The sequence below is a fragment of the Loxodonta africana genome, unplaced genomic scaffold (assembly GCF_030014295.1).
Source record: "Loxodonta africana isolate mLoxAfr1 unplaced genomic scaffold, mLoxAfr1.hap2 scaffold_85, whole genome shotgun sequence".
In the NCBI taxonomy this organism is placed as follows: Eukaryota; Metazoa; Chordata; class Mammalia; order Proboscidea; family Elephantidae; genus Loxodonta; species Loxodonta africana.
The window spans coordinates 755121-827209 of NW_026975592.1; the positions used below are offsets into that span (position 1 = coordinate 755121).

The window sequence follows — 72089 nt, forward strand, 5'->3', positions numbered from 1 at the left end:
TGATTGGCTTAAAGTCAGGAAAGGTGTGCGTCAGGGTTGTATTCTTTCACCATACCTCTTCAGTCCGTATGCTGAGAAAATAATCTGAGAAGCTGGACCATATGAAGAAGAACGGGACATCAGGATTGGAGGAAGACTCATTAACAACCTGCATTATGCAGATGACACAACCTTGCTTGCTGAAAGTGAAAAGGACTTAAAGCACTTACTTATGAAGATAAAGGACCACAGCCTTCTGTATGGATTGCACCTCAACATAAAGAAAACAAAAATTCTCACAACTGGACCAATGAGCTACATCATGATAGATGGAGAAAAGAATGCAGTTGTCAAGGATTTCATTTTACTTGGATCCACAATCAACGGACATGGAAGCAGCAGTCAAGAAATCTAAAGACTCATTGAGTTGGGTAATCTGCTGCAATGGACCTCTTTAAAGTGTTGAAAAGCAAAAATGTCACCTTGAAGACTAAGATGCGCCTGACCCAAGCCATGGTATTTTCATATGCATGTGAAAGCTGGACAGTGAATAAGGAAGACCAAAGAAGACTTGATGCCTTTGAATATTGGTGTTGGCAAAGAATATTGAATATACCATGGACTGCCAAGAGAATGAACAAATCTGTCTTAGAAGAAGTACAACCACAAAGCTCCTTAAAAGCAAGGGTGGTGAGGCTGTGTTTTATATACTTTGGACGTGTTGTCAGGAGGGATTAGTCCCTGGAGAAGGACATCATGCTTGACAAAGTACAGGGCAAGAGGAAAAATGGAAGACTCTCAACCAGGTGGATTGACACAGTGGCTGCAACAATGAGCTCAAGCATTACAATGATTGTAAGGATGGCACAGGGCCAGACAGTATTTCGTTCTGCTTTGCATAGGGTCACTATGAGTTGGAACTGACTCGTCAGCACCTAACAGCAACAACAGCATGTACAGCAGTACAAAATATTGCCCCATACTGCCCATTCCTCACAATTCTTGTTATGTTTGAGTCATTGGTACACGCACTGTGTCAGTCCATCTCATGAAGAAGCTAGTTCTTCTTCAATCACCCTCTACTTTACCAAGCAAGATGTCCTTCTCCAGCCATCAGTCCTTCCTGATGATGTGTCCAAAGTAAGTAACACAAAGTCTAACCATCCTCACTTCTAAGGAACTTTCTGGCTGTACTGCCTCCAAGACTGATTTGTCCTTTCTTCTGCCAGTCCGTGCTGTATTCAATATTCTTCACCAACATCACAATTCAAATGCATCAATTCTTCTTTGGTATTCGTTTTTCATTGTCCAACTTTCACATGTGTATGAGGCCATTGAGAATACAACACCTTGCTTGGGTCAAGTGGACCTTAGTAATCAAAGTGAAATATTTGCTTTTTAAATTTTAAATAGATCTTTTGTCACAGATTTTCCCAATGCAATACATTATTTCATTTCTTGAGTGCTGCTTCCATGGGTATTGATTGTTGGTACGTTAGTATCCCTAAACTCCAGACCGTGTTTGAATCTTGCAAGTTTTTCTAGAAATGTCTTCTGTTTCAGGATCCAATCCAGGGTATCATATTGCATTTAGTGATAGAGTTTCTCTAGTGCCATTTGCTCTGTGACAGTTTCTAACTTTTTTCTTGTTTTTCATGACTTTGACAATCTTAAAGAGCACTGGCTAGGTACCCTATAGAATGTCCCCCAAATCTAGGTATGTCTGATGATTTTCTGCAATTAAACTGGGATTATGAGTTTTGGAGAGGTCTATCGCAGAAGTGAGGTGCCTTTATCATCGCATCATATCAGGGAGTGCATGATATTCACATGGTATCACTAATGATGGTAACCTTCATCTTCTGGTTAAGGTAGTCTTTGCCAAATTTCTCCACTATAAACATGAATGTGGAATTTGTAATGCAATTGAGTTAATAGTACCTATTTCTTTTCTATTTTTATATGTTCTTTTTCCAAAAAAATCTGTAGTTCATGCTTTCTTCCATAAGTGTGAATTTTTTTTTTAATAATTCAATTTCTAAAAGAAGGCTGATGGAATACACCTAGTAATTATCCCTAACAATTTTAAAGAAAATACATCCATACCATGACACAAGAAACAGTGTTTCAACTAATTTCTTGGTTTGTGGATCACTGAGCAATATTTTAGCTATGATCCTCTAGGGTCTATATCTCCACGATCATTGTAGCAGATATAAACTCCAGAGATTGGGAGGATATGGACTGTGGGTTTGGGTTCAGTTTTTTTTTTTTTTTTAATCTCTGATATTTCTTATATCTAGGAAATAAAATGCCATTTTCCTGGCACACTCGGTTAAATGCACTGTTACTTGTGCTAGAAACCTCAGGTCTGTTAGTTTTTTAAAGGATGTTCAATTTCTGAGAAGAAAAGCTCTGAAGTTCATTAATAATAAAAGAAAATCCTCATTTAATTAATTAATCAAAAGCTCTTGGTTTCAGGTCAGTTCAGTTCTTTTCTGGTATTTTTCAATTAAGGTGGAAAACATGGAGCTCCAGCTCATACGGATTAGTTAAAGAATCTAACAGAGCCCTTTTTATGATTGGACATGTTTGAATTTTCACTAATAGGCATGAAATATTCCTGAGAATTAAATTGTATGTTGCAGGAACTGGCAGTGGTGATACTACTGAGGACGGATAGAGAAAATGGCAGAAGACTTTGGAGATGTTTGTTGATTTTGAACTCCCCTTGTCCTAGTTTCAATTTGAATAAAACCCTACTTCTAACCCATGGATTTTCAACACATTTATTTGAAATTGCTAGGGGGCAATATCAAAGCTTTCTCTGTGTATCGTTTTGTTGTTGACATAATAAGTGTTTTAATTAATGACAGCAATAGTAGCAATTTCTCTTACCTGCCAAAGTTTTGCCTAGTTAAGATAAGGTATGTATTCAAATATTGAAGGAGAATTTAATTATAAAAATAGCATGAACAATAATGGATGTTCAAAATGGATCCTTCCAGTCCCATTTGTTATTGGGAAGGATATGCTCAGGACAAAGGCTTTATGTTGGGGCTACCTGTAGTACATGAGAAGTAGGCACTCCTGGGGCTGAGTCTAGGACCTTGCACTCATGCCAGGTAAAGAAAGCTATAAAGATGGAACAGATCATGGATGCATTTCTACTACAGCCTCATGTCTGTGTCTTGGGAACAGTCATTTTGTGATGTTACTGTTCTCATTTTCAAGTTTGCCTCATCATAAAAGAGAGCTTACTTCTTTTGGTTAAGAAAATACATAATTTGCAGTGTAGAGTATTTTTTAAGGAATTATTGTTGGTGAACATAAAATATATATGCTTTCTTGAAACTATATATGTATATATACACATATGTGTATATACACATATGACTTCAATTAATTTTTCCTACTCATCAAGGTTTAATTAATTGAGTTTAAATAATAATAAAAGTTAAGCACAACAATCAATAGAAACCCCATAAAATATTCCAGGAGACAGTGTACCAATGTCGGACATTTTGGTGATGGAAGCTACATGACCATCTCATGGATAAGATTAAGATTAAGTGTAGAAGTCTCAAATATTAAGTAGAAATTTTGGCTAGATTTTAAGGTATATTTCAACTCAAGAATTCTGGAAGTATTTAATTGCGTACTATGCCTAGAAAAGGTGAAAAATTTAAAAACAAGTAATTGTAAAATTTAGAAAGGTTCTTTGTGCTTTTGATATGCCGTGTTTGATTCTGGTTTCTATAATTTTCTTTCATGCCCTGTATGTATGCTTTAGTTTTATATGAATAATATTAACAAGTACAGCCATTTAAATAGTAAAATATCTATACCTATATAGATTTTTCTTTTTTTTTTTTTTTTTGAGCCCTGGTGGTGTAATGGTTAAGAGATTGGCTGCTAACCAGAAGGTCGGTAGTTTGAATCCACCAGCCAGTCCTTGGAAACCCTAAGGGGCAGTTCTTGTTGTTGTTGTTAGGTGCCGTTGAGTCAGTTCCGACTCATAGCGAGCCTATGCACAACAGAATGAAACACTGCCCGGTCCTGTGCCATCCTTACAATCGTTGTTATGCTTGAGCTCATTGTTGCAGCCACTGTGTCAATCCACCCCTTTGAGGGTCTTCCTCTTTTCTGCTGACCCTGTACTCTGCCAAGCATATTGTCCTTCTCCAGGGACTGATCCCTCTTGACAACATGTCCAAAGTATGTAAGACGCAGTCTTGCCACCCTTGCTTCTAAGGAGCATTCTGGTTATGCTTCTTCTAAGACAGATTTGTTCGTTCTTTTGACAGTCCATGGCATATTCAATATTCTTCACCAAAACCACAATTCAAAGGCGTCAACTCTCCTTCGGTATTCCTTATTCATTGTCCAGCTTGCACATCCATATGATGCAATTGAAAATACCATGGCTTGGGTCAGGCGCACCTTAGTCTTCAGGGTGACATCTTTGCCTTTCAACACTTAGAAGAGGTCCTTCGCAGCAGATTTGCCCAATGCAATACGTCTTTTGATTTCTTGGCTGCTGCTTCCATGAGTGTTGATTGTGGAACCAAGTAAAATGAAATCCTTGACACCTTCAATCTTTTCTCCATTTATCATGATGTTGTTCAGTGGTCCAGTTGTGAGGATTTTTGTTTTCTTTATGCTGAGGTGTAATCCATGCTGAAGGCTGTGTTCTTTGATCTTCATGAGTAAGTGCTTCAAGTTCTCTTCACTTTCAGCAGGCAAGGTTGTGTCATCTGCATAATAGAGGTTGTTAATGAGTCTTTCTCCAATCTTGATGTCCCATTCTTCTTCATATAGCCCACCTTCTTGGATTATTTGTTCAGTATACAGATTAAATAGGTATGGTGAAAGAATACAACCCTGACGCACACCTTTCCTGACTTTAAAACAATTGGTATCCCCTTGTTCTGTCCGAACAACTTCCTCTTGATCTATGTGAAGATTCCTCATGAGCACAATTAAGTGTTCTGGAATTCCCATTCTTCTCAGTGTTATCCATAGTTTGTTATGATCCACACGGTCAAACACCTTTGCATAATCAATAAAACACAGGTAAACATCCCCCTGGTATTCTCTGCTTTCAGCCAGGATCCATCTGACATCAGAATAATATCCCTGCTTCCACGTCCTCTTCTGAAACCAGCCTGAATTTCTGGCAGTTCCCTGTCGACGTACTGCTGCAGCCATTTTTTTAATGATCTTCAGCAGAATTTTGCTTGCGTGTGATATTAATGATTTTGTTCTATAATTTCCACATTTGGTTGGATCACCTTTCTTGGTAATAGGCATAAATATGGATCTCTTCCAATCAGTTGGCCAGGAAGCTGTCTTCCATATTTCTTGGCATAGATGACTGAGCACCTCCAGCAATTCATCTGTTTGTTGAAACATCTCAATTGATATTCCATCAGTTCCTGGAGCCTTGTTTTTTGCCAATGCCTTCAGAGCAGCTTGGACTTCTTCCTTCAGTTCCATCAATTCCTGATCATATGCCACCTCTTGAAGTGGTTGAATATCGACTAATTCTTTTTGGTATAATGACTCTGTGTATTCCTTCCATCTTCTTTTCATGTTTCCTGCATCATTTAATATTTTCCCCATGGAATCCTTCACTATTACAACTCGAGACTTGAACTTTTTCTTCAGTTCTTTCAGCTTGAGAAACGCCGAGCGTGTTCTTCCCTTTTGGTTTTCCATCTCCAGCTCCTTGCACGTGTCATTATAATACTTTATTTTGTCTTCTCGAGAGGCCCTTTGAAATCTTCTGTTCAGTTCTTTTACTCCATGAATTCTTCCTTTTGCTTTAGCTGCTCGACGCTCAAGAGCAAGTTTCAGGTTCTCCTCTGACATCCACTTTGGTCTTTTCTTTCTTTCCTGTCTTTTCTGTGACCACTTGCTTTCTTCATGGATGATGTCCTTGATATCATTCCACAACTCCTCTGGTCTTTGGTCACTAGTGTTCAATGTGTCAAATCTATTCTTCAGATGGTCTCTAAATTCAGGTGGGATATACTCAAGGTCATATTTTGGCTCTCGTGGACTTGCTCTGATTTTCTTTTGCATATGAGCAATTGATGGTCTGTTCCACCATTGGCCCCTGGCCTTGTTCTGACTGATGATATAGAGCTTTTCCATCGTCTCTTTCCACAAAAGTAGTCAATTTGATTTCTGTGTGTTCCATCAGGTGAGGTCCATGTGTATAGTCGCCATTTATGTTGGTGAAAGAAGGTATTTGCAATGAAGAAGTCGTTGGTCTTGCAAAATTCTATCATTCGATCTCTGGCATTGTTTCTATCACCAAGGCCATATTTTCCAATGAGTGATCCTTCTTCTTTGTTTCCAGCTTTCTGATTCCAATCGCCAGTAATTATCAATGCATCTTGATTGCATGTTCGATCAATTTCAGACTGCAGCAGCTGATAAAAATCTTCTATTTCTTCAACTTTGGCCATAGTGGTTGGTGTGTAAATTTGAATAATAGTCACATTAACTGGTCTTCCTTGTAGGCGTATGGATATTATCCTATCACTTACAGCATTGTACTTCAGGATAGATCTTGAAACGTTCTTTTTGACGATGAATGAAACACCATTCCTCTTCAAGTTGTCATTCCCAGCATAGTAGACTATATGATTGTCTGATTCAAAATGGACAATACCAGTCCATTTCAGCTCACTAATTTTTTTTTTAATGCCTAGGATATCGATGTTTATGCGTTCCATTTCATTTTTGATGATTTCCAATTTTCCTAGATTCACACTTTGTACATTCCAGGTTCTGATTATTAATGGATGTTTGCAGCTGTTTCTTCTCATTTTGAGTCGTGCCATATCAGCAAATGAAGGTCTTGAAAGCTTTACTCCAACCATGTCATTAAGGTTGACTCTACTTTGAGGAGGCAGCTCTTCCCCAGTCATCTTTTGAATGCCTTCCAACCTGGGGGGCTCATCTTCCAGCAGTATATCAGACAATGTTCCACTGTTATTCAGAACATTTTCACTGGCTAATGCTTTCCAGAAGTAGACTGCCGGGTCCTTCTTGCTAGTCTGTCTTAGTCTGGAAGCTCAGTTGAAACCTGGTGGTTTCAAACTGCTGACCTCTTGGTTAGCAGCCGTAGTACTTAACCATTATCCCATCAGGGTTTCCACACACATAAATAAAATATATGTCTATAATAGGTAAATCTGCACCTCTGTCGTGCCTTTGCTGACCTTGATCTTCTCATAATTCAAATTCATCTAAGTTAAGAAGTTTTGGGAACTGTACTGATGAGGTATAATTCCCCTCTGATATAAGTGTCTTGTCGAGATCAAAGGTGGAGCTGTTGTTTGTCTAAAAAGGGATGGCTTTTCAACTGCAATTACTTCTGATATAGGACAGAACACCTCTATAACTCAATGTTTGGATCAGGACAAGAAAAACAAATTCTTGCTTTTAAACAGAGAGAATTTAGAAGAGCAATTGCTTTTCATAAAAGTATTACAAGGTCCACTGGAGTAAAAAAAAATGCCTGAAAAGAAAAGTGAAAAAAAATCATACCAGTTCATTTTTGTTGTGATACCAGTTTCTTGTGACCCACTTTTTCTTCTGACCCTAACCACTCAGAGTTAGGTCAGGTCTCAAAAATAAAGAGCACAGTCCTCCAGACTCCATGTCTCCTCAAGACCTCAGATATCAGCTGCAAGTTAGGGGGTCTGCAGGCCCCTCACATCTAACATGTTAACTCCCACAGCTCCCTGAGGTTTGAGAATTTGCTAAAATGACACACAGGACGCAATTGCAGTTTCATTACAGCAAAAAGAATCAAAATGAAGATGCATATAAGGAAATGTCTGGATTTGCCATTGACTGCTAAACTAAGGGACGGCACTTTAAACCTACGTAGCAGCTCATGGAAGAAAGACCAGGCAAACTGCTTCCGTAAACATCACAGTCAACAAAACCCTATAGAGTAGTTTTACTTTGTAAGACATGGAGTTGCCATGAGTTAAAGTCAAATGGACAGTTTTTTGAGGGGAGGAGAGTTCTTAACACCTGCATTGTAGGTTGTTAAGGAAGAAAACCCAGCTAAGTTGTGCACGAACATCTGCCCTACAGAAACTATACAGTCATAAATATGTGTTGATTGACACCATTAAGTTTGTGTAAATTTGTTATGCAGCATAGAAAACTAATACATCCATTGACACAGAAGGCTGTCATCTTTGAGTGGGACCCAGTATAGGAAAGTGCTCCATGGCTGGTCTAGGTTGTAGGAGTGTCAGTGGTGAGATGAGTCACCGTGTGGAGCTGATGTTAATCCTAGTGGGAGAATAACAGTGCAGGTTCCTAGGATTCTGGAGCAAGCCCATGCTATCTACAATAAAGAATTTCATGCCCTTTGAAAAATAATTCCTGTCATCTTAATGGGTTGTGGTAGAGACTCTGGCAAGTGTTAGTTTGAGTGTCAGGAGCCCACAGAAAGCATAATTTGTTCTAACTGGGGTGACATTTGGGAGCAGTGGAACTAAGTACAGACAGAATGCTCCTTAGGATTGAGGATGGTGAGACTTTGTCTCACTTACAAGAGGGACAGATCCCCGGAGAATGACATCATGCTTGGTAAAATAGAGGGTCAGCAAAAAAGAGAGAGACCCTCAATGAGATGGATTGACACAGTGTCTGCAACAATGGGCTCAAACATACCTATTATTGTGAGCACAGCAGAGGACAAAGCAACATTTTTTTCTGTTCACTATGAGCCAGAAGCAAATTGAGGGCAACTAACAACAACAACAGAATTAATTAAGCTACGTTTTTTTTTTGGAAATGTAAGAAGGTATGGACATCAAGAGATTTTATGATTCCATTATACCACTATAATCTTGGAAAATGTAAGCCCGTGTTTTGAAGAGACACAAATTAATTTCAATTGAGTGGATCAAGGGTTTACAAGGATAATGATGATTATTTGATGTTAAATTGAAAAGCTAGAATGTAGTTTGCTTTGTCTATACATCCCAACATACATACAAACACACACACACACACACACACAGAAAAGTCACTCAACAAACATCAACAGCAGTTATCTGAATTGTTGCATTTCAGCTGATTTTTATTTTCTTTTGTGTTTTACTGTAGTTACCATGTATTCTAAGTCAACTGGCATATTTTATTTAATTGATTTTTTTAAAGAAATTCATGAAGCACTTTTGATGTGGCATTGTTTTCAGTGATTTGGAGGAAATTATATTCTTCCAGAATGGCTCATGGGAGAGTATTTCATCTAATTGATGGGTTTATGTTCTGAGAATAAACATTTCAGTAAATATTCTCTAGTGTCTAAATTCCCAAGGCTCTGGAAGCATACTTAAGCCTTACATTTTGTTAATAGAGGTTAAATTCTAATCCTCTCTCTCTCTCTCTTTTTCTGTGCTCTCTTGAGTTTTTCTGGGTATTAAGAAAGGAAAATCATATTCCTGGAAAATTCATTGAAATCTATTGTGGACTCCTGCTGTATTTACCTACTTAATATTTTTAAGAATGCTTGAATTCTGAGTGGGAGCTGTCCTGCAGAGTATTAGTAATAGGACCTGGATCTTCAGATGAGCTGTCTTCAGGTTGGGTGATGTATCCTGTGTTATCTTTCAGAAGTGCATGGGGGGCTTTGAGGTTCTGTAACCTTTGAAACAAGGAACTCTCTGTGTTATTCTAAATGCCATATTATCTACCAGGTCCATGTACCTGCAGGTTCAGGTTGCTAAGCTCTACTTCCTTCCTCTTTCCCTGGGGTGTCATTCTGAATTCTGCTTTGAAACTATCCACCATATGCCTGACATAATACAAGCACACTGAAAATATAGTTAAAACCAAAAAAATCAAAATGTGGATATGTTCTCAAAACCTCACTATATTGTAAAGAAAAGAATACTGTGCATAAAAGAATCATGAACATAATATATCATAAAATTTTGTATTCCTAAAGGTAATGTCTGGAGGTATGTAGAGAACGTGGAAAATATTTCTGGGTTAAAGAGAGAACGTTTCCTTGTGCTATTCATTTTGATATAATGTTTTATCTGTTACAAATGCTGCAGTAGTAGACCAGAAAAGAGACTATTCAAAGTAAAAAGAATAATAAAATAAGCAAATGAATGAATGAGTATGTGTTGTTGATGAGGGCCTGAGACTATCGGCATGACTGCAGATGGACGAATAGTGGGGAATAGCTAGAGTAAGGCTTTAGGTAAATAGAGCAGAGAAAGTCAGATTTGTTGTGATAGGTAATAAGGAACAAGTGAGGTCTTCCGAACCATAGACTGTCATAATAACCACAGTAATCCAGGGCCAGAGAAACTGATGATTTCACATTGTTGGGTAAGATCACTACAGAGAGTTGGACTGTGCATCAGCTACCACAATGCATCAGATGGGTGGTTGGCGTTTGATATCCCTGCTGTAGGAACCAACCTGAGATGAGAAAAGGAGGACCAGAGAGAGCCAGATAGTGATATGACATCAAAGGGGAGAGTAGGAAAAATGTATTGAAGGGTAGGAATTGGTGACTTAAGACTAAAGAGGCCAAAAGTCCACATTGTACCCTCATGTCTATTGCTAGAAACTTTGGCCTTTCCTCTATTTCTAATCAGTTTTATAATAATACAAAAGTTTAAAAATCATATCAATTCATAACAACACTAAAAATTAAAAAATGAGAAAGTGGGGAGCCTAGATTTATTGAATTCCACAACTATTACACTGAGTTAAGTATTTACCACCATTTTCCGATTTAATCCTCTCACTCTTATGAGCTATGGATTATTTTATCTTTTTTTTTTTTTTAATATTACTGGTAAAGAAACCGAGGCTCAGAAAATATGAGTAATTCATAAAAGATCACATAGCTGATGGCAATTCTGAACCTGAAATTAAATTTTTTCCAAAGCCCATCCTTTTTTCATTATGCTGACTCAGGGGCTCTTTGTCAATCTCCAGCCTATTCCTCTTCCTCATATAGGAATACATTTTTTTTTCTTTTTTGAGTCAGAAATAATCTTTTAACTCTAAAGGATATAATAATCCCTTTCAACCTTGAGCAATGCAAAAACGCTGGCATGCTGTCTTCATTTATGGAATTCACATTAAGAATCTTTTATTAATCTGGAAATTTCAGAGGTGTGTTTCTTCTTGGTTAGTTTTTTTTTTTTTTTTTTTTTGGCCTATTCTATATTTTGATTATAAACTGTGGTTACAAGATACTTCATTTTCTTTCAAAATAACACATACAAAGATTGCCTAAAAAAAGATTATCACAAATATAGCTTTAGTCAAAACCCCTGAAAAATAACTAAAAAAGTAGTATTCCTGTGAGTCGGAATGGACTGGTTGGCAATGAGCATATAACTATTGGTAAACGTGCTCTGGAAAATATGGAGAAATACATTGTAACTTCCCCTCTGATTCAGGGAATCTATAAGCGTTGAGGTAAACCTGGTGGCGTAGTGGTTAAGTGCTATGGCTGCTAACCAAAGGGTAGGCAGTTGGAATCCAACAGGCACTCCTTGGAAATTCTATGTGGCAGTTCTACTTTGTCCTATAGGTCTCTATGAGTCAGAATCGACTCAACAGCACTGGGTTTGGTTTGGGTTTGGGTATGAGCATTGAATGAGATCATATTCCCGGTATTGTTGTCAGTTAAAAATAAAAAAAATAATAATAATGGAGAGTTAAAAATAATGATGAAGTGGACTACATGAGTATTCGAAGGGCATCAGATGACTAAATAAGAAAGGACTAAAATGAGAATGAAAACACAGGACTAAAAGAGCAATATGTCAAAAAAAATGTAAGCTCATTGTTTTTACCAGGGTGTTACATTAATTTTAGAACCCTAAAGTAATTGTACATTCAGGAAAGAATCAAAGAATAACTTGTAGATATACAAGGTTATGTCTCCTTTAAGAAGCTCTGGTGAAAAGCAGTGGCTAAATGCTTGGGTGCTAACTGAGAAGTGAGTGTTTCGAACTCACAATCCTAACAGCAGGAAGAGATAGGACAGTTTGTTTCCTTAAAGATTACAGCCTTGGAAAACCTGTGCCAGCCATTCTACTATGTCCTTTAGGGTCACTATGAATAGGACTCGACAGCAATATGCAATCTGCATATCCCCTTAAACATCCACGTATTTTTTGCAAAATTCAAACAATATTGTGGGCATTTACAAATGCCGTTTTCCTGAGCCAGGCTATCTCTTATGATTCTCAGTCTCAGTATTCTAATGATGGTGGTCTTATGTCTCCTACTTCTCCTGATCTTACCTTTATAATTTTTCCTTTAGCACTAAATTTACATTCTTTGTTTTCTTAGTGCTATTAATAAACATGAACTTTTAGAATGACAGAATGGTGAAATGCACATGTTTTCTGAAACTGCTATCCTGAAGAAAACTACTGAAGTTCTGTCACTCAAGAACAATTTCCTGGGTTCAAAATCCAGCTCATCACTGACTATACTGTGTAATCTCAAACAAGGTCCTTCAGTTACATATACATCAGTTTTCTTAAGGAAATTATGGGGCTACCTGTTTTATAGTTTATAGTGTTACTTGGAGATGTAAATTAATTAATACATTTTAATGTTTTAGCTCAATATTTGAAATGGTAAATGTTATATAAGTATGTTATTATCATTAATATTGTTACTAATTTCTATTAGCTTTACTTCAGAATTTCTCTAGCAATAATCATGGCGTTAACTGTAGGAAATCAGAGTACTGGAGCCACATTCACCCTCTTGGGCTTCTCAGAATACCCAGACCTCCAGGTGCCCCTCTTCACGATGTTCCTGGCCATCTACATGGTCACTGTGGTGGGGAATCTGGGCATGATTGTGATCATCAGGATCAACCCCAAACGCCACACCCCCATGTACTTTTTCCTCAGTCACTTGTCTTTTGTTGATTTCTGCTACTCCAGTATAGTTACACGCAAACTATTAGAAAACTTGGTTGTGGGAGACAGAACCATCTCCTTCACAGGGTGCATCATGCAGTTCTTCTTGGCTTCTATATTTGCAACTGCAGAAACATTCATATTGGCAGTTATGGCCTATGACCGTTTTGTGGCAGTTTGTAACCCCCTGCTTTACACCGTTGTCATGTCCTCAAAGATCTGTGCATCATTAGTGGCCAGGCCCTGTGCATGGGGTATAGTTACTTCCCTGACACTTACTTATTTTCTTCTGGCATTATCCTTCTGTGGTTCTACTATCATAAATAACTTTGTCTGTGAGCACTCTGTCATTGTTTCTGTCTCCTGCTCTGATCCGTATATCAGCCAGGTGCTTTGCTTTGTCATTGCCATGTTCAATGAGGTGAGCAGCCTGATGATCATCCTCACTACTTATATTTTCATTTTCATTACTGTCATAAAAATGCCTTCCAATGGGGGGCGCCAAAAAGCCTTCTCCACCTGTGCCTCCCACTTGACCACCATCACCATTTTCCATGGGACTGTCCTGTTCCTCTATTGTGTACCCCATCCCAAAACCTCATGGCTCATCGTCAAAGTAGGATCTGTGCTTTACATAGTGGTCATCCCCATGCTGAACCTCCTGATCTACAGTCTCAGGAACAAAGATGTGAAGGAGACTGCCAGAAAGTTAACGAGCCACACAATACAATCTTGAAGATTGATTTATTTCTGGAAAGAATTTGCTTTATGATGTTGAATATTGTTCAGTGTCTCTAGAAGAGATGCTAATTCAAATTATCTAGTCAATATACCCATCTGAATTTTACATCTATTACAATACACCAGTTATCTGATAATTTGATCTCCAGTTACTTGAATCTTTAGCAAAATACTTTTGAATCGTATGTGAAGTAAATCAAGTGTAGTGGATTGAATAGTGTCTCCCCCCAAAATACTCATACCCACTTAGAACTTCAGAATATGACCTTTTTGGAAATAGGGTCTTTGAAGACATAGTTAAGCTAAAGATTAAAAATAAAATCATACCTCCTTAAAATGAAAACTGATTGCCATGGAATCAATTCCCATTCATACCAACACTATAGGACAGAGTAGAACTGCACCATAGGAATTCCAAGGCTGCAATCCTTTTGGAAGCAGACTGCTACATCTTTGTTCTGTAGAGCAGCTGGTGCATTCAAACTGCCAACCTTTGGGCCGTGTTCTTAACTGCAGCGCCACCAGGAATCCTTCATACTCTCTTAGGCTGGGCCATAAATCCAGTGAGAATCTCATTATGAGAAGTAGCCAAGGACACAGAGTCACATAGGGAAGAAGGCCATGTGGAGATGGGGGCAGAACTTGGAGTTATGCTGCTACAAGCCTTGGAACACAAGGAACCATCGGAAGCTGGAAGAGTCAAGGAAGAATTTTCTCCTGATGCCTTCAAAGAGAACATGTCCCTGCCAGTACCATGAATTCAAACATTTGGCTTCCAGAACTGCAAACAAATAAATTTCTGTTGTTTTAAGCTACGAAGCTTGTGGTGATTTCTTTTGGCAGTCCTAAGAAACTAATACAATAAGTAAACATCAAACTGTAAAACTCAAATTCCTTGATTCACATATTGACATTGTGAATGATTAAAACACAAACAAAAAAACATTCTTCAATCCGACTTAAGCAATATGGGTGTCATAGTTACAGAGAAATTCTGAAAAATTATAACTGACTAGGGTTATGCATATAGGAGAATTAGCAATAAGAGCCTGGAGGCACCATCCCTAAACTTCAACCAAGTTCTTTATTCCTTTTTCCCCAAGGCCGTATATATATGTTTGTTATTGTACAGGAAGTGATGGTAAATATGATATCACTGAGTGTGAAGACAAAATGTTGATTTTTATGTGACGGTCCTGATGGGTAACCAAGGGAACAAAAATTAAAAATCATAATTATGAACCTCACAGTCTAATGTGTCAAACTCTCTCCTTCCTAACACCAATAGCTTCTTAGTAACATCATTTTAGAAAGAATACCGGCTGCTAAAGACATAGAACCTTAAACGTTGATATCAACCTTCTGATATCATACATATCAGAGCAAAGGAACACACTGAAAGAGACAGAAAAGCAGAAAATGGACATGTAGAGGCAAATGTAAAATAATCAGCATGATAAGATATTAAAACATATGTTGACTTAATGGATGAATGAGTTAAACCTATTAAATATACCAAAAAAGACCCCATTGCCAGTCAAGTCAATTCCGACTCATAGCGACCCTATAGGACAGGGTATAACTGCTCCATAGGGTTTCCAAGGAGCACCTGGTGGAATCGAACTGCTGACCTTTTGGTTAGCAGCCAAACTATTAACCATTATGCCACCAAGATTGTTACAAAAAAAGAAAAGCACCAGATCTTACCATCTTACCAATGTGATTTTAGCACTTAGCAGTGGTTTTTACGCCTCAATGTTTATACGTGTCACCCAAGCTCCTTCTTAAATGTGGATATGATTGTGTCCCATTCCTAGGAATTCTGATTTGGGCCTAGGAAAGTTCATAACCTAGAATTCTAGGCAATTGTATTATAGATGTGGCAAGGATCTCTGATGTGAGAAATCCTGCCTTAAAAAAATTAGCTTAGTTTTGTTAATTCCATAGGACATTTAGTAATGTGCAAATAAAGCCTGGTAGGCAACTTCATGCTGCAAATTTTCTATGTGATTACAAGGAAATTTCAGTCATTAACAATGGTACAAAGAACCTGGCACTTGCCTTAATTAATTGGCTTGAGACACAGATGCTAGTGATTCCCCAGAGTTGGAGTCCCAAGGGCTGTAGAGGTAGACGTAATAGCTGCAGTGCTCCCGAAACACTCGGGTTACAGAGAAACAGGACAGTGGTGGCCTGTTTCTCTGCAGCAGGTGAGTTGCCTCAGGGTTTTTAATGAACCGGTGAAAATATTATTTTCCTGATGTGTTAACTGTGGTCTTCTCTGATTTTTCTTTCAATATTAAGTCACTGTAACTGCTAAGTCTGAGCCCCATCATATTAAAGAGAGAAGTTAATATGGAAATATTTATCTTTATTATCCATTGACAGCAATTTCACAAAGAATAGAATAAACTTTCTGCTTAAAAATGGATATTTATCCTTATCCTCTTTACATGCACCTTAAATTGGTATATAAACTTTTCTAAGAATTGAGTCAACAAGTTATAATTTATATGCAAACATGACTTTCTACTTAGTCCTGTTATAACTCTAATTTGATAAATCTTGGAACCGCTAAAATATATACATACATGCATGTATACATGATACATGTGTGCATATACATATACATACACATATACATATATATTTATCAGCTGCTGTTGAGTCAATTACAACTCATAGCAACCCTATAGGACAGAGTAGAACTGCCCTATATGATTTCTGAGGCTGTAAATCTTTATGGAAGCTGACAAGTATATCTTCATCCCATGGAGAAGCTGGAGTTTTGAATCGCTGACCATTAAGTTAGCACCCGAGCACTTTAACCACGACTCTACTCAAACCAAAACTAAACCCATTCCCATCCAGTTGATTTGGACTCATAGCGACCCTATAGGACAAAGTAGAACTGTCCCATAGAATTTCCAAGAAGCAACTGGTGGATTCAAACAGCCCATCTTTTTGGTTAGCAGCCAAACTCTAAACCACTGTGCCACCTCTACTCTACCAGGGCTCCTCATATATCTGTGTGTGTGTGTATATATATATATAATGCCTAGGTTGTAACAGAAGATAAGCCTTACATCAACCTAAGCCATAAACCCTAATAAAGTGGGCACTCATGTCAAAAGGAAGTCATTATCCCCCTTAGCCTCAATCACTGAGCAATCAAGATATTCAAAAGGAGTAGTAGCCTTCATGGAATAAAAAGTGCTAATGAAATTGCACTGCTTTTTTCCTAGGTTCTTTAGTATTTCATTTTCTCCTTAAAATACAAACATATTCCTTTAAATATTTTAATTGATTTGAGAATACAGGCAAAATATAGCAGCAGTATATTTTATTCTTTGAGACAAACATTTTACATTTTTTTCACAGAATCGAGCTAGCTTATGTACTGTATGTATGTCCTATATGTATGTATGTATTTGCTTAGTGTCAGTTATGTGCCTTTGATGGTACTTGTGCATGCAAGGAAAAAGCTAATGTACATGTGAATATAACTCCTACACACTCAGTATCACAAGTGTTTCTATGGAAACCCGTATTCTAATATTTCAAAGGGCAATGGAAATTCATAAATGTTTTAGACATCAGCTTGGTTTGGCATACACATAGCAGCTATTTGCATAAGGTATGTTCCTTATGGAGAGAACCAGTTCCAATAACTCTTTATTCTCACTTTCTTTTCTCTACCATAACAAAACATATTTGTCATTCACCCCCATAAACCTTCCCCTTTGACAGGAACAACACTCTCCTCCCACCCCTTTCCCGTCAAAGGAAGAACAGTGATGGCTGAAAGAAACCTGAGTGTGGAGACAACCTTTGCCCTCTTGGGATTCACAGATTACCCAGAGCTTCAGATCCCTCTTTTCCTTGTGTTTCTGATCACGTACATTGTCACCGTGGTAGGGAATCTTGGGATGATAGTGATCATCAAGATTAACCCCAAATTTCACACCCCCATGTACTTTTTCCTTAGTCACCTTTCTTTTGTTGATTTTTGTTACTCCTCTATCGTTACTCCACAGCTGCTTGAAAACTTGGTCATGGCAGATAAAACATCTTCTACTTTAGCTGTATGCTCCAGTTCTCCCTGTCCTGCACTGCAGTGGTGACTGAGTCCTTCCTGCTGGCAGTGATGGTCTATGACCACTTTGTGGCCATCTGCAATCCTCTGCTCTATACAGTGGCCATGTCACAAACACTCTGTGCCCTGCTGGTAGCTGGCTCATATCTGTGGGGGATGTTTGGCTCCTTGGTACTCCTTTGCTATGCTCTCCTTCTAGACTTCTCTGGACACAATGTAATCAACCACTTTTTCTGTGAGTATACTGCTCTCATAGCTGTCTTTAGCTCCGATATACGCATTCCTCACCTTCTGCTTTTTGGGTTTGCCACCTTCAATGAGGTGAGTACACTACTAATCACTCTCACTTCATACGTTTTTATTTTTGTGAGTGTACTAAAAATCCAATCTGCCAGTGGACGTCGCAAAGCCTTCTCCACCTGTGCCTCCCACCTGAATGCCATCACCATCTTCCATGGGACCATCCTTTCCCTCTACTGTGTGCCTAACTCCAAAAGCTCTTGGCAGACGGTCAAAGTGGCCTCTGTATTCTACACAGTGGTTAACCCCATGCTGAACCCCCTCATCTATAGCCTGAGGAACAAAGATGTGAAAGATGCCTTCTGGAAGTTAATAGGTGCAAAAGTCCTAGTTCACTGACCCAAACTCAAAACACGGTTGGAGTTCCAATGAGCAACTGGACCAGACCCTACAATGCTTCTAAAATCTGTAGGATGTATTTGTACGAGATGTTTATGAATGTTTATCATGTTAATATATTGTGAATTGAGAAGTTCAAATCCCTTGAATATGCCAAAGAAGTTTAATTCTGGAGTGAATTCCACAGGATTTTGATCCATGGAGTATCTATCTGCTTCTTCAAATTTTCTGAAAACTAACCAAATACTACAAATCACAATAAAGACAAATAACTATAATAATAATATGATACTATTACTAATAATAACATATTTCTTTGATGCTTTTTATGTGACACTGAGTTAAGTTTTGACAAACTTTATCACATTTAAGACCCAAATAATTACATAACATAGCATACTATCAATATCCTGTTCCATATATGAGGAAACAAAAACTCTCAGAGGTTAAATTGCTCAATACTATATACCCCAATGGTTAAGCACTCAGCCCTAACCCAAAGGTCAGTGGTTCAAACCCACCAGTGGCTCTGTGGGAGAAGAGATATGGTAATCTACTCCTGTAAAGATTAGAGCCTAGTGTTTCAGGAAAAGACAACTTTCAGGGCAGTCAGTGAGACAGAGGCATAATATGCTGGCTATGCTATCTAGTTTTAATCTGGATTTCTAGACTAACAGCTGTGTTTTTGAGGAAAAACATGTTTTTCCTTGATGGTCAAAACAAGGATGTAAAACCATATGCCCCGAGGGGTTTTAACCAAGTGACTCTCTGCATCCCTCAGAACACATGTACTCAGGAAGAGTGCTGTCTGGGTGCTGTTACCAAGATACTTTTGCAAGACAGACAAAGAAAATACATGTAAGCATCCTGTGACCATGATCTAAGCATCCTGTGAAACCATTTGTAGTCACTAACTATATTATTAATAATCAATAACCAACCAGAGTGTGGTTATTACAATATTTATTGACTTTCCTGTAATTGCCCTCCCTATGGTTTGATGGCACTAGTTTTCTTTTTTTATGGTTTAGTTCCTCTTTTACCCCGTAAGAATACATGTATAAAGAACCTGCTTCAGGACTACCTGGTTTCATTTTCAATAAGCTATGGAATTCCCTAACTGCAATTGTTTTAAACCCTTAAACCTCTCTGTTTTAACTTGAAGCAGCATTCAAGTTCTTTTCTACAATGCTAGGAAGACTTATGGAGCAGTTATAATCTATCCTATAGGGTCCCTAATAATCAAAATTGACTTGACACAACAACATCAACAGTAAGAGACAGTGAAATCTCAAAGAAGAATTTATTCTGAAAGACCATTTACTTAATGCAACATAACCTAAAGATGTTCTGGAGAGTACATACAAACATTTTTACTTCTATGTGTTGTATTTTATGATTTCATAAATCCCTTTCATGATCTGTGGAATACATGGTTGAGCACCTACTTTTTAAGCCTATGGAGTTCTTTGGTAAAGTGGTCTACCAGCTTTAGTGCATTTAGCCTCAAGAGGAGTGCCTTTTGAAATATGTGAAACTCAGGAAACCAGAGTTAGAGCCTCATTACTATGTAGACTGAGCATTGTATTAGGTGATGCATCCTGAATGTGTGAATTTTCTAAACTTGTTACCATCTTTCCTTTATTTCTGTGAAATAAGCCTCCTAACTATATTTCCTGGTTACTGTGTTCTCGTGAGAATGTACTTATCCCAATAATAAGCTATTCTTAGTTTTCATTAATGACCGAAGACCAGACAAGTTGTGGACTGATGTCAAAAACATTATATAGGAAGAAAGCAAAAGGTCATTAAAAAGACAGGAAAGAAAGAAAAGACCAAAATGGATGTTGGAAGAGACTCTGAAACTTACTCTTGAACATCAAGTAGTTAAGTAAGCTGAGGAAGTGATGAAATAAAAGGGCTAAACAGAAGATTTCAAAGGATGGTTCAAGAAGGCAAATTAAAGTAGTACAATAAAACGTGCAAATACCTAGAGACGGAAAACCAAAAGGGAAGAACAAGCTCAGCATTTCTCGAGCTGAAAGAATTGAGGAAAAATTCAAGCCTCGTGTTGTAATATTGAAGGATTCTGCAGGGAAAATATTAAATGACATAGGAAGCATCAAAAGAGATGGAAGGAATATACACAGTCACTGTACCAAAAAGAATTGGTCAACATTCAACTACTTCAGGAGACAGAATATGATGAAGAATTCAACGTACTGAAGGAAGAGGTTCAAGCTGCAGTGAAGGCATTGGTGAACAACAAGGCTCCAGGAAATTGACAAAATACCCATTGAAATATTTCAACAAACAGATACAGTACCAGAAGGACTCACTCGTCTAAGTCAAGAAATTTGGGAGACACTTACCTGACCAACCAACTGGGAAAGATTCATATTTATGCCTATTCCAAAAAAAGGGGATCCAAGTGAATGCAGAAATTATGGAACAATATCATTAATATCACATACAAGTAAAATTTTGCTGATGATCATTCAAAAGTGGTTGTAGCAGTGCATCGACAGGGAACTGCTGGAAATCAAGCCACATTCAGAAGAGTATACAGAATGAATTACATCATTGCTGATGTCAGAAGGGTCCTGATTGAAAGCAGAGAATGCTAGAAAGATGTTTTCTTATGTTTTATTGACTATGCAAAGGCATGCAATTGTGTAGTTCATAACGAATTATGGATAAAACTGTGAAGAATGGGAATTCCAGAACACTTAATTATGCTCATGAGTAACCTGTGCATAGATCAAGAGGTAGTCATTCAAACAGAACAAGGGAATACCTCATGGTTCAAAGTCAAGAAAGGTGCATGTCAGCGTTGTATCCTTTCACCTGCAACTGGTCAAGTGAATGTAACTGGTATTTAGAACTACCTTCTTCCACTCCACTTTCAATATTCCCTTTACCCTCAGCAAGCACCTCAGCTGGTAGTGGTTCTTTGCCTAGTGGGGTGATACAAATCTTCATTCCAAAAGGGTCTGGACCATTCATAGTGATGTCAGAATTGGGTTGCCATAGTTTTCCATTGGCTTTAATCACGGGGCATGGTAGTACTAAGAGATGCCCTTACAGATCTGCATTCTAGACATACTCTTCTTTACCTCCTTTATGTAATAACAATGCGATTTCCTCTCCTTAATCAGGATCAGTCACACCAGACAATACGGTGGCTCCCTTTTTTGCCTATTGATCCACAGGCATAAGGATAACTAATATGGCCAGCTGGCATTCTTAACTTCCAGTTCAATGGGATCAGTGATGTGTCTTCAGGTGGGAGCATTCCTGTCCTGGGGACAGGAAGCAAAAATTTTGTGAGTGGGTCACTAGAGGTAATAGTGAGTGGTGCCACTCCTACTTCCACCCCTGATTCCTGGAACCATGAATCCTGACTACAGAAGAAACAACACCACGTATTGGATGCTGGTTAGAGCATATACAACCTCCTGGGGAATATGGCCTCAACCCTGCAAGGTATTGCCACCTAGCTGGTGTCATAATTGTGTCTTTAGAAGGTCATTCCATTATTCTATCAAGCCAGTTGCCTCAGTTTGATGGGGAACATGGTAAGACCAGTGAATTCCATGAGAACAGGCCCATTGTTGCACTTCATGTGCTATGGAATGAGTCCCTTGATCTGAGGTGATACCATGTGAAATACCAAGACAGTAGATAAGATATTCTGTAAGTCCATGGGTGGTATTTTTGGCAGAAACACTGCATGCAGGGAAAGAAATCCATATCCAGAGCGTCTATTCCAGTAAGAACAAAACACTGCCTTTGCCATGATGGAAGTGGTCCAAAGTAACCAACAACCTACCACCACGTGGCTGGCTTATCACCTCGAGGGATGATGCCATATCAGGGACTCAGTGTTGTTTTGTCCTGCTGGCAGATTGGGCACTCAGCAGTGGCTGTAGCCAAGTCAGACTTGGTGAGTAGAATTCTATGTTGCTGAGTCCATATATAACTTCCATCCCTGCCATCAAGGCCACTTTTGTCTTGAGCCCATTGGGCAATGATGGGAGTGGCTGGGGAAAAATGATGACTGTTTTTCACAGAACATGTCATCCTATCCACTTCACATTAAAATCCTTCTCTGCTGAGGTCACCCTTTGATGAACCTTCACATGAGACACAAATATCTTCACTACTTTGGCCCATTCAGATAGGCCTATCTGCATGTCTCTTCCCCATAACTCCTTGTCTCCAATTTTCCAATCATGTTCCTTCCAATTCCCTGACCATCCAGGCAAACCAGTGGCCTCAGCCCATGAATCAGAACACAGTCAAATGCCTGACCATTTCTCTTTCCAAAATGCAATGGTGGAACAGGAACATGGTAGACATTTCCGTTTCAAATTGGAGGGAAAAAAGGGTAACAGGCACCAAGCAAGCCAGCAGAATACTTTACATTAGTTCTCAAGGCTTAAAAATAATCCTCTGTTCTCTGAGCCCATTTAGACACTTGTCCTGCACCCCAGACTCTGGGTGTTAGCAACACTCTCTGGATTCTGGGAGGAGGTTCCTTGGCCTTGGGCTTCAGCTCCGCTTTTCAGGCCCATTGGAACTCTGCTTCCTCGACTTTGGGTGGCCTCATTTGTCTAGTCCTTCTGAATTGTGACACTACCCCCTCAGCCCTGGCTGTGCTCATTCTTCTGCCCCTTGGGCATGGCATCCCTGCCCCCTCAGATTTGGGCAGCACACCCACCTCCATCCTGCTGGGACAAGTGAACAGTGGCCCCACACTCTGGAACCAAGTTGGTGAAGATCTTACCCTTTAAAACCTAAGAGACTGTAACTTCACCCTTTTAGATGCCAGAGGCTAAGGCAATATTCTCCAGGAGGCTGTATATGCTCTAAGCCAGTGTTCAATATATGATGGTGTTTCTCCCATAGCCAGGATTCTTGGGAATCAAGGCGTGCATATGAGAATGGCACTACTCACTATTATACCTCAAGCTTTTAAAAGCCCAGACACTACTCATTTTACTAGAATTCAGATCACTATTTTCGTGAACTGTTAACGCCAGTACATTGAGTTGTCCCAGGAAACTATAGTCTTAAGCCTGAAAACCCAGCAAATCAACGTTGAAAGGTGTTTGGTTATGTGTGTGGAGTATTCATATTTTTGTCTTCAATGAATATATGTGTCTGCACCCACATTTTTGTATTTACACATACCGATAGATACCTCTCATCTCAACAGCAGTGGGTTATAGATACTTCTATCTGTTTTCATGTATATACACACATATACCTACTCATACATCAATTTTCCTATATCTAGCATATGTGCTCAAACATTCTTTTTTACTTTGATTGTAATGTGCTGACTATATTCACATTCAAGGCCACTTTTCTCATCACTGAAAATAACTAGTCTCTGCTACATAAACCTTATTTTCCCTAACCCCTTCCCTGGTAACCATCAATGAATATTGGTCTCACTATATCTGTGCTTGTCATCTTATAAAGGAAGGACCATACAATATTTGTCCTTGTATGCTTGATTTATTTCGCTTAGCATTATAACTTCCTGATCCATCCATGCTATAATACGATTCATGGACGCATTTTTTTTTTTTTATGGTTGCCCAGTATTCCATTGTATGTATGTGCCACAATTTGTTTGTCAATGGATCCTTTGTTGGGCAATTCAGTTGTTTCCATTTATTTGCTATTTTGAATAAAGCAGCAATGAACGGAGCTGGGCATATATCCACTTGTGCCATTATTTTTAAGGTTTTATGGTACACACCCCCTACATGTCAGTTTGTTGGACTGTCAGAGCTTGCATATTGCTGTGATGCTGGAAGCTATGCCACCAGTATTCAGATACCAGCAGGGTCATCCATGTCAGACGGGTTTCAGCAGAGCTTCCAGATTAAGACAAACTAGGAAGCAGGACCCGGCAGTCTACTTCAGAACAGAATTAGCCAGTAAAAACCTTATGCATCCCAGCAAAACACATCTGGTATTGTGCCGGAAGATGAGACCGCAAGGTTGAAAGACACTCAAAAGACAACTGGAGAAGAGCTGCCTCCTCAAAGTAGAGTCGACCTTAATGCCCTGGAGTCAAGCTTTTGGGACCTCATTTACTGACGTGGCATGACTCAAAATGAGAGGAAACAACTGCAAACAGCCGTTACTGTCTGGAATATGGAGTAAGTGAAGTGTGAATCTAGGAAAATTGGAAATTGTCAAAAATGAAATGGGATGCATAAACAGCAATATCCTAGGCATCAGTAACTGAAATGGATTGGTATTGGCCGTGTCGAATCAGACAATCATATGGTCTACTGTGCTGGGAATGACAACTTGAAGAGGAATGACATTGCATTCATGGTCAAAAAGAACATTTCCTGATCTATCCTGAAGTACAGTGCTGTCAGTGATAGGATCATATCCATACATCTACAAGGACGACCAGTTAATATTACTATTATTCAAATTTATGCAAGAACCAGAGGCCAAAGATGAAGAAATTGAGGATTTTTACCAGCTTCTACAGTCTGAAATTGATTGAATATTCAATCAGGATGCACTGATAATTACTGGTGATTGGATTGCAAAAGTTGGGAAAAAAAAGGACAAATAGTTGGAAAATATGGCCTTGGTGATAGAAATTATGATGGAGATCCTGGGATAGAATTTTGGAAGATCAACGACCTTTCCATTGTAAATGCCTTTTTTCACCAACATAAATGGCTACTATACATGTGAACCTCACAGATGGAATACACCAGAATCAAATTGACTACATCTGTGGAAAGAGATGATGGAAAAGCTCAATATCATCAGTCAAAACAAGGCCAGAGGTCAACTATGGAACAGACCATCAACTGCTCACTTGCAAGTCCTAGTTGAAACTGAAGAAAATTAGAGCAAATCCATGAGAGCCAAAGTACAACCTTGGGTATATCCCACCTGAATTTACAGACTATCTCATGAATAGATGTGACACGTTGAATACTAACGAACGAATACCAGACCAGTTGTGGAATGACACCAAGGACACGTACCTGAAGAAAGCAAGAGGTCATTAAGAAGACAGGTAAGAAAGAAAAGACCAAAATGGATATCAGAAGAGACTCTGAAACTTGCTCTTGAACGTCTAGCAGCTAAAGCAAAAGGAAGAAATGATGAAGTAAAAGAACTGAACAGAATATTTCAAAGGGCAACTCAAGAATAAAAAGTATTATACTGATATGTGCAAAGAGCTGGAGATAGAAAACCAAAAGGGAAGAAATTGTTTGGCATTTCTCAAGCTGAAAGAACTGATGAAAAAATTCATGCGTCAAGTTGCAATACTGAAGGATTCTATGGGGAAAATGTAAAACGATGCAGAAAGACTCCAAAGAAGATCGAAGGGATACACGAAGCCATTATACCAAAAAGAATTGGTTGATGTTCAACTGATTCAAGAGGTAGCATATGATCAGGAACTGATGATACTGAAGGAAGAAGTCCAAGTTGCACTGAAGGCTTTGGCGAAAAACAAGGATCCAATGATTGAGGGAATATCAATTGAGATGCTTGAACAAACGGATGCAACACTGGAAGCACTCACTCCTCTAACTTCCAAGAAATTTGGAAGACAGCTACCTGACCAACTGACTGGAAGAGATAAATATTTATGCCTATTCCCAAGAAAGGTGATCCAACAGAATGTGGAAATTATCAAACAATATCATTAATATCACACAAAAGCAAAATTTTGCTGAAGATTATTCAAAACCAGTATATCGACAGGGAAATGCTAGAAATTCCGGCTGGATTCAGTAGAGCACATGGAACCAGGGATATCATTGCTGATGTCAGATGGATCCTGGCTGAAAGCAGAGAATACCAGAAGGATGTTTACCTGTGTTTTCTTGACTCCGCAAAGGCATTGGACTGTGTACATCATAGCAAATTATGGATGACATTGTGAAGAATGGGAATTCCAGAACACTTAATTGTGCTCATGAGGAACCTGTACATAGATCGAGAGGCAGTTGTTTGGACAGAACAAGGGGATACTGAGTGGTTTAAAGTCAGGAAAGATGTGCATCAGGGTTGCATCCTTTCACCATACCTATATAATCTGTGCACTTAGCAAATATTCTGAGAAGCTGGACTATATGAAGAAGAATGGGGCATCAGGATTGGAGGAAGACTCATTAACAACCTACGTTATGCAGATGACACAACCTGTCTTACTGAAAGCGAAGAGGACTTGAAGCACTTAGGGATCAAAGACCACAGCCTTCGGTATGGATTACACCTCAACATAAAGAAAACAAAAATCCTCACAACTGGACCAATAAGCAACATCGTGATAAACTGAGAAAAGACTGAAGTTGTAAAGAATCTTATTTTACTTGGATCCATAATCAATATCCGTAGAAACAGCAGTTAAGAAATCAAAAGACACATTGTTTTGGGTAAATCTGCTCCAAAGGACCTCTTTAAAGTGTTGAAAAGCAAAGACGTCACCTTAAAGACCAAGGTGCACCTGACCCAAGCCATGGTATTTTCAATCGCATCATATGCATGTGAAAGCCGAACAATGAATTAGGAAGACCAAAGAAGAATTGATGCTTTTGAATTGTGGCATTGGCGAAGAATATTGAATATACTGTGAAGTCGCAAAAGAATGAACACATCTGCCTTGGAAGTGGTAGAACCAGAATGCTCCTTAGAAGCAAGGATGGTGAAACTGCAACTTACATGCTTTGGACATGTTGTCAGAAGGGATCAGTCCCTGGAGAAGGACATCATGCTTGGTAAATCAGACAGTCAGTGGAAAAGAGGAAGACCCTCAAGGAGATGAATTGACATGGTGGCTGCAATAGTGGGCTAAAGCATAACAATGATTGTGAGCATGGCACAGGCACAGGCAGTATTTCCTTCTGTGGTATATAGAGTGGCTACGAGTTGGAATCGACTCGACTGCACCTAACAACAACAGGATACATACGGTGGTTAAGAGCTTGGCTGCTAATCAAAAGGTCAGCAGTTCAAATCTTGTTTTATTGCACTGGCTAGGACTTCCAGTAGAATGTTGAATAAGAGTGATGATAATGGGCATCGTTGTCTCATTCTCTTTCTGAACGGGAAGACTCAGCCTTTTTCCTTTCAGTATAATGTTGGCTGTTGTTGCTGCATATATGCCCTTAATTATGTTGAGAAATTTCTCTTTTCCTATTTTTCTGAAGCTTTTTTTAATCAGAAAAAGGATGCTGAATTTTATCAAATGCCTTTTTCCATAAATTGATATGATCATGTATTTATTTTCCTTTTTTTTTATGTTGTGGGTTAAACTGATTTTCTAATGGTGAACCACCCTTGTAATACTAGTACAAATCTCAATTTATCATGGTCTCTGATTTTTTTTATATGTTGCTTAAGTTTGCTGACTAGAATTTTGTTGAAAAGTTTTGTATCTATTTTCATAAGGATATTCATCCGTAATTTTCAATTTTCATGATTTCTTTACGTAGTTTGTGTATCGGGTAATGCTGGCTTCATAGAGTTTGGTAGTTTGGTAGTGTTCCTCTTTATTTTTTTTTAATAATTTTTATTGTGCTTTAAGTGAAAGTTTACAAATCAAGTCAGTCTCTCACATATAAACTTACATACACCTTACTACGTACTCCCACTTACTCTCCCCCTAATGAGTCAGCCCGCTCCCTCCTTCCAGTCCCTCCTTTTGTGACCGTTTTAACAGTTTCTAACCCCCTCTACCCTCCCATCTCCCCTCTGGACAGAAGATGCCAACGTAGTCTCAAGTGTCCACCTGATGCAAGTAGCTCACTCCTCATCAGCATCTCTCTCCAACCCACTATCCAGTCCAATCCATGTCTGATTAGTTGGCTTAGGGAATGGTTCCTGTCCTGGGCCAACAGAAGGTTTGGGGACCATGACTGCAGGGATTCTTCTAGTCTTACCCACCCAGCCCAGTTCTAGTCTTAGTCAGACCATTAAGTCTGGTCTTTTTATGAGAATTTGGGGTCTGCATCCCACTGTTCTCCTGCTCCCTCAGGGGTTCTCTGTTGTGCTCCCTGTCAGGGCAGTCATCAGTTGTGGCCAGGCACCATCTAGCTCCTCTGGTCTCAGGATGATGTAGTCTCTAGTTCATGTACCCTTTCTGTCTCTTGGGCTCTTAATTACCTTGTGACATTCTCCTTTGATCCTGGTGAGCTGAGACTCATCGGTGTATCTTAGATGGCTGCTTGCAACCGTTTAAGACCTGAGACATCACACTTCAAAGTAGGATGCAGAATGTTTTCTTAATAGAATTTATTTTGCTAATTGACTTAGATGTCCCCTGAAGCCATAGTCCCCAAACACCTGCCCTTGCTCCACAAACCTTTGAAGCATTCAGTTTATTCAGGAAACTGCTTTGGGTCCAGTCCAGTTGTGCTGACCTCCCCTGTATTGAGTGTTGTCCTTCCCTTCACCTAAAGTAGTTATCTACTATCTAAGTAGTAAATAACCCTCTCCCACACTCCCTTCCTCAGCCCTCTCATAGCCACAAAAAAATGTGTTCTGAGTTTAAACTATTTCTCAAAATCTTATAATATTAGTCTTATACGATATTTGTCCATTTGCATTGGACTAATTTCACTTAGAATAATGCCTTCCAGGTTCCTCCATGTCTACATTTTTAGTAATGTTTTGTATTCTGTTTATGCCTTGTGTTAGGGATCCTAACATTGTCCCTATTTTTTCTTCCATGATCTTTATCGTTTTAGACTTTATGTCTAGGTCTTTGGTCCATTTGGAGTTAGTTTCTTTTTTTTTTTTAATTAACTTTTATTGAGCTTCAAGTGAACATTTACAAATCAAGTCAGACTGTCACATATAAGTTTATATACACCTTACTCCGTACTCCCACTTGCTCTCCCCCAATGAGTCAGCCCTTCCAGTCTCTCCTTTCGTGACAATTTTGCCAGCTTCCAACTCTCTCCATCCTCCCATCCCCCCTCCAGAGAGGAGATGTCAACACAGTCTCAAATGTCAACCTGATATAATTAGCTCACTCGTCATCAGCATCTCTCTCCTACCCACTGTCCAGTTCCTTTCATGTCTGATGAGTTGTCTTCAGGAATGGTTCCTGTCCTGGGCCAACAGAAGGTTTGGGGACCATGACCGCTGGGATTCCTCTAGTCTCAGTCAGACCATTAAGTATGGTCTCCTTGTGAGAATTTGGGGTCTGCATCCCACTGAACTCCTGCTCCCTCAGGGGTTCTCTGTTGTGCTCCCTGTCAGGGCAGTCATCGGTTGTGGCCGGGCACCAACTAGTTCTTCTGGTATCAGGATGACGTAGGTCTCTGATTCATGTGGCCCTTTCTGTCTCTTGGGCTCTTAGTTATCGTGTGACCTTGGTGTTCTTCATTCTCCTTTGATCCAGGTGGGTTGAGACCAATTGATGCATCTTAGATGGCCGCTTGTTAGCATTTAAGACCCCAGATGCCACATTTCAAAGTGGGATGCAGAATGTTTTCATAACAGAATTATTTTGCCAATTGACTTAGAAGCCATAGTCCCCAAACCCTCGCCCTTGCTCCCCTGACCTTTGAAGCATTCAGTTCATCCCGGAAACTTCTTTGCTTTTGGTCCAGTCCAGTTGAGCTGACCTTCCATGTATTGAGTATTGTCCTTCCCTTCACCTAAAGCAGTTCTTATCTACTAATTAATCAGTAAAAAGCCCTCTCCCAACCTCCCCCCGCCCCGTAACCACAAAAGTATGTGTTCTTCTCAGTTTATATTATTTCTCAAGATCCTATAATAGTGGTCTTATACAATATTTGTCCTTTTGCCTCTGACTAATTTCGCTCAGCATAATGCCTTCCAGGTTCCTCCATGTTATGAAATGTTTCACAGATTCGTCACTGTTCTTTATTGATGCATAGTATTCCATTGTGTGAATATACCACAATTTATTTACCCATTCATCCGTTGATGGACACCTTGGTTGCTTCCAGCTTTTTGCTATTGTAAACAGAGCTGCAATAAACATGGGTGTGCATATATCTGTTTGTGTGAAGGCTCTTATTTCTCTAGGGTATATTCCGAGGAGTGGGATTTCTGGGTTGTATGGTACTTCTATTTCTAACTTATTAAGAAAACACCAGATAGATTTCCAAAGTGGTTGTACCATTTGACATTCCCACCAGCAGTGTAAAAGGGTTCCAATCTCTCCACAGCCTCTCCAACATTTATTAGTTTGTGTTTTTTGGATTAATGCCAGCCTTGTTGGAGTGAGATGGAATCTCATCGTAGTTTTAATTTGCATTTCTCTAATGGTTAATGATCGAGAGCATTTTCTCATGTATCTGTTAGCTGCCTGAATATCTTCTTTAGTGAAGTACATGTTCATATCCTTTGCCCCACTTCTTGATTGGGTTGTTTGTCTTTTTGTGGTTGAGTTTTGACAGAATCATATAGATTTTAGAGATCAGGCACTGGTCGGAGATGTCATAGATGAAAATTCTTTCCCAGTCTGTAGGTGGTCTTTTTACTCTTTTGGTGAAGTTTTCATATGAGCATAGGTGTTTGATTTTTAGGAGCTCCCAGTTATCTGGTTTCTCTTCATCATTTTTAGTAATGTTTTGTATTCTGTTTATGCCTTGTGTTAGGGCTCCTAACGTTCTCCCTATTTTTTCTTCCATGATCTTTATCGTTCTAGTCTTTATGTTTAGGTCTCTGATCCACATGGAGTTAGTTTTTGTGCATGGTGTGAGGTATGGGTCCTGTTTCATTTTTTTGCAAATGGATATCCAGTTATGCCAGCACCATTTGTTAAAAAGACTATCTTTTCCCCAATTAACTGACACTGGGCCTTTGTCAAATATCAGCTGCTCATATGTGGATGGATTTGTATCTGGGTTCTCAATTCTGTTCCACTGGTCTGTGTGTCTGTTGTTGTACCAGTACCAGGCTGTTTTGACTGCTGTAGCTGTATAATAGGTTCTGAAATCAGGTAGAGTGAGGCCTCCCACTTTCTTCTTCTTTTTCAGTAATGCTTTGCTTATCCAAGGCTTCTTTCCCTTCCATATGAAGTTGGTGATTTGTTTCTCTATTACATTAAAAAATGACATTGGAATTTGGATCGGAAGTGCATTGTATGTATAGATGGCTTTTGGTAGAACAGACATTTTTACTATGTTAAGTCTTCCTATCCATGAGCAAGGTATGTTTTTCCACTTAAGTATGTCCTTTTTAATTTCTTGTAGTAGAGCTTTGTAGTTTTCTTGTATAGGTCTTTTACATCCTTGGTAAGATTTATTCCTAAGTGTTTTTATCTTCTTGGGGGCTACCGTGAATGGTATTGATGTGGTGATTTCCTCTTCGATGTTCTTTTTGTTGATGTAGAGGAATCCAAGTGATTTTTGTATGTTTATCTTATAACCTGAGACTCTGCCAAACTCTTCTATTAGTTTCAGTAGTTTTCTGGAGGATTCCTTAGGGTTTTCTGTGTATAAGATCCTGTCATCTGCAAATAGAGATAATTTTACTTCCTCCTTGCCAATCCGGATGCCCTTTATTTCTTTGTCTAGCCTAATTACCCTGGCTAGGACCTCTAGCACAATGTTGAATAAGAGTGGTGATAAAGGGCATCCTTGTCTGGTTCCCATTCTCAAGGGAAATGCTTTCAGGCTATCTCCATTTAGGGTGATGTTGGCTGTTGGCTTTGTATAGATGCCCTTTATTATGTTGAGGAATTTTCCTTCAATTCCTATTTTGGTGAGAGTTTTTATCATAAATGGGTGTTGGACTTTGTCAAATGCCTTTTCTGCATCAATTGATAAGATCATGTGGTTTTGTCTTTTGTTTTATTTATGTGGTGGATTACATTAATGGTTTTTCTAATATTAAACCAGACTTGCATAAAAAAAAAGACTTGCATACCTGGGATAAATCCCACTTGGTCGTGGTGAATTATTTTTTTGATATCTTGTTGAATTCTACTGGCTAGAATTTTGTTGAGAATCTTTGCATCTATGTTCATGAGGGATATAGGTCTGTAATTTTCTTTTTTTGTGATGTCTTTACCTGCTTTTGGTATCAGGGAGATGGTGGCTTCACAGAATGAGTTAGGTAGTATTCCGTCATTTTTATGCTTTGAAATACCTTTAATAGTAGCGGTGTTAACTCTTCTCTGAAAGATTGGTAGAACTCTGCAGTATAGCCATCTGGGCCAGGGCTTTTTTTTGTTGGGAGTTTTTTCATTACTGTTTCAATCTCTTTTTTTTGTTATGGGTCTATTTAGTTGTTCTACTTCTGATTGTGATAGTTTACGTAAGTAGTGTTTTTCCAGGAATTCACCCATTTCTTCTAGGTTTGCAAATTTGTTAGAGTACAATTTTTTGTAATAATCTGATATGATTCTTTTAATTTCAGTTGGATCTTTTGTGATGTGGCCCTTCTCGTTTGTTATTCGGGTTATTTGTTTCCTTTCTTGTATTTCTTTAGTCAGTCTGGCCAATGGTTTATCAATTTTGTTAATTTTTTCGAAGAACCAGCTTTTGGCTTTGGTAATTCTTTCAATTGTGTTTCTTTTCTCTAATTCATTTAGTTCAGCTCTAATTTTTATTATTTGTTTTCTTCTGGTGCCTGATGGATTCTTTTGTTGCTCACTTTCTATTTGTTCAAGTTGTAGGGACAGTTCTCTGATTTTGGCTCTTTCTTCTTTTTGTATGTGTGCATTTATCGATATAAATTGGCCTCTGAGCACTGCTTTTGCTGTATCCCAGAGGTTTTGATAGGAAGTATTTTCATTCTCGTTGCATTCTATGAATTTCCCTATTCCCTCCTTAATGTCTTCCATGACCCAGTCTTTTTTCAGGAGGGTATTGTTCAGTTTCCAAGTATTTGATTTCTTTTCCCTAATTTTTCTGTTATTGATTTCCTCTTTTATGGCCTTGTGGTCTGAGAAGATGCTTTGTAATATTTCGATGTTTTGGATTCTGCAAAGGTTTGTTTTATGACCTAATATGTGGTCTATTCTAGAGAATGTTCCATGTGTGGTAGGAAAAAAAGTATACTTTGCAGCAGTTGGGTGGAGAGTTCTGTATAAGTCAATGAGGTCAATTTGGTTGATTGTTGTAATTAGGTCTTCCGTGTCTCTATTGAGCTTCTTACTGGATGTCCTATCCTTCTCCGAAAGTGGTGTGTTGAAGTCTCCTACTATAATTGTGGAGGTGTCTATCTCACTTTTCAGTTCTGTTAAAATTTGATTTATGTATCTTGCAGCCCTGTCATTGGGTGCATAAATATTTAATACGGTTATATCTTCCTGGTCAATTGTCCATTTTATCATTATGTAGTGTCCTTCTTTATCCTTTGTGGTGGATTTAAGTTTAAAGTCTGTTTTTTCAGAAATTAATACTGTTACTCCTTTTTTGCTTATTGTTTGCTTGATATATTTTTTTCCATCCTTTGAGTTTTAGTTTGTTTGTGTCTTTAAGTCTAAGGTGTGTCTCTTGTAGGCAGCATATAGACGGATCCTGTTTCTTTATCCAGTCTGAGACTCTCTGTCTCTTTATTGGTGCATTTAGTCCATTTACATTCAGCGTAATTATAGATAAGTAAGTGTTTAGTGTTGACATTTTGATGCCTTTTTATGTGTGTTGTTGACAATTTCATTTTTCCACTTATTTTTTTGTGCTGAGACTTTTTGGTTTGTAAATTGTGTGTTTCTCATTTTCATAGTAGTTGAATTTATGTTTGCTGAGTCGTTACGTTTTTCTTGGTTTTTATTTTGAGTTATGGAGTTGTTATACCTCTTTGTGGTTACCTTAATATTTACCCCTATTTTTCTAAGTAAAAACCTAACTTGTATTGTCCTCTATCGCCTTGTATCACTCTCCATATGGCGGTTCTATGCCACCTGTATTTAGTCCCTCTTTTTGATTATTGTGATCTTTTACATATTGACCTCAATGATTCCGTGTTTTGAGCATTTTTTTTTATTTAATCTTAATTTGTTTTTGTGATTTCCCTATCTGAGTTGATATCAGGATATTCTCTTCTGTGACCTTGTGTTGTGCTGGTATCTGATATTATTGGTTTTCTGACCAATTTCCTTTAGTATTTCTTGTAGCTTTGGTTTGGTTTTTGCAAATTCTCTAAGCTTCTGTTTATCTGTAAATATCTTAATTTCGCCTTTATATTTCAGAGAGAGTTTTGTTGGATATATGATCCTTGGCTGGCAGTTTTTCTCCTTCAGTGCTCTGTATATGTCATCCCATTGCCTTCTTGCCTGCATGGTTTTTGCTGAGTAGTCTGAACGTATTGATTCTCCCTTGTAGGAGACCTTTCTTTTATCCCTGACTGCTTTTAAAATTTTCTCTTTATCTTTGGTTTTGGCAAGTTTGATGATAATAAGTCTTGGTGTTTTTCTTTTTGGATCAATCTTAAATGGGGTTCGATGAGCATCTTGGATAGTTATCCTTTCGTCTTTCATGATGTCAGGGAAGTTTTCTGTCAGCAGATCTTCAACTTTTTTCTCTGTGTTTTCTGTCCTCCCTGCCTGTTCTGGGACTCCAATCACATGCAAGTTATCCTTCTTGATAGAGTCCCACATGATTCTTAGGGTTTCTTCATTTTTTCTTAATTCTTTTATCTGATTTTTTTTCTGCTATGTTGGTGTTAATTCCCTGGTCCTCCAGATTTCCCACTCTGCATTCTAATTGCTCAAGTCTGCTCCTCTGACTTCCTTTTGTGTTGTCTAATTCTGTAATTTTATTGTTAATCTTTTGGGTTTCTGCATGTTGTCTCTCTATGGATTCTTGCAACTTATTAATTTTTCCACTATGTTCTTGAATAATCTTTTTGAGTTCTTCAACTGTTTTATCAGTGTGTTCCTTGGCTTTTTCTTCAGTTTGTCTTATTTCATTTCTGAGGTCCTCCCTGATGTCTTGAAGCATTCTGTAAATTAGTTTTTTATATTCTATATCTGATAATTCCAGGATTGTATCTTCATTTGGGAAAGATTTTGATTCTTTTGTTTGGGGGGTTGTAGAAGCAGTCATGGTCTGCTTCTTTATGTGGTTTGATATCAACTGCTGTCTCCGTGCCATCACTAAGATATTGTAGTGATTTATTCTATATTTGCTCACTGAGTCTTATCTTGTTTTGTTTTCTTTCAATATACTTGGATGGGCTACTAGATTGCGCTGTCTTGATTATTGCAGCCCTTGACTTACTTATGACCTATTACCAGCTAGTTTGGGCTGTTGCCAGATATATATGCCTGAGTCTATTCACTATTCTTGAGTAGAATCTGATTTTGGGTCATCAAGTGTGTGCTGCACCCTAACACCTATCCACCTTGAGAAGTAGTGGTGATAATTGTGTGCACCAGGTTCTATTAGCAGCTGGGGTTCACACTCCAGGGGGGCAGGATGCTGACAGGCTTCCCCCAAGTGTCAGTGTGGTAGGTGTGTCTCTATTCCTAAAGCATCTTGGTTGGAGGGCTCTGCAGCTTTACCTTAGGCCCCCAATGCAAGTACCTCTACAGATTGGTAGGTGTCACCCTCCTTAGACCCCTAAGGCAGGAGGCTAGGTGGTCAGGTGGGAGCTTCAGCCCTCAGTTCCCTGTTTTGGGTCAGTGAGGGCTCTGTTGAATATGCAGAGATATCAGGCCTGGGAAACTTGTTTTTCCAGTAAATCCACTAAAAAAAAATGCAGTCAGATCCCTATCAGAAATGCCTTTGCATTGTAATAGCCACCTTGTTCCCTGTAGGATGAAAGCCGGAGATATGGATCACATGTGCTTGGCTGGAGCTGGTTCTGTGTTTTTAGTCCAATTAGGGAAGGATTTTTGGTCCCTGGGTTTTTTGTGGTTGCTTCTCTCAGGCCGGAAGAATGGGTTAGGAAAAGACCAAAAAAAAAAAAAAAAAGGAAAAGAAAAGCCGTGGAGCAGTTCTCCCTCTGGCTCAGGAAGTTCCAATGTTAATGAAGCCTCCTGGGAAGGGGAAGGGAGGTTTCAGAAAAACAGGAGAGGGTATCACCCCGGAATATAGACAAAGTTGCTTATCTTGCTTGGGATGACTATTTTATCTGTGATTCCTGAGGGGTGTGTCACCTATGTATGCTGGCTGGGTAGAGATTGCCCCTGAGGGTCTGGCCCACAGAAGCCGCGGTCAGTTCCTCCACTGCCAATCCAAAGCCCAGTGTCAAGGTTCCCCAGCTGGGATGCTGCACTCCCGGCTTCAAAACCAGTCACTGCCTCCTGGGAACTTCTCCTCCCACCAGCCGCGTTGCAGTGCCGCCTGCGCGGACTGGCTGGGCCCCCTCCCGGTGTCAGTTCAGGGGTGTACGGCTGCGCCCAATGTTTGCACCTTCACAGGATATCCTGGTCAGCTCCCCTGCTCCCAGTCCAAAGCCCAGTGTCAAGGTTCCCCAGCTGGGACGCTGCACTCCCAGCTCCAATACCAGCCGCTGCCTCCCGGCGACTTCTCCCTCTGCCAGCCGCATCGCCGTGCCACCGACGTTGACCGGCTGGGCCCCCTCCCGAGGTCAGTTCTGGGGGATAGTGCTGCAGCCCATGTTTGCACCATCACAGGATGTTGTGTTCAGCTCTCCTGTGCCCAATCCTAAGCCCGGCGCCAAGGTTACCTGACTGGGACGCTGGCTCCAGGCTCCGAAAACAGTCGCTGCTTCCCTGTAGTTGTTCGTTCTCGGTTTCTGTCACTCAGGTCAACTCTTTAAATCTGTGTTTGTTGTTCAGGTTTGTAGATTGTCATGTATGTGATCGATTCACTTGTTTTTCTGAGTCTTTGTTGCAAGAGGGATCTGATGTAGCGTCTACCTAGTCAGCCATCTTGGCCCCCTTCCTGGAGTTAGTTTTTGAGCATGGTGTGAGGTATGGGTCCTGTTTCAATTTTTTTGCAGATGGATATCCAGTTATGCCAGCACCATTTATTAAAAAGACTATCTTTTCCCCAGTTAACTGACACTGGGCCTTTGTCAGATATCAGCTGCTCATATGTGGACGGATTTATATTTGGGTTCTCAATTCTGTTCCATTGGTCTATGTGTCTGTTGTTGTACCAGTACCAGGCTGTTTTAACTACTGTGGCTGTATAATATGTTCTCAAATTAGGTAGAATGAGGCCTCCCGCTTCATTCTTTTTCATCAATGCTTTTCTTATCTGGGGCTTCTTTCCCTTCCATATGAAGTTGGTGATTTGTTTCTCCATCATATTAAAAAAAGTGTCGTTGGAATTTGGAACAGAAGTGCATTGTATATATAGATAGCTTTTGGTAGAATAGACATTTTTACTGTTAATCTTCCTATCCCTGAGCAAGGTATGTTTTCCCACTTATGCAGGTCCTTTTTAGTTTCTTGAAGTAGTACCTTGTAGTTTTCTTTGTGTAGGTCTTTTACGTCTTCTGTAAGCTTTATTCCTAAGTATTTTGTTTTCTTGTGGGCTACTGTGAATGGTATTGATTTGGTGATTTCCTCTTCGATGTTCTTTTTGTTGGTGTAGAGGAATCCAGCTGATTTTTGTATGTTTATCTTGTAACCTGAAACTCTGCTAAACTCTTCTCTTAGCTTCAGTATTTTTCTTGAGGATTCCTTAGGGTTTTCTGTGTATAAAATCACGTCATCTTCTAATAGAGATAATTTTACTTCTTCCTTGCCAGTCTGGATGCCCTTTATTTCTATGTCTAGCCTAATTGCTCTCGCTAGGACCTCCAACACAATGTTGAATAAGAGTGGTGATAAAGGGCATCCTTGTCTGGTTCCCATTCTCAGGGGAAATGCTTTCAGGCTCTGTCCATTTAGGGTGATGTTGGCTGTTGGTTTTGTGTAAATGCCCTTTATTATGTTGAGGAATTTTCCTTCAAATCCTATTTTGCTGAGAGTTTTTCTCATGAATGGGTGTTGGACTTTGTCAAATGCCTTTTTTGCATGTATTGATAAGATCATGTGATTTTTGTCTTTTGTTTTATTTATATGGTGGATTACATTAATTATTTTTCTAATGTTGAACCAACCTTCAATACTTGGTATAAATCCCACTTGGTCACAACGGGTTATTTTTGTGATATGTTGTTGAATTCTATTGGCTAGAATTTTGTTGAGGATTTTTGCATCTATGGTCATAAAGGATATAGGTCTGTAATTTTCTTTTTTTGTGTGTGGTGTCTTTACCTGGTTTTGGTATCAGGGATATGCTGGCTTCATAGAATAAGTTAGGGAGTATTCCATCCTTTCCTATGCTTTGAAATACCTTTAGTAGTAGTGGTGTTAACTCTTCTCTGAAAGTTTGGTAGAACTCTGCAGCGAAGCCATCCGGGCCAGAGGTTTTTTGTTGTTGTTGTTGGGTGTTCTTTTGCTTACCTTTTCCATCTCTTTTTTTTTTTGTTATGGGTCTACTTAATTGTTCTACTTCTGATCGTGTTAGTTTAGGTAGGTGGTGTGTTTCTAGGAATTCACCCATTTCTTCTAGGTTCTCAAATTTGTTAAAGTACAATTTTTCATAGTAATCTGATATGATTGTTTTAATTTCATTTGGGTCTGTTGTCATATGGCCCATCTCATTTCTTATTCGGGTTATTGGTTTCCTTTCCTTTATTTCTTTTGTCGGTCTGGCCAATAGTTTATCAATTTTTAAAAATTTTTTCAAAGAACCAGCTTTTGGCTTTGTTAATTCTTTCAATTGTTTTTCTGTTCTTTATTTCATTTAATTCTGCTCTAGTTTTTATTATTTTTTTTTCTTCTGGTGCCTGATGGATTCTTTTGTTGCTCCCTTTCTATTTGTTCCAGTTATAGGGACAGTTCTCTCATTCTAGCTCTTTCTTCTTTACATATGTGTGCATTTATTGATATAAATTGACCTCTGATCTCTCCTTTCACTGTGTCCCAGAGGTTTTGATAGGAAGTATTTTCATTCTCGTTGCATTCTATGAATTTCTTTATTCCCTCCTTAATGTCTTCTATAACCCAGTCTTTTTTGAGCAGAGTATTGTTCAGTTTCCAAGTATTTGATTTCTTTTCCCTGATTTTTCTGTGATTGATTTCTACTTTTATGGCCTTATGGCTTGAGAAGATGCTTTGTAATATTTTGATGTTATGGATTCTGCAAAGGTTTGTTTTATGAGCTAATATGTGATCTATTCTAGAGAATGTTCCATGTGCACTAGAAAAAAAAGTATACTCTGCAGCTGTTGGGTGGAGTGTTCTGTATTAGTCTATGAGGTCAGGTTGGTTGATTGTAGCAATTAGATCTTCTGTGTCTCTATTGAGCTTCTTACTGGAAGTCCTATCCTTCTCCGAAAGTGGTGTGTTGAATTCTCCTACTATAATTGTGGAGGTGTCTATCTCACTTTTCAATTCTGTTAAAGTTTGTATTATGTATCTTGTGGCCCTGTCATTGGGTGCATAAATATTTAATAAGGTTATATCTTCCTGGTCAATTGTCCATTTTATCATTATGTAGTGTCCTTCTTTATCCTTTGTGGTGGATTTAACTTTAAAGTCTATTTCGTCTGAAATTAGTACTGCCACTCCTAATTTTTTTTGATTGTTGTTTGCTCGATATATTTTTTTCCATTCTTTGAGTTTTAGTTTGTGTCTCTAAGTCTAAGGTGTATCTCTTTTTGGCAGCATATAGACGGATCGTGTTTTTTTAATCCAGTCTGCAACTCTCTGTCTCTTTATTGGTGCATTTAGTCCATTTATATTCACTAGGTGGTTTGGGTGGAGCTTCAACCCTCAGTTCCCTGCTGTGGATCAGTGAGGGCTCTGTTTAATAGGTAGAGAGGTATCAGACCTCCAGAACTTGTCTTTCCACTTCTCAGCTAAAACAATTACAGTCAGATCTCTATCAGAATTGCCTTTGCAGTATAATAGCCACCTTGTTCTCTGTAGGGATGAAAGCCAAAGACTGTGGATCTTTTATGCTTGGCTGGATCTCATTCTGTATTTTTATTCCAGTTTAGGGAAGTCGGGGAAGGATTTTTCCCTCTGGGTTGTTAATTGCTTCTTCTCTCAGGCCAGGAGAATGGGTTGGGGAAAGAAAAAAAAAAAAAAACCTGCAGAGCACTTCACTTGCTGGCCCAGGAAATTCCAATTTTAATGAAGCCACCTGGGGCAGGGAGGGGAGGGATCAGATAGATAGGAGAGAGTAGCACAATATAGACAAAGTTACTTGTCTTGCTTGGCGATGACTGTTTTATCTGAGATTTCAGAGGGGCATGTAGCCTGTGGGCGTTGGCTGGGTCGAGATTGCCCCTGAGGGTCAAGCCTGCATCCTGTGCTTCCGCCTTCTCAGGAAGCCATGATCAGCTCCTCTGCTCCTAGTCCAAAGCCCAGCACCAAGGTTTTCTGGCTGGGACGCTGCACTCCAGGCTCCAAAACCAGTTGCTGTTTCCCCATGATTTCTCCTTCGCCTGTCAGCTACGTCTTTGTGCAGCCTGCATGCACTGGCTGGGTTTCTGCCGAGGTTACTTCATGGGGCTAAGGCTGCGTCCCAAGCTTGCACCATCTCAGGAAGCCATGATCAGCTCCTCTGTGTTTAGTCCAAAGCCTGGTGCCAAGGTTTTCTGACTGGGATGCTGGCTACAGGCTCCAAAAACAGTCACTGCTTCCCCGTGGTTGCTCATTCTCTTGTCAGCCACATCAGCATGCAGCCTGCTTGCTCTGGCTGAGTCTCTACCGAGGTTACTCCAGGGGGTTAGGGGTTAGGGCTGTGTCCCATGCTTGGCCCGTCTCAGGAAGCCGCAATCAGCCCCACACTCTGGCACAAGGGAGCTGCGAGGGCTCAAGGCTGTGGTGCGAGATGCCGGTTCCAGAAGCGGTGGCTTCTTCAAGGTGCGGCTTTTTGCTCCCCTGTCACACAGGTCAGCTCCTTAGTTCTGTGTTTGATGGTCAGGGTTCATAGATTGTCATGTATGTGCTGGATTCGCTTGTTTTTCCAAGTCTTTGTTGCAAGAGGGATATGAGGTAGTTCTACCTACTCAGCCATCTTGGCCCCGCCCCTCTTTATGTTTTTAATGAGATTAAGTAGGATTGGTGTCAACTCTTATCTGAATTTCTGGTAGAATTCTCCAGTGTAGCCATCTAGTCATGGGCCTTTTTCTGTTGGCAGATTTTGATGATATCGTCTGTCTCTTTTTTTGTCATGAGTGTGTTTAAATTTTCTACCTCTCTTTTTGTTAGTTTGGGTAGGTAGCATTTTCATAGGAATTTGTCCATTTCATCTATGTTTTCAAATTTGTTGTGGTAAAATTTTTCACAGTAATCACCTTCATAGTAATGGCCTTCTTTATATCTGTTGGATCTGTTATAATGTCACTAATTTCATTTCTTCATTAGGTTATTTGCCTCTTCTGTTTTTTTTTTTTTTTTTTGGTCAATCTAGCCAGTGGTTTGCCTATTTTACTGTGATGAGACTTTTTGTTTTCTTCCTTATTTATTCTCAATGTTTCCTTTTGGTTGCCACACATATTACATTCTACAACTTACAATTACAATAATATTTAACATATGAATAACATTTAAAATATAACCTTAAACTAGTAAATCTATTCCTGGTATGCACTTCCCTCCCGCATTTACGTTGGTGTGTCTCCATTAACATCAATACACAAGTTTTTTTTTATTAGTTTACTTTGTACTTACTTCTTACAAACTTGATGTGCTGTTTGAAGGATTTAATCATTGAATTTATTCCCTAAAAATATCATATACTTGGTCCTAATGATTGCATTTTTTGTTGCATTTTTTTGGAGAACTCTCTTTCTTATTTTTTTAATTTTCCCCCTAGATATAGAAACAAGTATTTATTTAATGCTCTTGACTTTCTATTTGGAGTATTCTCTTGAATAATACATACAGAGCTGCTCTTGTTGTTTTTGTTAGGTGCTGTCCAGTTGGTTTTGACTCATAGCAACTCCATGTATAACAGAATGAAATACTGCTCAGCCCTGAACCATTCTTACCATTGTTGCTATGTTTGACCTCATTATTGAAGCCACTGTGTCAATACATCTTGTCGAGGATCTTCCTCTTTTTACTCACCCTCTGCTTTATCAAGCATGATGTTCTTCTCCAGGGACTGGTCCTTCCTGACAACATGTCCAAAGTAAATGGGATGAAGCCTCCCCATCTTTGCTTCTAATGAGCATCCTGGCTGTAGGTTTTCCAAGACAGATTTGTTCATTCTTTTGTCAGTCCATGGTATATTCAATATCCTTCACCAACACGATAATTCAAATGCATCAACTCTTCTTCAGTCTTCTCTGTTCATTGTGCAGAATTTGCATACCTATAAGGCGATTGAAAATACCATGCTTGAGTAGGGCACTCCTTAGTCTTCCAAGTGACATGTTTGCTTTTTAACAGTTTAAGTAGGTCTTTTGCAGCAGATTTACCCAAAGCAATGTGTCTTTTGATTTCTTGATTGCTTCTTCCATGGATATTGATTGTGGAATTGAAAAATGAAACTGAAATTGAAATGAAATTCTTGACGATTTCAATCTTTTCTTCGTTTATCATGATATTGCTTATTGGTCCAGTTGTGAGGATCTTTTTATCATTATTATTATTGTGTCTTAGATGATTTACAGAGCAGTTTCTCATTAAACAATTAATACACATATTGTTTTGCAACACTGGTCGCTGACAACATGTCAACACTCTCTGCTTCCTGAACTCAGGTTCCCCACTGCCAGCTATCCTGTCTCCTATGTTCTTGTTCTTCTCCCTGGGCTGGTGTGCCCGTTTAGTCTCATTTTGTTTTATGGGCCTGTCTAATCTTTGGCTGAAGGCTGAACCTCAGGAGTGTCTTCAGTACTGAGTTAAAAGGCTGTCTGGGGGCCATATTCTTGGGGTTTTTCCAGTCTCTTTCAGACCAATAAGTCTGGTCTTTTTTTGTAAGTTAGAATTTTGTTCTACGTTTTTCTCCAGCTCTATTTAGGACCTTCTATTGTGATCCCTGTCAGAGCAGTCAGTGGTGGTAGCCAGGCATCATCTAGTTGTGCTGCACTCAGTCTGGTGAAGGATCTGGTAATTGTGGTCCATTAGTCCTTTGGAGTAATCTTTCCCCTGTGTCTTTGGTTTTCTTCATTCTCCCTTGCTCCAGACAGAGTGGGACCAGTGGAGTATCTTAGATGGCCCCTCACAAGCTTTTAGGGCTTCAGATGTTACTTAGCAAAGTAGGATGTAGAATATTTTCTTTATAAACTGTCTTATGCCATGTGAGTTAGATGTCCCCCAAGACTGTGGTTCCCAGCCCTCAGCCCAGTAATTCAGTCCCTCATGGAGTTCAGATGTGTCTGTGAAACTTCTGTGACCTTGCCTTAGTCAAGTGGTGCTGACTTCCCCAATATTGTGTACAGTCTTACCCTTTACCAAGGTTATCATTTATCTATTGTCTATTTAGTATTTTTCCCTCCCCACCCAGCCCTCCTTTGTAACCATCAAAGTTTGTTTCTTTCTATGTGCGAACTTTTCTTGGTTTTTTACAATAGTGGTCTCATACAGTATTTTTCCTTTTGTGTTGACTTATTTCTCTCAGCATAATGCCTTCTAGACTTATCCCTGTTGAAAGATGTATCATGAATCTTTTTCTTTATGTTATGGTATAATCCATATTGAAGGCTGTAGTCTTTGATCTCAGTCACTGAGTGTTTCAGGCTCTCTTCACTTTTAGCAAGCAAGGTTGTGTCATCAGCATATCATGAGCTTCCTCCGATCAGATGCTCTGTTCTTCTACATATAGCCCAGTTTCTCAGATTATTTCCTTGCCACACAGATTGAGTAAATATGGTGGAAGAATACAACCCTGACACCTTCCTTTCCTGATTTTAAACCTCCGAGTATCACTTTGTCCTGTTCAAATAATTGCCTCTTGGTCTATGTACAGGTTCTCCATGAGTACAAAGTGTTCTTGAATTCCCATTCTCCTCAATTTTACCCATAATTTGTTATTATCCACACAATAAAATGCCTTTGCATAGTCAGTAAAACAAAGGTAAATATCTTTCTGGTATTCTGCTTTCAGTCAAACTCTATCTGACAATAGCAGTGATACCCTTTGTTCCAAGTCCTCATCCAAATCCGGCTCAATTTCTGGCAGTTCCCTGTCCATGAATCCATGCAACTATTTTTGAATTATGTTCAGCAAAACTTTACTTACGTGTGATATTAATGATATTGTTCTATAATTTCCACATTTAATTGGGTCACCTTTCTTTGGAATGTGTGCAAATATGAATATCTTCCACTTGGTTGACCAATTATCTATCTTCCAAATTTCTTGGCACAGATGAATTAGTGCTTCTATAGTTGCAACTTTTTGTTGAAACCTCTAAATTGGTATCCTGTCAATTCCTTCAGCTTTGTTTTTTGCCAATGTATTTAGTGTAGCTTAGACATTTTCCTTCATTGGTTCTTGAGCATATGCTACCTCCCGAAATGGTTGAATGTTGGCCAATTATTTTGGCAAGGTGATTCTGTGTATTTCTTCAGTTTTCTTTTGATGCTTCTTGTGTAGTTCAGTATTTTGCCCACAGACTTTTTCGTTTTTGCAACTAGAGCCTTTATTTTTTTCTTCAGTTCCTTCATCTTGAGAAATGTCAAGCATGTTGTTCCCTTTTGTTTCTCCTTCATACATCTGTCAATTTGTCCTACTGCATTAGCTTGTATGTTGCTGTGATGCTGCTAAATATGTCATCAGTATTTCAAATACCAGCAGGATTACCCATGGTTGACAGGTTTCAGTGGAGTATTCCAGAGTTTGAGGGGACATCTAGGTCAATTGGCATAACAAAGTTTATTAAGAAAATGTTCTACATCCCACTTTGGGAGTGGCATCTGGGGTCTTAAAAGCTAGCAAGTGACCATCTAAGATGCATTAATTAGTCCCAACCCACCTGGAACAAAGAAGAATGAAGAACACTAAAGTCACAAGGAAAATATGAGTCCAAGAGACAGAAAGGGCCACATAAACCAGAGACTCCATCAGCCTGAGACTGGAGGAACAAGATGGTGCCTGGCTACCACCAATTACCTCCCTGACAGGGAACGTATCAGAGAGTCCCTGATGGAGCAGGAGAAATTGAAGTGCAGAACTCAAATTCAGATTCTAGTAAAAAGACCAGACTTAATGGTCTGACTGAGCCTGGAGAGATCCCAGAGGACTTGGCTCCTGTACTCTCTGTTAGCCTAAAACTAAAACCATTCCTGAAGTCAACTCTTCACGCATAGATTAGATTGGACTATAAGACGTAAAATGCTACTGGTGAAGAGAGTACTTCTTAGCTCAGGTAGATACATGAGGCTAAGTGGGCAGCTCCTGTCACAAGGCAAGATGAGGAGACAGAGGGATAAGAGAGCTGGTTGAATGGACACAGGAAATACAGGGTGAAGAGGAGGAACGTGCACTCACATTACAGGGAGAGCAACTAGGGTCACATAACTATGTGCTTATAAGTTTTGGTATGAGAAACTGATGTGATCTGTAAACTTTCTTTAAAACACAATTAAAAAAAAAAAAGAATTCCTGGTTGGCAATTGTTTCCTTTCAGTATTTTCTGTATGTCTGTCTCTCCATTGTCTTCAGGCTTCTAGAGTTGCTGGGGAGAAATCTGCAATAATTGTCATGAAAGCACCTTGGTATGTTATTTTATGCTTTTCTCTTTCTGCTTTCAGAATTATCTCCTTGTACTTGGTTTTCAAGAATTTTATTAAGATATGGTGTGGAGTTGCTCTTTTTTTTGTCTCATTTAGTTGGGGTTTGTGTAGCTTTCTGTATGTAGAGGCTTGGTTCTCTCTTCAGATCTGGAAAATTCTCTCAAATTATATCTCAGAAAATCATTTCCATGTATTGTTGTCATGGTGCTCTGGGATTCGAATAATTCTAATTTTAGGTTTCTTAACTGAATCTCATATTTCCTTTAGTGTTCACTTTTCTTTGCTCTTTTCTCTTGAGACTTGATAAGTTCAGTTAATTTGTCTTCTAATTCATTTATTCTATCTTCCATATGTTCAACTCTATTGTTGAGTGTTTCTCTTGCTTTTCGTGATTCATTTGTTTTATTCTTCAGTTCCAGTAGTTTTCTTTTTTGATGTTTTCGGTTTCCACATTGAGTCTTTCACTTTGTTGTTCCATTTGTTTCCCTGTCTCTGCTAATTTGTTTTTTTGTGTGCTTTTTGCTTTCTTTAAACATATTTTTCACCATAGTCTGATAATTATTAATTCTTTGTGTTAGTCTGGCCTCCACAGTAGAATTTCCCTTTTCTTCTTGTTTTGCTTTTGACTGGTCTTTCTTCTTTTATGATTTTGTATGTTTTACTATTTTTTTGTCGAACTTGCACCATTTGGTTATCTTTGTTATTTTATGTTAAATCTTTTATTTTTGTTTCATGGGAAAACTTTTTGGTTGCACTCGCTGGTGTCCCAGGGCCAAGTGCACGTCTCCCAAACAGAAGACCAGAACCCTCACCACCAGCTGCTCCTTGGGACAAAGGTGTAGTAGCCTGCCTCTACAAAGACTTACAGCACTGGAAACGACATAGTGGAGCTCCACTCAGCCTCACAATATTGCTATGAGTCAGAAGTGAGCTTGGTATTGTCTTCTGAAATCTGCTAGACAGCACTCTTATCCTTAGGCTTTTTTTCATTGCTGACCCAGTAATTCTGAATGCTTGAACTCTGGAATTCAATAATCATGTGTGGAAGGGAGGGAGTTGTTTAGCTGCCCTCAGATGCTGATGTAAGTGGTGGAGTTTGAGTTTCTTTGGCAAAGATGGGCTCTCTGTATATTTCCCCCATGGGTGGACCTGCCCACAGTGGAACAATTTTCTTTCTGTTTTGCCCTGTCAGTCTGAAGAATTCCTCTAGCCCTACTGCCCTTGCTGTTCCTCTGGTCATAGGTAGTTCCTGCCCATGTTGGGGCTCATTGAGATTCAACAGCACTTTCTCACTTCACCATGGTCTCTCTTTGCCTCTTTCCAATTGCTTCTCCTGAGAACTCCCAAAGGCATTTTATGCACCTTTTAAAAAATTAGGCTATTGCTTCCTCATATGAGTCCCTTTTCTGTGATTCCTGTTAGGGCTGTTTCCCAGCTCTATTCCAAAATGACTCCAAAGAGTGAGCATTTCAGATGTTAGCGTGGAGCTTCTCCCAGCTTCTGTGCTCTCCCTGCACCTCCTCTTCCCCATGTATAGACTTATCCCAAATCTTCTATACCTCAGATGCTGTCTCGAGTTCTTGATCCAGCTCCAGAAACATTGCTTTGGCTTGGAATAATTATATCGTTAGATTGTAGTTTTGTTTGCTTATGACTGTGGGTGTGTTTAATTAATGAATTTATTTTTACTGTGTCTGGATAGTATACTTGACAAAGCAATAAGTTGGCAGCACTTTGTTGCTAGTCAAAGTTATTTTGAAATTATTTTGAAAATAATTGTTTTGGAATGAATTAAATCCCAAAACGTTGGTATTGGGCTTGTAATAAACCTGTATCATGAAGGCTAGTTTATTTTATGAGGCACAATGCCTTGTCTCTTTTTTTTTTCAGCCTTAAGAAAACCACTTAATTCTGTTTCATCTGAGGATGCTTGTAATGAATCTGTTTAAACTGTCACTTTCAGAATCAATAAATTTTATGACTGTGTGTTTTTTTCTCTCTCAGTTCAATGTGAGCAATGCTGTCAACTCATCTTAGAAAAGGTCTTTCTGATTTGTTAACTTGACTTTAAAGTTATTCTGTTGTATGTCACTAGTGATTTCCAAACATGTGGAGGAAGCATTCAGTCTCTGTTGGGAGACACAGGTGGATGTGTTGTGTGATAAAGGGAAATAATTCTTATCTGAAGGTTTTGTCATGGATTCTGCAGATCTTATGATTGAGCACTTTTGCACTTGAAACAAATGAAAATGTTGAGAAAGAGTGAGGAAAAGGATCATTATACCACTGTATAAACAAGAAGCAACATCATGATAAATGGAGAAAAGATTGAAGTTGTCAAGGATTTCATTTTACTTGAATCAACAATAAACACCCATGGAAACAGCAGTCAAGAAATCAAATGACAAATTGCATTGGAAGATCTTCTGCAAAAACATCTTATAAACCAAATCAAAAACCCAAATCCATTGCTGTCGAGTCAATTCTGACTCATCGCGACCCGGCAGGACAGAGTAGAACTGGCCCATAGAGTTTCCAAGTAGCGCCTGGTGGATTTGAACTGCTGATCCTTTGGTTAGCAGCCATAGCACTTAACCACTCCACCACCAGGATTTCGGACATCTTATAAAGTGTCTATTATTAAAATAGTGTTGTCTTTTGACAAAGAGATGTTCAAGAGCCATATGGCGATCTTTCCTTAGCCATATGACGAAAAGATGAATTGGATCACTTTCTTACTCCACACATCAAAACAGGTTATGAAAATAAGGTTTAAAATTTAAATTACGTGAATATACAGAAACTTCATAACAAAAACAAGAGAGAATAAATTAAAATTAAAAAAAATGAGAAATCACCAACTCTATCACAGAGTTGAATAGAAAATGAAAATTAGTCCTATAGAAAAATGGACATAAGATATGATTAAAGAGTCCACATTAAAGAAAAACAAATAGTTCTAAAAGGTATCAAGAGTTGTTCAACTGGACTCATAATCATAGAAGCACAAATGAAAACTACACTTAGACATCATTTCTCACCTATTAGAATAGCACATAGCATTCAGTCAATTTATATTTAATAATTATGTCTCCTATTGATACACATATCTTGATTGTCGAGCAGCTAAAGCAAAAGGAAGAATTGATGAAGTAAATGAACTGAACAGTAGATTTCAAAGGGCCTCTTGAGACGACAAAATAAAGTATTATAATAACATGTGCAAAGAGCTGGAGATGGAAAACCAAAAGGGAAGAACATGATCAGCATTTCCCAAGCTGAAAGAACTGAAGAAAAAATTCAATCCTCAAGTTGCAATAGTGAATATTTTCCATGGGGAAAATATTAAATGATGCAGGAAGTATCAAAAGAAGATGGAAGGAATACACAGAGTCATTATACCAAAAAGAATTAGTCAATATTCAACCATTTCAAGAGGTGGCATATGATCGATCAGGAACTGATGCTACTGAAGGAAGAAGTCCAAGCTGCTCTGATGGCACTGGCAAAAAACAAGGCTCCAGGAATTGATGGAATATCAATTAAGATGTTTCAACAAACAGATGCAGCACTGGAGATGCTCACTCGTCTATGCCAAGAAATATGGAAGACAGCTTCCTGGCCAACTGATTGGAAGAGATCCATATTTATGACTATTCCCAAGAAAGGTGATCCAACTGAAGGTGGAAATTATAGAACAATATCATTAATATCACATGCAAGCAAAATTCTGCTGAAGATCATTCCAAAATGGCTGCAGCAGTACATCAACAGGGAACTGCCAGAAATTCAGGCCAGTTTTAGAAGAGGACATGGAACCAGGGATATCATTGCTGATGTCAGATGGATCCTGGCTGAAAGCAGAGAATACCAGAAGAATGTTTACCTGTGTTTTATTGATTATGCAAAGGCATTTGACTGTGTGGATCTTAACAAACTATGGATAACACTGGGAAGAATGGGAATTCCAGAACACTTAATTGTGCTCATGAGGAACCTTTACATAGTTCAAGAGGCAGTTGTCTGGATAGAACAAGGGGATATTGATTGGTTTAAAGCCAGGAAAGGTGTGCATCAGGGTTGTATTCTTTCACCATACCTATTTAATCTGTATGCTGAACAAATAATATGAGAAGCTGGACAATATGAAGATGAACGGGGCATCAGGATTGGAGGAAGACTCATTAACAACCTGCGTTATGCAGATGACACAAACTTGTTTGCTGAAAGTGAAGAGGACTTGAAGCACTTACTCATGAAGATCAAAGACCACAGACTTCAGTATGGATTACACCTCAACATAAAGAAAACAAAAATCCTCACAAGTGGACCAATGAGCAACATCAGGATAAATGGAGAAAAGAATGAAGTTGTCAAGGATTTCATTTTACTTGGATCCACAATCAACAACCGTGGAAGCAGCAGTTAGAAATCAAAAGACGCATTGCATTGGGCAAATCTGCTGCAAAGGACCTCTTTGAAATATTGAAGAGCGAAGATGTCACCCTGAAAACTAAGGTGTGTCTGACCAAAGCCATGGTATTTTCAATCACATCATATGCATGTGAAAGCTGGACAATGAATAAGGAAGACTGCAGAAAAGTTTACGCCTTTGAATTGTGGTGTTGACGAAGAATATTGAGTACACCATGGACTGCCAAAAAGAATGAACAAATCTGTCTTAGAAGAAGTACAACCAGAATGCTCCTTAGAAGCAAGGATGGCGAGACTGCGTCTTACATACTTTGGACACTTTGTCAGGAGGAATCAGTCCCTGGAGAAGGACATCATGCTTGGCAGAGTACAGGGTCAGTGGAAAAGAGGAAGAGCCTCAACAAGATGGATTGACACAGTGGCTGCAACAATGAGCTCAAGCATAACAACAATTGTAAGGATGGCACAGGACCAGGCAGTGTTTCGTTCTGCTGTGCATAGATTCGCTGAGTCAGAACTGACTCAACGGCACATAACAACAAAATAACAACATTGATACACATAACTGATAACTGTGGGAGAGTATGGGAATGTTCAGGAGACTGGGGAAGATGACTTTGAAATATATATTGTTGCTTATAAAATGTCCCTAATGATACTATAATATTCCTCCTGGTTTTCTAGTACAGCTGAGAAAGGTAGTTAATTTTAATTGTTTATTTTTTGTCCTCTAGAGAATGAGGCAAGAGATAGTCTCTAGGGTTCATGACTCAAGGTTGTGAGTACAGATGTAATACGGCATACACTTCACTCCCATCCAAGTTTCCCAGATGCAGGAGAAGCCTTCCCTTTGCCATTAGCAGGTTTGTTTTAAAATTCTAAAGTCATAGTGTTATTAACTTCAGTGTCGTGTATCCAGGAAACAACTAATGGGTAATATGTAACCTTTAGATGTAGAGAGTTCATGAGGAATATAGAGCCATAGCAAAAGGTGCATATCTGATCATACAAGGAACAGAATGTGCACCCTTTATGCACAGCTGTGCGTAGAGGACTTGACCCCTCAATAATAGTGCCCTGGATGACAGATACCTGAGGTGGGGGAATAGATGTGCCCTGACAGTTTTGGGAATGTGTGTTTTCTTACTTTTGTAAATTTTTGGAGCAGTCGTCAAGGTACAATAGACAGGCATTTAAGCAGAACGGAATAATCAGTGATTAGACAGAATCTTTCATAAAAAATGATATTTATCTAGCAATTTATCAATCAACTTATCTATCAGTCATCTATCTATCTACCTATCAATCTATCTTTCAAGCTTTAATTAAGATTATAAAGCATGTCATGAAGAACAGGTGTCTACTGAGACCAAAAGAACAATGAAATGGGAGGAAATTATATGGAAGAAGATTTTAGCTCTCCTATCTTTATTTCCTGGACTAAATGAGAAGATATATTTATTATTAATTTAGCATCCATATTTAGGAGAAAAAAGGGCAATGACGTTAAAGACATGAGTTTGATCAAAATTAAGGTTCAAATGTCTTAGATAAATAAAATATGGTGTTAAAAATGTTATGATTAAAATTACTGTATGTGTGATGCTTTGGCTTTTGAGCGCTCAGATTTATACAGGAACATGATAGGATCATTGAGGATCTCAGTCCAGCACAAAACCTGATACCTTTATTTCTTGGCCATTTGATAATGATTTGTTAGGTTTCAGAATAAGAGATAAACTTATAAGAAATCATAGACAGAAAAAATTTCCAAGTATGTTGGGATGTGAGAGGTGCTGGCTACCAATTCTAGAAATACAATGATTCCTTTACATCACTGTTTTTACATGAAATGACTTAAACATGCACTACTACTCCATGTTTTTATCTTCTACAGACATAATATAGGGACAGAATGAGTATTCTAGGTGTGTTGAAGGAAGAGAATTAAGCTGGAGATACTTTGGGAATGGGAATTTCTCAGTCAAAGTGTCTTTATTCCTGGTGTATAAACATCTCTAAATCCCATTCTCCTGTGTATCATCTGGATGCTGCCCTCAAGTATATCGTTGTGGCACATAACAATGTCAGTGGAATACTTCCCATATTTAGAGTCCCTAGTTTGCTCACAAATTAAAGGGAGTGATCATTGATAAAGGAAATATATTAGTAGGTAGATCTCTAAAATGGACCAGTGTTTGGGTGGGGAAATGCATACATGGTTGGGGGTCATAGGCTGGTCTTTATCTGCAGGTCACTGGGAAAGTCAAGGCTTCTTCTGGTTTATATTATGCCATCTCTAGAGTAAGGATGTGGACCAGAATATTTTTATTTTTTCATCTGTTCTAATTTCTTTCTATTCCTGAAGCAATGAGAAAGAATAGGAACTTAAAAAAAAAAATACCCTACTGGACAGAATAGAAGTGCCCCTTTGGGTTTCCAAGGCTGTAAATCTTTCCAGAACAGAGTGCCACCGCTTTCTTCTTGCAGAGCAGCTGGTTGGTTCAAACCCCTGAAACTTTGGATAGCAGTGGAGCACTTTTAATCACTGAGCTGCCCAGGGTCCTGACTGGAATTTAGGATTTCCTAATCGGAAAAAACATTAAAAAAAAAAAAAAAAACAGCTTGGAATCATGATGGCCCCATATGTGTAAGAGTAGAACTATCCTCCAAAACGTTTTCAATGGCTGACTTTTCTGAAGTAGTTCACTAGCCCTTTATTCAAAGGCTCCACTGGGTGGACTGGAACCTCCAAACTTTTGGATAGGCAGCCAAGGGCATTAACCATTGGCACCACTTAGGCTGATGAAACAAATTAATTAAGATTTATTTTGGTATCAGGTTTACTGTGTCAGAAAGAAAAAACTAAGGCTAACATACTGTGCAGCATTAATAATAAAAACACAAATGGGAAGTGTTAAGGCTGTCCATTCTTTATGTCCATAGTGTGTACATGTACTGTGTTAGTTGATAAAATAATTTAGACAATTCTGATTTTTGTTATTGACTGTGGAGCGGACATAATTTGTCACTGCATCAGGTGGGGCTTGTCTTTTATGAGCTTATAATATTCAAGGAGAACTGAAAGTGTTAAGTGAGGATTTGATTTAAAATTACCATATAATCCCAGGAGGCTTGGTGGCATAATGGTTAAGAGATTAACTGCTAACCATAAGGCTGGCAGTATGAATCCAGCCGCTCCTTGGAAACCCTATGGGGCACTTCAATCTGTCCTATAGAGTCACTACGTGTCAAAATTGTCTTGATGGCAATGAATTTTTATGCAATCCCTAAATCTCATCTTATATATTCATAAATACAAAAAACTAGACTCAAGACCTTAAATAAATAAAATTCGGTTCAGTGGTTTTTCTTAAGAAAATTTAAAAAAATAGCATGTTTTAAAATTTTGGTTTAGCATTTATTAGTTAATAAACACATAGATTCTGAAAGAGACATCTTTTCTAGTCTTAGCAAAGGATAGTTGACTAAGCTTCCTGTATTGTTCCTATGTTTGTTTGTTTATTTATTTATTTATTTATTTCCAGGACTGACTTTTAGATTTCAATGAACTGAAGCCATGTTAGTGCCAGAGAGAAATAGAAGCACAGCCACGTTCACCCTTTTAGGCTTCTCAGATTGCCCAGAACTGCAGGTTCCCCTTTTCCTGGTTTTTCTGGCCATCTACAGTGTCACTGTTGTAGGGAATCTTGGGATGATTGTAATCATCAAAATTAACCCCAAACTTCACATCCCCATGTACTTTTTCCTCAGCCACCTCTCATTTGTGGATTTCTGCTCTTCCTTGATCATTGCTGCCAAAATGCTGGGGAACCTAGTTGCAGAAGACAGAAGCATTTCATTTTTAGGATGTGTAGTACAATTCTTTTTGTTTTGTACCTTTGTGGTGACTGAAATCTTTTTATTAGCTGTAATGGCCTATGACCGTTTAGTGGCCATTTGCAACTCTCTGCTGTACACAGTTGCCATGTCCCAGAGACTCTGTGTTATGCTGGTGGCAGGATCATATACTTGGGGAGTAGGGTGTTCCTTGATGCTCACATGCTCTGCTTGGAAATTATCTTTTCATGGTTCCAACACAATCAGTCACTTCTTCTGCGAGTTCTCCTCGCTTCTCTCCCTTTCCTGCTCTGATACTTCTCTCAGCCTGTTGTTGCTTTTCATCTTTGCTACTTTTAATATGGTGAGTACATTACTCATCATTCTCACTTCTTATGTGTTTATTGTTGTCACCATTTTGAAAATGAGTTCAGCCAGTGGGCGTTGTAAGGCATTCTCTACCTGTGCCTCTCATCTGACTGCCATCACCATCTTCCATGGCACCATCCTCTTCCTCTACTGTGTGCCCAACTCCAAAAACTCCAGGCACACCATCAAAGTTGCCTCTGTGTTTTACACAGTGGTGATCCCCATGTTAAATCCCTTGATCTACAGTCTGAGGAATAAGGATGTCAAGAATACAGTCAGCAAGTTAATGGACACTAGAGTCTTTTCTCATTGAGCATATTATTTTAGTAGAATTTGTCCCTAACCTTTAAATAAAGTGTGTCCAAAAAGGCCATTTTAGAAGATACATTTAAGATTAATACTTAATTTTGCACAATAGCAAGTACGTGGATATTGTTTCAAAGAGACTAAATTTGGCTTTGTCTCTTCATTGCAGGAAAAGTTCAGCATCTCTCTCATCTTTAGTTTTAAACCTATGCAAATTGTAAGAACATTAACTGGTTCATAATCTGATAGTGAGGAACAAAAGATAATATAGATATGTGGGGCACCTTGCATAATCTGAATAAACATTAATTTAATCCCACTTTCTCATTAAGTACTTGAAATATAGTAGTTTCTCAGTAAACACACATTTTTTGATGACATATCTACAAATGGCAGTAAAGGTAAGACATAGGCTTTGTCCTCAAGGAATGCATAATTTGGTGGTAATGCTGGCGCAATAAAGAACGGGGCTGTTGTAAAAGGCAGGCTAGAAGAAATATCTTAAAAGTTTTGAGCAAGGAATAGTTCAAATCCACTTAGAGACATTAGAAATAATCTTCATAAAAGAGGTATTATTTGAAGTTGGCCTGGAGAATGGGCAGGATTTTAGGAGACACATTTCAGTGAAGAAGGCATCTTATTCAGGAGAGAATGGAATAAACAATCTCGAGGAAATAAGAATGTAACATTGAGTCAGTCAATTATTATCGAGTGAATACTGTGTAATGTATGTGTGTGCTTGCACCCGTGTGTTCGTGTGTAGTATGTTATATTCAGGTTATTTTGGCATGACTGCAAAGTTGAATAAATATTGTCTATACCCTGACCGTGTTTTCAAAAGAGCTCCGGCGTGACAGAATGATAAGTTTGATAGGCTGCACCACAGGCTTAGAAATGGATCTCAGAAAACCATTATATGCAAAAAGTAGCGACATCAAGTGCCTGCCCTATTTGTTTGTCAGTTAGTTTGCCCACCCAGCCATTGCAAATGTTATGTATAATTTATTTATCTATTTTTTGAACATGGGCGTAATTACTGAATCCTGCTCAACAGAACTCTCAATTTGACCAATTTGCCAACGCAGCCTACGTTTGTGAATTATTTTGGCTAACAAAGGTGGCAAAAAAGACATTGAAGCAAATTCCAAACCTTTGAGAGATTTCAGGATTTTACACAGACTATTGAAAAAAAAAAAGAAAGAAACCTGGGAAGCTGCCATATGAACAAACACAGATTAGACTAATGAGTAAAGAGGGAAAAATAACCCAGTTGCCCACTCCTTCCATTATACTCTCTGACACTTAGCCCACCACCAGATTCAAGGGTGAGAAACTCTTATGTCAGCTGACCTGCCAGTTGATCTCATAGACCTAAGTAAGCTGAGCCCAGATCAGCCAAACACAGACCAGATCAGCAGAACTGCCCACCTGACCTGTATAATAGTGAGCAGTAATAATGATTGTTGTTTTAATAAATACATTTTTGCATGTTTTCTTTGTATAGTCAATAGAGTCACTCACTTTCTCAGGTTCTGCCAAGGTTACCAAAAACATATTCCCATGGTTTATCATATGACAATTTAGGGTATTGGTTATTCTTCCACTTAGAGACCCCTTGCTTAAGACAATGCAATTAAAACATTCAGAAAATATTAAAATAGTATAATGTCATTGACAATTGCTAATATAATATTTTATAAAATGGAATTATCCTGTATGCTTTAAATTCATTTACATCAACGGTTTGGAGATTCACATTGAGATTATTCAATTCATGGATTGTGATCATGACATGAATCTCATTCAATATTTTAAATTTAAATCAACCTTTAAGCACACGTCCCATCTCTTTAAGATAAATACATAAACAAGATAACTTTGTCGTGTTTTGCCTACAAGATTTAAGGAATCACTGCCAGTTATGTTTTTTTTTTCCTTCATTCTTTTAGAATTTTGCTATCATTAGACTCTCTTTCTCAGGAGACATGCATTCAGTAACAATGGTTTGTGGTTGAACTTTGAAAAAATAATCTAGTAAACAAATACTGTCATTTACTATATATCAGAATCCAACGTATCATCATATGGGTTAAAACCTGTGTCTAATAGCAATCATTTCCATGGAAAGAAATATGCATAAACAAAGACAAAGCCATTTTCTTCCTAGAATGCACTGTGCAGTTCTATTTGTTTTGTAATTATGCAAACACTGAGGTGATCCTGCTGGCCGAGATGGCCTACAACTGATTTGAGACCACCTGCAACATACTGCTGTACAAGGTCATCATGTCCCAGAAACTCTGTAAAGAGCTGTTGCCTGGCTGATATCTCTGAGGAGCCGTATGTTCTCTGATTTGCATGTGTTTAGCTCTTGAGATCCTGTCCTAGCTCTCAATCATGAGTAAACACTACTTCTGCAGTCAAACCCTTTCCTTATCACTTGCTTGATCTGCTGTCTCTATGAATGAAGTGCTGTTGGACATTTTCAATTCCGACTCATAGCCACCCTATAGGACAGAGTAGAACTGCCCCATAGAGTTTCCATGGAGGATCTGGTGGATTTGAACGGCCAACCATTCGGTTAGCAGCTGTAGCTCTTAACCACTATGCTACCAGGGTTTCCATTGTACATTGTGGCTGCTGTCAATGAGATCATCACTATCATTGCCATCCTTACCTCCTACTTGTTTATTCTCATCACCATCTCGAGGATGTGCTCTGCAAAGGGAAGACATAAAGCCTTTTCCACCTGTGCCCACCACCTCACAGCCATCGTTGTCTTCCATGGAACAATACTTTCCATTCTTTTCAGGCCCACCCCCGGCAGCAGTCTGGACACTGACAAGAAGGCCACGATGTACCATACTGCAGTGATAACCCCGTTGAACCCCCTGACTATAGCCTGAGAAACAAGTATGTGAAAAAAGCTGTCAAGAAAATGGTGGAATTCAACTTATTTTCGGAGGAAACATTTTCTTCACTGGACTTAGGGTTTCAAAAGGGACCTTTAAGGAGGGGTTTGAATTTGGAAGGAAATGGATGAAATGGACAAGGGAGGAGGATCCAGGGTACTATTCATACTTCTTTGTTTTCTACTGAGCTTTAAGGCTTATCATAAAATTTCCAGTATCATACAGAAAGTAATTCAAATGTATCTGCTGTTTCCCCCCTATCTCTAAATGCTAAGTGTTTTGGTTGAGTCTGTGGGATTGTATTAGCCCTTACTTTTTTTTGTTTTGTTTTGTGATTTTCTAACAAAATGCTCATAAAGACACTTAACTTTTCAACACCGTTAATACTTCTAATAATTTTTAATGAACTTATGTCTTTTTTCATCTAGGGAATGATATATGTTTGTCTGATACAATCATGCACTTTTTTTTTTAATTTGGAGAACGTTCAAATGAATGAAAATATCTTTAACATTTCCCATAATGCACCATGGTAAAAAAAAAAAGGGACCCCAAATTCCTTGCCTCAGTCATCCTGTAATCCAAGGGCTATGTGATTCACTGTGAGAGGCATATTTGTAGATTTGCCAGCCTATTCAAGGAAGGAGGAGCTATACGTAGACATCTGGGCAATATTCCAGAATTGTATCTATTATTATTATTATTTTATTCATTTTTTTGCTGAAAATTTGCACAGCAACTTAGGTTTCTGTTTTAAATTTTCTGACTGTTTTATCCTGGTCAGTAGAAAATTTATTCAGTGACATTAGGTACATTCATCACAATGTATTAACATTCTCCTTAATTGTGTTCTGATTGTTCCACTTCTAGTGCTCTAGTTTCCCTTCCCCCTTACCTTCTCATTTTTGCTTTTGAATAATTGTTGACCTTTTGGTCTCATACTGATGATTTTTTAGCAGATCACTGATCATACAGGTAATATCCTTTATTTTGTGTGACACTCTGTTATTTAGCTAAAAGTTGATCTCAGGGGATAGATTCAGTTCTAGGTTTAAAGAGTGTCTCAGGATGACAGTCTCAGAGAATCATTTGTTTTCTGTTGTTCCAGGTTGTCTGGTTTTGCAGTTTTGTTTGTGTGTGTGTGTCTTAGTAAAAATTTGAGTTTGGCTCCATGGTTTTCTCTCATCCTGTCTGTTACCATCTATTGTGACCTCATTCAGAATGGTCAATGGTGGTAGTCTGGCAGCATCTAGCTCTTCTGGTCTCAAGGTGGATGAAGTTGTAGTTCATGTAGGTTTGGTTCTTCTCTGCTCTTTTGGTTACTTTCTGACTATTTTGCTCCTAGTCAGTAGAGAGCTGTAGTTTGTGTCTTAGATGGCTAATCACAGGTTTTAAGACCACAGACATCTTCACTTCTCTAGGATTCAGATCATTATTGTGAACTATGTTATGTCAATTGACTGAATTGTCCCATGAGATTATGGTCCTAAAAGTTCAAATCCAGAACATCAGTGTTGGCAGTTGTCTGGTAATATATGAGGAGTTCCCCTGTTTGTGTCTTCAGTGAATATATGTGCCTACACCCAAATATTTGTGTTTACACACACCTATAGATACTTCTATCTGTTCTCACCTACGTACAAACCTATGCTTACACATATAATGATTTGCATATTTCCATCCCTATGTGCTCAGTCTTTTTTGCTTTGGTTGTGCTGTGCTCACTACCTCCACATTCACTGCCATTTTTCTCTGTACCCAAAATACCTAGTCTCTATAAACTGTTAATTTTCCACCATTTTCCTCCTTGGAAACCAACACTGGACATTGGTCTCTTTATATTTATCTATTTTTGTCATCTTAAAAAAGAAGGATCAATCATGGGGAGCCCTCAGGCACCATTCCAGTTAGTGGTGGCGGTGGGCTGGTACTAGCATATGGCTGCAGTTTCCTCAGGAGAAGCAGCCAGCCACACAGCCTACTCACACCTCTGGAACAGAAACAGAACAGTGCTCTCAGCAAATCTAAGTACTTGAGTATATTTTACTGAGTTCCCCGCCCCCCGCCCCGTTCCCAAGATGGCTTCAGTGGCTGACTTCCCTGGGCCTGAGAAAGGCCTGGTTGAGTGCCTAGAGCCATCCTCCCGGCCTTGGAGAAGGAATAAATTTGCAACTGTGGGAAAAAATAAATTGCCAGATCCACTAATCGGGGGAGTTCAGGACAGAAACTGCTCCTGTCCAGGCATAAATGGTCCATGGACTTTGAGTACCTTTCCCCATGGACCTGTGTGGGCTTATTTGAGGAGACTAGACTCCAACCATTTCAGCTGTGTGGTGAAGCAGTGGGTGTTTCCTGTTTGACATTGCCTTGCCTATTAAACAGGGTCCTCACCTACCCACACCAGAGGCCTAAGGACTGATAGCTCCACTCAGGTCACACAGCCACCCACGACAGGTGTCCAAGGATAAATGATACCTCCCAGTCCTTATGACCAAAAACACTGGGTGCCCATGGTCCTTCTGTAGAACCCACCTACCTGTACACCCTAGAGAACAGGGACACACTTTCCTCAGAGACACAGAGGGGTTGATTCTCAGCCCCTGCCTTGTTCAGAGTGTGACTCCCTGTTGCAACCAGATACTGGTAACTACACCAACCACCCCTGCCCCTCTAAGACTGTAGGGCAGAGCCTGTAGCACACACTTCCCGATCAGATACCTGGACACTTGAGCTGAATTCATATAAGAAAAGTGAATGGACTCCTAGACTGATATACCTGATAACAGCTCTAACCATCTGGGGACAGGACATCAGAGCTCCAAAGGTGAAAATCACCAAGCTAGGTCACTCAAGCAAACTATTTGGGCATATCAAAACAAAACAAAGCAAGAAGCTACAACATAGTAAGCAAACATAAAAAGAACTAGTACAATAACTTATAGATGACTTGGAGACAAATGTCAATATCAAGTCACGTAAAGAAACAAACCATGATTACCTCAACAAACTCTCAGAACAAAGAATCAAGGGATCTTCTAGATGAAAGTACTTTCCCGGAATTACCAGAGGCAGAACATAAAAGATTAATATACAGAACCCTTCAAGACATCAAGGAGGAAATAAGGCAATATGCAGAACAAGCCAAGGAACACACAGATAAAGCAACTGAAGAAATTAGAAAGATTATTCAGGAACATAATGAAAAATTTAATAAGCCGGAAAAATCCATAGAGAGACAGCAATCAGAAATTCAGAAGATTAACAATAAAATTCCAGAAGTAGAAAACTCAATAGAAAGTCAGAGAAGCAGATTTGAGCAAGTGGAAGGCAGAATTTCTGAGCTTGAAGATAAAGCACTTGGCACTAATATATTTGAAGAAAAATCAGATAAAAGAATTTAAAAAAAAATAAGAAACCTTAAGAATCATGTTGACCCTATCAAGAGAAATAACCTACAAGTGATTAGAGTACCAGAACAGGGAGTGATAACAGAAAACACAGAGAGAATTGTTGAAGATTTGTTGGCAGAGAAATTCCCTATTATCATGAAAGATGAGAAGATATCTATCCAAGATACTTATCGAACTCCACATAAGGTAGATTTTAAAAGAAAATCACCAAGACATATTATAATTACACTTGCCAAAACCAAAGATAAAGAGAGAATTTTAAGAGCAGCTAGGGATAAACGAAAAGTCACCTACAAAGGAGAGCCAATAAGAATAAGCTCAGACTCCTCAGCAGAAACCACACAGGCAAGAAGTCAATGGGATAACTTACACAAAAATTGTAGGAAAAAAATTGCCAGCCAAGAGTCATATATCCAGCAAAACTGTCTCTCAACTGCAAAGGTGAAATTAGGACATTTCCAGATAAACAGACTTTTAGGAAATTTGTAAAAATCAAACCAAAACTTTAAGAAATACTAAAAGGAGTTCTTTGGTTAGAAAATCATTAATATCAGGCATCAACCCAAGACTAGAATACTGGGCAGAAAAATTAGATGTCAACCCAGACAAGGAAATCAAAAAAGTAAATCAAGATAAAAAAAATGCTCAAAAACAGGATAACAGTGATGTTATCATGTAAAAGAAGATGACATTAAAACAATAAAGAGAGACTAAGAAATGTAGTCATAGATCTTCCATATGGAGAGGAAGATAAGGCGATACAAAGAAATAAAAGAAAAGTTTAAATTTAGAAAAGTAGGGGTAAATAATAAGATAACCACAAAGGAGACAAACTATGCTACACACCAAATTAAAATTCAAGAAAAAAATAGAGACTCAGTAGAAACAAAATAAAAAAATACTGATATAAGCAATGGACAATATGTAAAGATAACCTATTTAACAAATAAAATTCAGTGGGAAAAAGAAGCTGCCAACAACACACAAAAAAATGACCTCAAAATGATAGCACTGAATTCATAAATATCCATAATTGCAATGAACGTGAATGGACTAAATGCACCAATAAAGAGACAGAGAGTGGCAGAATGGATTAAAAAGCACAACCCATCTATATGCTGCCTACAAAGACACACCTTAGAAACAAACAAGCTAAAACTCAAAGGATGGAAAAAATATATCAAGCAAACAACAAACAAAAAAGAGCAGGAGTGGCAATAATAATTTCTGACAAAATAGACTTTAAAATTAAATCCACCACAAAAGATAAGGAAGAACGCTATATAATTATTAAAGGAACAATATACCAAGAAGATATAACTATATTAAACATTTATACACGAAGTAAGAGGGATGCAAGATAAATAAAACAAACTCTATCAGCATTGAAAAGTGAGAGAGACAGCTCCACAATAATAGTAGAAGGCTTCAACACACCACTTTTAGTGAAGGACAGGACATCCAGAAAGAAGCTCAATAAAGACACAGAAGATCTAAATGCCACAATCAACCAACTTGACATCATAGACATACAGAACACTCCACCCAATAGCAATAAAGTATACTTTCTTTTCCTGTGCCCATGGAACATTCTCTAGAATAGACCACACATTAGGTCATAAAGCAAGCCTTAGCAGAATGCAAAACATCGAAATATTACAAAGCATCTTCTCTGACCATAAGGCCAGAAAAGTGGAAATCAATAACAGAAAAAGCAGGGGAAAGAAATCAAACACTTGGAAACTGCTGAAAAAAGACTGGATTATAGAGGACACTGAGGATGAAATAAAGAAATTCATAGAATCCAAGGAGAATGAAAACACTTCCTATCAAAACCTTTGGGACACAGCAAAAGCAGTGCTCACAGGTCAATTTATAACAAAAAATACGCACATCCAAAAAGAAAAAGAGGCCGAAATCAAAGAATTATCCTTACAACTTGAACAAATAGAAAGAGAGCAACAAAAGAAACCCATAGGCACCAGAAGAAAACAAATAATAAAATTAGAGCAGAATTAAATGAAATAGAAAACAGAAAAACAATTGAAAGAATGAACAGGACCAAAAGCTATTTTTTGAAAAAAATAAAAAAAATAAACCATTGGTCAAGTTGACAAAAGAAAAAAGGAGAGGAAGCAAATAACCCAAACAAGAAATGAGATGGGTGACATTACAACAGACCCAACTGAAATTAAAAGAATCATATCAGATTACTATGAAAAATTGTACTCTAACAAATTTGAAAACTTAGAAGAAATGGATAAATGCCTAGAAACACACTAACTACCTAAACTAACACAAACTGAGATTGAACAACTGAATCCCCACCCCAGTGCTGTCGAGTCGATTCCAATTCATAGCGACACTATGGGACAACTGAATAGACCCATAATAAAAGAAGAGATTGAAAAAGTAATCAAAAAACTCCCAACAACAACAACAAAAAAGCCCTGGCCCGGGCAACTTCACTGCACAGTTCTATCAAAATAGCAGAGAAGAGTTAACACCACTACTACTAAAGGTATTTCATAGCATAAAAAAGGATTGAATACTCTCAAATTCATTCTATGAAGCCACCATACCCCTGATACAAAAACCAGGTAAAGAGAGCTATATCACTCCTGAACTTAGATGCAAAAAACCTGAATAAAATTCTAGCTAATAAATTTCAACAACATATCAAAAAAAATAATTCGCCAGGACCAGGTAGGTAGGGATTATTCCACATTAGAAAAACAAATGATGCAATCCATCGTATAAATAAAAAAAAAGACAAGAATCACATTATTTTATCAACTGAGGCAGAAAAGGTATTTAACAAAGTTCAACACCATTCATGATAAAAATGGTCCGCAAAATAGAAATAGAAGGAAAATTCCTCAACATAATAGAGGGCATTTATACAAAGCCAATAGCGAACACCATGCTAAATGGAGAGAGCCTGAAAGCATTCCCCTTGAGATTGGGAACCAGGCAAGGATGCCCTTTATCACCACTCTTATTCGACATTGCGCTGGAGGCCCTTGACAGAGCGATTAGGCTAGATAAAGAAATAAAGGGCATCCGGATTGGCAAGGAAGAAGCAAAATTATCTGTATTTTCGGATGACATGATCTTATGCACAGAAAACCCTAAGGAATCCTCCAGAAAACTACTGAAACTAATAGAAGAGTTCAGCAGAGTATCGGGATACAAGATAAATATTAAAAAATTAGTTGGATTCCTCTACGCCAACAAAAAGAACAGCGAAGAGGAAATCACCAAATCAATTGCATTTACAGTAGCCCCCAAGAAGATAAAATACATAGGAATAAATCTTACCAGAGATATAAAAGACTTATACTAAGAAAATTACAAAAAACTTCTGCAAGAAACCAAAAGAGACCTACGTAACTGGAAAAACATAACTTGCTCATGGATAGGAAGACTTAACATTATAAAAATGTTCTACCAAAAGCAATCTATATATTTAATGCAATTCTGATCCAAATCCCAATGACATTTTTTAAAGGGATGGAGAAAGAAATCACCAACTTCATATGGAAGGGAAAGAGGCCCCAGATAAGTAATGCATTACTGAAGAAGAAGAACAAAGTGGGAGGCCTTACTGATTTTAGAACCTATTATACCGCCACAGTAGTCAAAACAGCCTAGTACTGGTACAACAGGCACATAGACCAATGGAACAGAATTGAGAATCCAGACACAAACACATCCGCATATGAGCAGCTGATATTTGACAAAGGCCCCAAAAGAGTTAAATGGAAAAAGACAGTCTTTTTAACAAATGGTTCTGGCATAACTGGATATCCATCTCCAAAAATGAAACAAGCCCCATACCTCACTACATGCACAAAAACAAGCTCAAAATGGATCAAAGACCAAAATATAAAATTTGAAACAATAAAGATCATAGAAGAAAAAATAGGGACAACATTAGGAGTCCTAATAAACAGTATACAAAACATTATTAACAATGCAGAAGAAAAACTGGGTAACTGGGAGCTCCTAAAAACGAAACACCTATGCTCATCCAAAGACTTCAGAAAAGAGCAAAAAGGTTACCCACAGACTGGGAAGAACTCTTTAGCTATGACATTTCTGATCAGCGCCTGATCTCTAAAATCTACACGATACTGCAAAAACTCAACTGCAAAAAGACAAATAACTCAATTAAAAAATGGGCAAAAGATATGAACAGACACTTCACTAAAGAAGACATTCAGGTAGCTAACAGATATGTGAGGAAATGTTCACCATCATTAGCCATTAGAGAAATGAAAATCAAAGCTACAGTGAGATTTCTTCTCACTCCAGAAAGGCTGGCATTAATCCAAAAAACCCAAAACAACAAATGTTGGAGAGGCTGTGGAGTGATTGGAACACTTATACACTGCTGATGGGAATGTAAAATGTTACAATCACTTAGGAAATCGATTTGGCGCTTCCTTAAAAAGCTAGAAATAGAACTACCATACGATCTAGCAATCCCACTTTCAGGAATATATCCTAGAGAAATAAGACCCTTTACGTGAATAGATATATGCACATCCATGTTCACTACAGCACTGTTTACAAAAGCAAAAAGATGGAAGCAACCAAGGTGCCCTCAAGAGATGAATGGATAAATAAATTATGGTATATTCACACAATGGAATACTATGCATCAATAAAGAACATGAATCTGTGAAACATTTCATAACATGGAGGAATCTGGAAGGCATTATGCTGAGTGAAATTATTCAGTTGCAAAAGGACAAATATTGTATAAGACCACTATTATAAGAACTCGAGATATAGTTTAAACAGAGAAGAAAATATTCTTTGATGGTTACAAGAGAGGGGGGAGGAAAGGAGGGTGGGAGAGGGGAATTCACTAACTAGATAGTACATAAGAACTACTTTAGGTGATGGGAAAGACAACATACAATACAGGCAAGGTCAGCACAATTGGACTAAACCAAAAGCAAAGAAGTTTCCTGAATATACTAAATGCTTCGAAGGCCAGCTTAGCAGGGGTGGGGGTTTGGGGACCATGGTTTCAGGGGGCATCTAAGTCGATTGGCATAATAAAATCTATTTTAAGAAAACATTCTGCATCCCATTTTGGAGAGCAACATCTAGGGTCATGCACATTAGCAAGTGGCCGTCTAAGATGCATTAAATTTTCTCAGTCCTCCTGGATCAGAGGAGAGTGAAGAACACGAAGGACACAACCGAATTACAAGCCCAAGAGAAAGAAAGAGCCTCATAAACCAGAGACTATGTCAGCCTGAGACCAGAAGAGCTAGATGGTGCCTGGCTACAACTGATGACTGCCCTGAAAGGGAACAGAACAGAGAACCTCTGAGGGAACAGGAGAGCAGTGGGATGCAGATCCCAAATTCTCATAAAAAGACCAGACTTAATGGTCTGACTGAGACTAGAAAGACCCCAGTGGTCATGACTCCCAGACGTTCTGTTGACCCAGGACAGGAACCATTCCCAAAGCCAACTATTCAGGCAGGGATTGGACTGGACAATGGGTTGGAGAGGGATGCTGGCGAGAAGTGAGCTTCTTGGATCAGGTGGACACTTGAGACTATGTTGGCATCTCCTGCCTGGAGCAGAGATGAGAGAGTAGAGGGGGTCAGAAGGTGGTGAAATGGACTCGAAAAGAGAGAGTGGAGGGAGGGAGTGGGCTGTCTTATTTGGGGGAGAGAAACTGGGTGTATGTAGCAAGGTGTATATAAGCTTTTGTGTGAGAAACTGACTTGATTTATAAACTTCCACGTAAAGCACAATAAAAATTATTTTTTTAAAAAAAGAGAATCATTCAATATTTGTCCTTGTATGCTTGACTTATTTCACTTAGTATTATGCCCCTCAGGCCCATCCATGTTATAATATGCTTTGTGGAATCATCATTGTTCCTGGGAGAAGAAAATCATGCTTAGTGATGTAGAGAATCAGCAGAAAATAGGATAACCTTCACGAGATGGATTGAAACAGTGGTTGTAATGATGGGCTCAAGCTTAAAAACTATTGTGAGGAAGACACAGGACTGGGCAGTGCTTTGGTCTGCTGTCCATGAGGTTGCTATGAGTCTGAACTGACTCAATGGCACTTAACAACAGCAAGTGTTCCATTGTATGTATGTAGCACAATTTGCTTATCCACTCATCTGTTACTGCAAACTTAGGTTGTTTCCATTTATTTGTTTATGTGAATAAAGCAGCAACGAACAAAAGTGTGCACAGTATGTTTGAGTCATTATTTTTAGGTCTCTAGGACATATACCACAGTACATGGGGTTTTATGTGTTGCTGTGATGCTGGAAGCTATGTCATCGGTACTCAAATACCAGCATCAGTTACTCATGGTGGGCAGGTTTCAGCTGACCTTGCAAACTAAGAGAGACTAGGAAGGAGGACCTGGCAGTCCGCTTCTGAAAAGAATCAGTAGTAGTGGTGTTAACTCTTCTCTGAAAGTTTGTAGAACTCTGCAGAATCAGCTGGTGAAACCTTATAAATAACAGCAGAACAGGGTTTAATATACCTGCAGAAGATGAGCCCCTCAGTTTAGAAGGCTCTCAAAAGACGGCTGGGGAAGAACTGCCTCCTCAAAGTAGAGTCGCCCATGAAGACATGGATGGGCTCCAACTTTCAGGACCTTCATTTCGTGATGTGGCATGACTTAAAGGGAGAAGAGAGAGCTGCAAACATTCACTAATAAACGGAACATGGAATGTAAGAAGTATGAATCTAGGAAAACTGGACATCATCAAAAATGAAATGGAATGCATAAACATTGATATCCTAGGCATTGGTGAGCTGAAATGGAGTGGTATTGGCCATTTTGAATCAGACAATCATATAGTCTATTATGGTGGGAATGATAACTTGAAAAGGAATGGTGTTGCATTTATTGTCAAAAAGAACACTTAGATCTATCCTGAAGTACAGCACTGTCAATGATAGGATAATATCCACACACCTAAAAGGAAGACTAGTTAATATGAGCATTATTCAAATTTGTGAACCAACCATTAAGGCCAAAGAAGAAGAAATTGAAGATTTTTACCAGCTTTCTGCAGTCTGAAATTGATCAAATATGCAATCTGGATACATTGATAACAATAAATGAAGATTGGAATGTGAAAGTTGGAAGCAAAGAAGGATCGGTAGTTGGAAAACATGGCTTTGGTGACAGAAACAATGCCAGAGATCGCATGATAGAATTTCTTGAGACCAGAGACTTCTTTATTGCAAATACCTTTTTCCACCAACAGGTGGAATATACAGGAATGAAACTGACTACATGGGAAGAGAGGATGGAAAAGCTCAAATACATCAGTCAGAACAAGACGACGGGACAACTGTGGGACAGACTATCAATTGCTTACATCCAAGTTCAAGTTGAAACTGATGAAAATTAGAATAGTTGACAAGAGCTAAAGCGCGACCTTAAGTGCATCTCACCTGAATTTACAGACCATCTCAAAAATAGATTTAGCACGTTGAACACTAATAACCGAAGACCAGACAAGTTGTGGAATGATATCAAGGGTATTATACATGAAGAAAGCATGAGGTTATTAAAAAGAAAAAAAAAAAAAAGACCAAAGTGGATGTGAGAGGAGACTCTGAAAGTTGCTTTAGAATGTTGAGTAGCTAAAGCAAAAGGAAGAAATGATGAGGTAAAAGAGCTGAACAGAAGATTTAAGAGGTTGGCTTGAGAAAACAAAGTATTATAATAACATGTGCAAAGACCTAGGGATGGAAAACCAAAAAAGGAAGAACACACTCTGCGTTTCTCAAGCTGAAAGGACTGCAGAAAAAATTCAAGCCTCAAGTTGCAATATTTAAGGATTCCATGGGGAAAATATTAACCAACTCAGGAAGCACCAAAAGATGGTGGAAGGAATACACAGAGTCACTATACCGAAAGCAATTGGTCAATATTCAACCATTTCAGGAGATAAAAATGAACTAATGGTACTGGAGGAGGAAGCCCAAGCTACACTGAAGGCATTGCCAAAAAACAAGGCTTCAGGAATTGTTGGAATACCAGCTAAGATGTTTCAACAAATGGATGCAACGCTGGAAGTAGTCACTTATCTAAGTCAAGAAATTTGGAAGATGACTGCCTGGCAAATGGACAGGAAGAGATCTATATTTATGCCTATTCCTAAGAAAGGTGATGCACCAGAATGCAGAAATTATCGAACAATATCATTAATATCACACACAAGTACAATTTTGCCAAAGATCATTCAAAAGCGGCTACAACAGTATATCGACAAGGAACTGGCAGAAATTCAAGTTGGATTCAGAAGATAACGGGGAACCAGGAATATCATTACCGATGTCAGATGGATCCTGGCTGAAAACAAAAAAATACCAGAAAGATGTCTACCTGTTTTACTGACTATGCAAATGCATTTGACTTTGTGGATCAAAACCAATTATGAAGAGCATTGTGAAGAAAGTGAATTCCAGAACAATTAATCATGCTCATAAGGAACCTGTACTTAGCTCAAGAGGCAGTTGTTGGTTTAATGTCAAGAAAAGTGTGTGTCCAGGTTGCATCCTTTCACCATACTAATTCAATCTGCATGCTGAGTTAATAATCTGAGAAAATGGAATAAATGAAGAAGAATGCAGCCTCAAGATTTGAGGAAGACTCATTAACAATCTACGTTATGCAGACGACACAACCTTGCTTGCTGAAAGTAAAGAGGGCTTGAGGCACTGACTAATAATGATCCAAGGCCACAGCTTTCAGTCTGGATTATGCCTCAACATAAAAAACAAACAAAATAATCCTCACAACTGACCAATAAGCAACATCCTGGTAAACAAAGAAATTATTGAAGCTGTCAAGGATTTTATTTTACTTGGATCCACAATTAATGCCCATGGAAGCAGCAGACAAGAAATCAAAGGACACATTGCATTCGTCAGATCTGGTGCAAAAGACCTCTTTAATGTGTTCAAAACAAATATATCACTTTAAGGACTAAGGTGTTCTTGACCCAAGCCATATAGTGTTTTTGATCCCTGATAAGCATGCGAGAGCTGAGCAAGGAATAAACAGAAGAATGGACACTTGTGAGTTATGATGTTGGTGAAGAATATTGTATGTCCATGGACTGCTAAAAGAATGAACAGATCTGTATTATAAGAAGTACAGTTAGAATGCTATTTATAAGTGATGATGGCGAGACTTCATCTCTCACAGTTTGGACATGTTATCCAGACGGACCAGTCCTGCAGAAGGACATCACGCTTGGTAAAAACCCTCCATCTTTTTAAAGGTCAGCAAAAAAGAGGAAGACCCTCAACAAGATGGATTGACACAGTGCCTGTAACAATGGGCTTCAAGCATAACAACAATCACGAGGCTGGCACAGGAGCAGGGTGTGTTTTGTTCTGTTGTATGTAAGGTCACTATGAGTCAGAACAGACTGGACGGCACCTACAACAACAGCGTGGATGAGCAGCCTTACACTGGAAACAATCAGCTTAGGCTGAGAAGGAGAGAGGAAAAGGATGATTATTCCACTGCATATATGGTGACACAGAAGTTCAGTGAATTCGAGAATCACAAAAGTTTATATAACTAGAAATGATCGGTTGATGACAGAAATTCAGGTCTTTGACCCCAATTCCAGTGCACTTTCATCCTATTATTTCACTCAGTCTAAGAGATCATTCAAATTAAATTGCCCTTCAGAAGGAACAATTGTGGTCATTTCAGTATCTCTAGTTTATACCTGAATATTATTTATTCAAAGGCTACATTAGCAGTATTATCAGGTCTGAAAATCATTCTAAGATGTTTTTATTCTAATGGACACTTATTTGGACAAAGATGAATGTAATATAAAACTCCTTCGGGATCACCGAAGAATCATACTTTAAAATTTCTTTTCTGGTGCACCCATGAATGAGTAAACAATCACAGAAATTCAGGAAAAGAAAAAAAGACTGAAAAAATAAAATAAACCAAATTAGAGTAGGAAGGCTCATCCTAAAAAGTTTAAAGTAAATTACAGAGTTTCTATTATTAAACTGGAACCCTGGTAGCTCAGTGGATAAGAATATGGCTGTTAACCAAAAGGTCACCATTTTGAAACCACCAGTCACTCCTTGGAAATCCTATGGGGCAATTCCACTCTGTCCTATAGGGTCACTATGAGTCAGAAACAACTTGACAACAGGTTTTTGTTTGTTTGTTTTGATTTATTATTAAAATATTATTATATTAGGACAAACAGACATTCAAGAGTCATATGAACATCTTTCTTTAGCCATATGAGAAAGATGAAATTGTATCTCTTTCTTACTCCATACATCAAAACAGGTTCTGAAATCAAAGTTGAAAATTTAGATGACATGAACATACAGAGACTTCACTGGAAAAACAAAAGGAAATAAATTAAATTGATGAAAGAATAATTGAGGAAATAATCTCCACTTATTTTTTTTTTTTTATATCACACAGAGGAGAAAACAACAATTAGTCCTATAGGAAAAATTGGATAGAAGGTACCATTAAAGTGTCCAAATTAAAGGAATACAAATAACTCTAAAATGTTTGAACAATTGGGCTCATACTAATAGAAGGACAAATGAAAACTGCCTTTAGATATCATTGTCACCTATCTGAATGGCACATAATCATCAGTCAATTATTATTTGACGATTATGAGCTCTATGGATACATAGGCTTGATAACTACTGGAGAGGATGGGAGTGTTCAGGAGAC

The 72089-nt window shown here is 38.6% G+C and overlaps 1 protein-coding gene and 1 pseudogene across 1 annotated transcript; both read left to right on the top strand.

Annotated features, from left to right (window-relative positions):
• Window positions 1-11305: 11305 nt before the first annotated feature.
• Window positions 11306-16744, top strand: LOC135230185 (olfactory receptor 5D13-like). Its single transcript, XM_064279145.1, has one exon. It carries the CDS (start codon window positions 12730-12732, stop codon window positions 13669-13671), a length of 942 nt encoding a protein of 313 aa, XP_064135215.1. The 5' UTR covers window positions 11306-12729; the 3' UTR covers window positions 13672-16744.
• A 19-nt stretch (window positions 16745-16763) lies between these two features.
• On the top strand, window positions 16764-18411 carry LOC135230182 (olfactory receptor 5D14-like; annotated as a pseudogene).
• Window positions 18412-72089: the final 53678 nt, after the last annotated feature.

Excerpts from the sequence above, each read along its gene's own strand:
- LOC135230185 (XM_064279145.1), top strand. The coding sequence starts at position 12,730 with ATGGCGTTAACTGTAGGAAATCAGAGTACTGGAGCCACATTCACCCTC.